This window comes from Nymphaea colorata, chromosome 8 (assembly GCF_008831285.2).
Source record: "Nymphaea colorata isolate Beijing-Zhang1983 chromosome 8, ASM883128v2, whole genome shotgun sequence".
Lineage (NCBI taxonomy): Eukaryota > Viridiplantae > Streptophyta > Magnoliopsida > Nymphaeales > Nymphaeaceae > Nymphaea > Nymphaea colorata.
This window is the reverse complement of record NC_045145.1, coordinates 19,178,733-19,250,821: the sequence shown is the minus strand read 5'-3', so window position 1 is coordinate 19,250,821 and position 72,089 is coordinate 19,178,733. Positions and strand designations below refer to the sequence as shown.

At 37.0% G+C, this 72,089-nt stretch overlaps 3 protein-coding genes and 1 long non-coding RNA gene across 4 annotated transcripts; all 4 read left to right on the top strand.

Moving 5' to 3' along the window:
• Window positions 1–28,358: 28,358 nt before the first annotated feature.
• LOC126410322 (uncharacterized) lies at window positions 28,359–29,738 on the top strand. Its single transcript, XR_007574125.1, has 2 exons — window positions 28,359–29,491; window positions 29,595–29,738. It is a non-coding gene; the product is annotated as an uncharacterized LOC126410322 (long non-coding RNA).
• Window positions 29,739–33,863: 4,125 nt separating this feature from the next.
• Window positions 33,864–36,598, top strand: LOC116258367 (uncharacterized protein At1g66480-like). Its single transcript, XM_031635493.2, has 2 exons — window positions 33,864–34,583; window positions 36,271–36,598. Exons 1-2 carry the CDS (start codon window positions 33,963–33,965, stop codon window positions 36,310–36,312), a joined length of 663 nt encoding a protein of 220 aa, XP_031491353.1. The 5' UTR covers window positions 33,864–33,962; the 3' UTR covers window positions 36,313–36,598.
• Window positions 36,599–49,643: 13,045 nt separating this feature from the next.
• LOC116259584 (protein trichome birefringence-like 4) lies at window positions 49,644–55,916 on the top strand. Its single transcript, XM_031637439.2, has 5 exons — window positions 49,644–50,422; window positions 52,721–52,898; window positions 53,006–53,199; window positions 55,132–55,290; window positions 55,421–55,916. Exons 1-5 carry the CDS (start codon window positions 49,644–49,646, stop codon window positions 55,746–55,748), a joined length of 1,638 nt encoding a protein of 545 aa, XP_031493299.1. The 3' UTR covers window positions 55,749–55,916.
• A 12,464-nt stretch (window positions 55,917–68,380) lies between these two features.
• LOC116258438 (protein trichome birefringence-like 1) lies at window positions 68,381–71,846 on the top strand. The gene is made up of 5 exons (XM_031635601.2): window positions 68,381–69,810; window positions 70,144–70,336; window positions 70,465–70,658; window positions 71,025–71,183; window positions 71,290–71,846. The coding sequence occupies exons 1-5, from the start codon at window positions 68,453–68,455 to the stop codon at window positions 71,651–71,653; spliced, it is 2,268 nt and encodes a 755-aa protein (XP_031491461.1). The 5' UTR covers window positions 68,381–68,452; the 3' UTR covers window positions 71,654–71,846.
• Window positions 71,847–72,089: the final 243 nt, after the last annotated feature.

Sequence of the window (72,089 nt, the reverse complement as noted above, 5' to 3'; positions counted from 1 at the left end):
GTGATCCCTTTACTAACATATTCATTTTTTTTTAGAATTAGTAATTGACCGACTTCTTTCAATGAATTTTGCAATAAATCATGTTTTCGATAAGAGGGAGAAACATATCAAAATTTATCACCATTATGTCCACGAGAAACTTCAAACCAATCAGACAGAGACTGCATTTGCTAAAAACAAGACATTGACTAAAGTTTTATGAGGTCAAAATTAATTTTTCTTTGATTAATAAAAGATATCTATGATTGGGACTACAAAGAAATACCATCAGGTAAACAATGGTTGGTGTAGATAAAATTATGGCCCGTGAAGTGGATGCCTGAAAAATCTCAAATGCTACATTGACTCAAGTAAGTAACAACAAAAAATGAGGCCCACCATCGTTGGAAATAAAGTAGTACCACCATGTATTGGCTTCGTGATGACGAATAAGTGATCCCTTTGCTGACATATTTATTTTTTTATTATCGGTCATTGCCCAACTTCTTTGAATGCTTTAACAATAAATCTTTTTTTCTATGAGAGAATGACACGTATCAAGAAGATAGATCACTATTAATGCCAAGAGAAACTTCAAACCAATGAGATAGATACCTCTTTTGCAAAAAAAAAAAAAAAAAACATTGACTAAAAGCTTATGAAGGAAGAAATTAGTAAACATCAGTTGCATGTATAGTTGTGATGACATCTGCTCCCCACTTGATGGTGAGCGTCAAAAGATACAGATCATTTGATGGTTGATGACACATCCTTATCATTTTTTGTACGGCAGTGAAAACATAATAGTGACTTCATGTAACTAATATAATAAATTTTTTTAGCCAGTAATTGCCCAACTACTTGCAATGAATTTTACAATAAATCTTTTTTTCTATGAGATTGCAAAACATATCAAGATTGATCACCATCATGTACATGAGAAACTTCAAACCAATGAGACAAAGACTACATTTGCCAAAACCAAAACATTGACTACACAGATAAAAATTAGTAAACATCTATTGCATTGTGTTGTTATTATGACATCTCCACCCAACTTGATGGTGATTGTTGAAAGATGCAACTCCTTTGATGGTTGATGAAATCTCTCATCCTTATCTTTTAGGGTTCATGGATGTGGTTTTAAATATTGTATAAAATTATGTAATACTCTTTCTTCAATAGAATGTTTTTCTTATTCATCGTGTTGATCCCAGTGCTTTAGTTTTTTTTTCTTCTTTTTTGGTTATCCCGTAAGAGACCCTTGAGGGTGACCCTTAATCATAGAAGTCATCAAAGTCATTGAATGAACCAATTTAAGGGTTTTTAGCATTGTAGTGGGTAATGTATGTTAACATTATGCAGAACGACATAAGGTTGACTTAATTGGTTTCATGTGTTCATGTGTGGCTTGAAACTTTACTAGCTTGGAGTTCGTTCATTGTCAGAGCAAATTGAGCTTGAAAGATGTGATGATGTTCCTTGTTGTATACCAAAGATTCTTGCTCTTTCTACAAATTGGATCTTGGGTAAATCCTCAAAGGGCACTTATGGTTATGTTGTCAAGTTTGTGATGTCTATATGTCACTTTTTGTGATAAGATGAAGTTCATGAACTTTTAATTTGTATTTCATTGACAGAACAGGTTTCGGGTTAAGACTACAAAGAAATACCATCAAGTAAAAAATGGTTGGTGTAATTGAAATTAAGGACCACGAAAAATCTTGAATGGTACACTGACTCTATTCTCATGCAACAACCATTTACTTTTATTCTAGGGGAAAAGCAGTAATTGGTATGGCCCACCATAAGTTCAAGTATGTTATAACTAGATTTTCTTTTTTGCAAGGTAAGTCAATATTAGAATTTCTTCTAGACATGCCTCATTATGCATATAGTTTTCTAGCCAACATTCAAAGAATTTGATGGCCTATAATTTTTTATAGTTTTCAAATTTTTACCTATGATATTCTTTTGTAATTTTTTTAATTAAGTCCACAATTTATGTGGTAAACTAATGAATGTCTGAAGTGATGGGCACTTCTATTACCCACAAGAAGAAAGCACTTCATCTTATAGGTAATACAGCACAAATGTAATGTATTAGTGATACACTAACGTTGAAAGAGATTGTTGCTTAAGTAAAACCTTTATCAGGAATACCATAGCTTGTTTTGAAAAAATTAAGGGAAGGCTAAGCCTGAATATTAAAAAATAATTTGGTTTTTAAGCTTCACCTTCACCATCTATATATGTCATTGATCAAATGGTGCATGTAAACCTTAATCTAAACATCGTTGGCTATAATTTCCTGTGTAATCAAGTTTGAAATTGTGCAGCTAGTTAATTTGCTAGTGCTTATATGATGCAAGTGGGAATTGCAAGCTTTTGGATTTTTTATCTTTCCAATTTCAGCTTAAGAATTTTTTTTTATATTTTTGTTAAATCTTATTATTGGTGCTTGTTTCTCAGAGTTGGACAAAGTTCATAAAATTAAAATTCTTTTGCATTCTCATTCCTAACAGGTCTACTGTGTGAAATTAGAAGTTCGTGTCTCTGGATTTAGGGGAACTTTTGAGTTCCACGGAAAAAGCTATTCCATCTCTGTGAATTGCTTTTAAAACTGCGCTATTTTGTTATGCTTGGACATCATTTGACCAACTAAATTCTCTATTTCCACAATCTGTCTAGAGAGCATTTCTATACCATAATGTGGGCTTTCTAAAACTTTCATTGATTTGTGAGTTTTCTTTATTTTTTTGGTAAATTACAGTATATTTATTATTTTCATCTCCAAATTCTTGTTCCGATTTAAGTTTATTGACTTATTTTTTCTTGTTTTCGGTACTTATTTTTAGGGTCTTCCAGGATTCATAAGTGCATTGAGGATATAAATTACAAAACTTGCAGGAGTTCTCGAGCAATTAGGGCAGATTTTTTTGCAGATTCAATTATCATCTGTGTGACTTTGCGTAATAACTTTTGTTTGAGTAATAAAGATAATATTTTACCCAGTTTGAATGTAGATGCCAGTTAGCCAAAAATGTCATTCCCTGTGCAGTCATCCCAGAACAACTATCATGGGGATTGAAAATTTTGATCGCTTGGTGATTTCAGCTTGTATTCCATTACAACATCTTTGAAAATTACTTCACCAAAAACTCTCATGAACTTGATCATCAAAAGTACCATTAAGTTAACAATGAGTTCTTTTAAGTACAATACACTGCCCAAACAATTGGTCCTCTTTGTATATATGGATGCGGGAAAGCATTATAAACATCCAGTTGCTTAAGTGACCAGTGTATTCTAAGATGAATGGGAAGCACTCATCTAATCGTGGCTGGCTTAACTACTAAACTGAAAGTTTTAAAAAAATGAATTCCTTATTGTTGCTTAAAACATTGATAAACTAGGTGAGCAATGTCATATCCTTTGAGTGAGCCATCAACTGGTCGCTTGTGTTTTGTACGCTCATCACAACCATCGGTGATGCTATAACAAATATTATCACTGGAGACTTGGCATTAGACACGATGCATATGGCTGCACTAAAGACAACAGGTTAATTGAACTATTAGGGCCATGAGAAGTAGCATTATTGAAGACTTCATGTTGGCAGAACCATTGGTGAGATTATGAGAAACAACGTCATAGATGAGAATACTGGGTCAAACCATCAGTGATGCCAACATCACTAAAGACCATATACTACTTAACGATGCTACTACCAAATCGTGTCCTTGTAGCCAATAAAACAGGATGAACCTTCAGCGATGGTACATAAAATAGTTACTACAGACATATGCTAGTTGAATTATCAACTGCAGGCAAAAGAGAAATTGTGAAACGAAAGACTACATTTTGGCTGAACCATCCATGGAAAAGCTATTCCATATCTATGACTTGCTTTTAAAAATGTGCTATTTTGTTAGGCTTGGACATCATTTGACCATCTAAATTCTCTATTTCCAAAATCTCTCTAGAGAGCATTTCTATACCGTAATTGGGAATTTTTAAAACTTTCATTGATTGGTGAGTTTTCTGTATTTTTTTTCTCAATTACAGTATATTTATTGTTTTCATCTCCAAATTCTTGTTCCGATTTAAGTTTATTGACTTATTTTTTCTTGTTTTTGGTACTTTTTTTTAGGGTCTTCCAGGATTCATAAGTACATTGGATATAAATTACAGATCTTGCAGGAGTTCTCGAGCAATTAGGGCAGCTTTATTTTGCAGATTCAATTATCATCTATGTGACTTTGTGTAATAGCTTTTGTTTGAGTAATGAAGATATTTTACCCAGTTTGAATGTAGATGCCAGTTAGCTAAGATGTCATTCTATGTGCTGTCATCCCAGCACAACTATCACGGGGATTGAAAATTTTGATTGCTCGGTGATTTCGGCTTTACAGCATTTTTGAAAATTACTTCACCAAAAACTCTCATGAACTTGATCATCGAAAGTACAAGTAAGTTAAGGATTGGTTCTTTTAAGTACAATACACTGCCCAAACAATTGGGTTTTCCTTGTGTATATGCATATGGGAAAGCATTATGAACATCAAGTGGCTTAAGTGACCAGTGTGTTCTAAGATGAATGGGAAGTACTCATCTAATCGTGGCCGGCTTAACTACTAAACTGAAAGTTAAAAATAAATCAATTCCTTATTGTTGGATAAAACATTGAGTAACTAGGCGAGCAATGTCATATCCTTTGAGTGAGACATCAACTGGTCACTTGTGTTTCGTACCCTCATCACTACCATCGGTGATGATATAACAAATACTATCATAGCAGGCTTGGCATTAGACGTGATGCATATGGCTGCACTAAAGACAACAGGTTGATTGAACTATTAGAGCTATGAGAAGTAGCATTATTGAAGACTTCATGTTGGCAGAACCATTGGTGAGATTATGAGAAACAATGTCATAGATGAGAATACTGGGTCAAACCATCAGTGATGCCAACATCACTAAAGACCATATACTACTTAACGATGCTACTACCAAATAGTGTCCTTGTAGCCAATAGAACAGGATGAACCTCCAACGATGGTACCTAAAATAGGTACTGCAGACCATATGCTATTTGAATTATCAAACGCTGGCAAAAGAGAAATTGTGAAACGAAAGACTACATTTTGGCTGAACCATCCTTGATGTTATGGGAAACAATATTGCTGCTTAGGATGCATAGTGACATTAAAAATAACACTTTGGTTGAACCACTGGTGATGCCATGGGAGAAAGTGCCTAAAGACTGCAAGCTGGCTGAACTGTGGCTAAGTGAAAAAGCAGCACGAGAGACCATTCTGGTGGTTGGGGTAGAATTCATTTTAAACTATTGAATTTTGTGGCATGAAAAAAAAAGTTTCCACAGCCCCAAAACATAGTCATCGCTCTTGCACCCAAAAAATAAAACTGTTGTCCTATCTCTCTTTCTCTCTGTCCGTCTCTTTTTCGCCCTCCCTCTCTCTGGCATAGACCATAGAGGGGTTAGGCCCAGTTCTGTCTGCAGTCATTGCTTGCTATGGTGGTTACTGGTTTGTGCATCCACTCTTATGGTTAGTGCTCTGTTCTACTATCCTCCCATAACCTTCCTTTGTTTTTTCACATCTACGGTTGGCAGCATCAACGTACGAGCTTGCCCATTAATGCTCTTGTCAATTGCTACACAATATTATTACCTTGTTTGTTGCTTCATAGCGCAACAATACCTGAATACCTGTTTGTGAAGTTTAGAAAATTGCATGTAATGGCATTGGATGTCCCTTTCCATTACATGCTTTTGTTTTGATTTTTTCCGTCATCATTTTGGAGTAACAAGGTTTTCAACTTTTGCATCTTTGAAGAATTTCTTTGTGCAGTATGTGTAGTTTCTCCAAATTTGTCATGTAGACGTTTCTTGTCAGATACCCCAAATGCATGACAAAGCATTCAAGTAGGAATCGGATCTTATTCAAGGATGATTTGCTAGAAATCTCATGGGGAACAAACAATGAAGCATACCTTATCACCGTCCGCTATCGATTTGTGATTTTTTGAAGATAGATCTTTTGAAAGCTGGACCTAATTTTAGACGCTTTGGTTGGGTTGATTATTTGGATGTCTATGGCATTTCCAACTTTTGTATATATATTCCTTGAAGTTCTTAGTTAGGAGTTTCTATTGTCTCTAGTTTACCTGCCACGAGTACTGCCTGATGTTAATAAATATACTATTGTTGGTCCCAATAAATGTTTGGTTTTATTATGTCCACAACCATCATTTAAAGGGATAAAAAGATTAAGAATCATATTTGGACAGGTTTTATGGGTACCATGACTTTGTTGGTCGACATAATGCCCTGCCGATATTTGCAGCATTGCAAGACCAATCAGAATTTTGGATGTGCTGAAACCTATATACGTGATACAGAAGGAAAAAATTCATTTAAATAAATTTGTAGAAATTGATTGCTAAATGGATTTCATTCCAAAAAGAAACAAAATTTGAATAATAGAAAGGTAAGTTTAGTTTGCTTATTTTTTAGATTTGCGTTCAGATGAAAAGTTACATATCATTTTCTTTATTTGCTTATTTCTTATTCAATCCCCTTGAAGACAATGCAACAAGATCCAGCTGCATACAAGGCATGAGACTAGTTGCTAGAATAGGTAAAATGTTCTTTGCGTATAGATTTTGTTCTAGTCTGCCCAATCCAACCATATCGATGAGCAATAAGTGTACAAAATTCAAACAAACATGCATGTGTTTGGAAGACAAATTCTATTGAAATTTTCTTGGGCTCATTTTTTTATGAGATAGAAAATGGTTTTTCTTGCCATGTTTCCTTTCTTAACTGCAAGGCCCATTCAGGTGCTGCACACTAGATAAGGCAATTGAATCTGTCCCATTTTCATATCCTTATTCACTGATCATCTCCATTATTTGATTTTAGCTGGAGTTAATTAGACTAGTAAAGGTAACTGGTTAGATTCAGTTGTTTTGCTCACTAGGTATTGTCTCATGCTTGATTTTTAATCAACTTCAATGTGTTTGTACCTAGAGTTTATTATTGGTTTCACTATAATAAGCTTGATAAAAGAATAGACTTTGTTAGTTACTATTATTTTTAACCTTTTGAGGATTAACAGGGCTTCCTGACCTTCAATGAGAAAATATGGAGCCACATTTTTTGAAAATGTGTACTTAAACTAGTGCTAAAAATGGAGCGAACATATGAGAAGATGAAATAACGTTTTTCTTTTGAGAAAATCTTATAACTAATTGTAGTTATTTGTTTAATTGATGATGTAAATCTTGTTTTCTCTCTCTCTCTCTCCCTCTCTCTCTCCCTCTCTACATACACACATATAAGAAAAATCAGGACAGAAAGAGGACAACCAACAGCACTATTAGTAGGAATTTGCAAGGGGTATTGCGTTTGAGAATGTCATTAAACATTCCCAACACCCTTGAAGGTTGATAGTCACAGAGAAATGGAATGCCAATACCCGAAGCCATCATCAGTTCCCATAAACTTGTAGTTTGTTGATAGCCAATCATTTTACGATGCAATGCTTACAACACCACTTTAGAGCACATTCCAACTGAACCTTTAGTGACACTATTCCAGAGTCTAATTTAAGAAAAATGGCTGGTTGAATTGTATGTGCCAGAAAAGATGACATATTAGTTGAACCATCAACGATAGGCTAATGAGAAGTTAAAAAACTAAAGCCCATAAGTTGGCTAAACGATCTTTGATGTTTGAGAACAAATATTGGCACTTAAGGCCACATGCTGACTGAACCATATTGACACAACAGGAAATAGAAGCACTGAAAACCAAATTTACGTACAACACTTAGTGACACTATGAGAAAACATGTCAATGAAAACTGCATTATGGTTGAACAAGGGCACTAGTGGAATTAAAGCAAACAGCATCGGGGCAGACCAGATGCTGGCAAAACCATTATCATGCCATGGGCGATAACATCATAGAAGATCATACAAGGTCTGCACCATCAATGACGATATGGAAAACGATGTCATTGAAGAACAATAACAAGTGGCAATCTATTTACAGCATCACTGAAAACAAAATAGCTATGATGCTTTGCCTGAAAGCAACATCACTGGACACCACATGCTGGTTGAACCATCGATGACAATATAGGTAATTCAAAGATTGTGTCTCTTTGATTTGCAACGGTGCAAATCTAATACTACTACCATTTGGGATGCTTTGTGAAAGAACGCCAGTGGAGGCTGAACACTATTGACACTTTATCTATGTTGTAGATATAAATAAAATTTGCAGTAAATTTATAACTGTTAGACAATATATGATGCTACATGAAAAGGTCAAAGCAAAAATGACCCCTAAGCAGAACAAATTCCTTTTTACAGCACTAGTGATAGCCCAATTTCTTGTAGTGATATTGCATAAAAGCTTATATTCCATGAGAAAATGGAAGATGACAAGATTCATTGCCACATGATCACGACAAAGTTCAAAACAAGGAGATAGAGACCCCATTTGATAAAAACAAAATTGATCTTTCAAATGCATTGATTGAAAGCTTCCCAACAGAAAAATCAATAAATATCAATTTCATGTACAGTTGTGATGACATCTACAACTCCCTTGATGGTCGATGTTGATAGATACAATACCTTTGAAGGAAACTGAAATTTCTCATGCTTATCTTTTAGGACTCGTGGTTGTGGTTTTTGATATCAGTTAAATTTATGAAATGTTCTTTCTATAATAGAATTTCTTTCTTGCCCATGCACCATGCGTGTTTCCACATATCTTATCTTCCTCTCTTGTTGCAATCTAAAAGGGCTAGACATTTACCATATGAAAAACCATCTCGTCATAGACCATCACTGTCATTGAATAGACCAGCATGAGGATACACACTTCTATTTTGCACAACCACCATGGCTCAATTTTCTGGAGAACCTAAAATATCAATTCAAAGAAATGTCATCTAGGAATCTTGTGTGGCTGCAATGATTCAGCAATTATTGCAACACCTAGTCATATGTACTGCGAAGTAAAAGTCCCAACAAATGTTGTCTACACGAAGTGCATCTCTATGATAACGTTTTTTTTTTTCTTTACAAAGGAAAGCACTTTATAATAGGCTCTAAATATACTTAACAATGTGTGCTCCTTTCAAGGACAAAATTTAAGAGTAGAAGTAGAATTTTTGCATCTATAAATGAAAATTTTCAAGTTTTCAATCCTTAACCATCTGCACTTCCAGTAACCAGTACAAGTTTTCGTACTGAGAGATTAATATTGTTGAAAAAGATTGTAAGTAAAGCTTCTTGTTTCTCAAGTTAACTAAATTTTGTACAGGCCTCAAAGGTATTAATTATTTGTTGTCTCGTGAATAGTAAAAAGAAAATGAGAAGAAGTAGTCTTCTTTTGCCAGAGGCTAAGACCAAACATTAAAAAATATTTGTAGTATTTAGTTGGGTTTTAACAATATGCCTGCACATGCAATTAATTAAATGAATGATGGATATATAGCATCACCTTATCCACAGATTGAAGACGACTTCAAGGGTCGAAAACCATAGGCTAGCCACCAGCTTATTGACCTTAACTCCATTATAAGTAGGCTAGCCAAGGTAGCAGTACTCATCGAACTGAGTGAGAGTTATCTTAATCTTAAGCTCCAGCTACGGAAAGTGAGAGGGGACATACAAAGATGGAAGGAAGGATGGGAAGAAGGTCTGGTGCGGTGGTGCCGCTTATGGTCATGGTATTACTTGTGGTGTTTGTAGGGGCAATTGTTTTGCCTGTTGCAGTGGCTCAATGTCAGAATGGGCCATGCTGCGGTCCACAAGGTGGCTATGCCGTGGACTGCTCGTCAATAAATCCCAATTTTTGCTGCAGCCAATATGGCTACTGTGGCAGTGGCCCTGCATATTGCGGCTGAGCTTTTTAGCTCCAATATTGTGCCTTTATCGTGCTTAGACAGTCTTGTGGCTATGAATAAAGCAGCTTCCCTAGCTGGTGGTTCAGTCCGGTCATGTCCGGTACTCATTAAATAAAGCCGTGTACGCATCGAATGTTTGGTCATTGGTGATGTAATATCTTTATGTGAAAGCTCATAATGGGTTATTATATATGTTTGTTGTGATGACATTGTGTCCTACAATTGGCTTTATGGAAAATTTAAAGCGAAATATATGTCACCTTCTACGATAGCATGCAATTGATCATCGATTCATTTATTTCTTATTAATTTTGTAAGGGTATATTAAATAAAAATAAGATAAGGCTGTATTGGGATCTGCAGAAGAGTTAACTATATCAGCAGAGCTTGTACTTGTCAAAATTAATACGTGATCCATATAAATATTTCTTGATCTTCGCATTGACACCAGGATTTGTGCAACGTATATAAAAAGAGACAAAGTGTTTCATTAATTTACAGCTTATCTATTGAGTCGTGGTACATACAAAAGTAGCAATATTGACCATCAATATCTTGTTCTCTCAATGTGAGACCACAGCCTTATTGCCAAGGTTGGGTCTCCATTTAATCTGGAGTTCCATGTTCTGACATCGGCACATCTAATATCTTACAGGAAGGCCAAGACATAATCGTATACAAACATATGTACCATTTGGAAAGAGCGCAGCTGGTGGCCAAGATGGCATAAATTAGAAGATAGGAGTTAGCTATTAATTCTTCGCTAACAAAGCTAAAGTCAAGTACTTAGATTAGGAAGAGTTAATCTTTTTTTTACGTTACTATATTTTTCTTGAGTAGACCCAAGATATGTAGAGATAAATCGACCCTTGACTGTTATGTCCCACTTAGAACTTAATTATTCAGTTGGCTTAATTTGTATTAATTCAGGTAATCTAATTAAACTTCATCAGCTTGGACCTGTAATGGGGTTCTTCTAGGTTTGGCCTTTGGATTATGTTGTTCTCCAAAATTCTCTATTTTTCAAAAGCTATCCCCAGAGAATATTAATATATGTCATAGTAGGCGCATTTTAAAAATTTCATCAGTTGTCTTATTTTCTTTAATATTTTTTGGTCAATTTGAACTGGTTTATTGTTTTCAACTCCAAATTAGCTTTTCTTTTAGTTTAATGACTTAAATTTTCTTGCATACAATCCATTGTGGAACCATAATAAATGGACACTCATTATATATGTATATATATATAAATAAATAAATAAATAAATAAATAAATATATATATATCGTACATTATGATGTTGGAGGAGTAGACCTGAGATCTTTGATAGATTTTGAATCGTTCACAGTTGTCCTCATCAGACGATCAAGAATATTTTTTTGTTGGTAAGGTCCGACCATATATTTTCCTAATAGGGGAACTTCAAAACCAGGAAAATAGTGAAAATATATGAGATTTTTGAGAACAGTCTCCCAGACAAGGTCTTTAACAGGGCTACTTACATGATCATCTACATGAAGCAGGACATAAATAATGATTTTCTAGTTTCAAATAATAAAAAAGATTTGTCTGAAAGAGCTTTAGAAAAGCTACTTGCCTCCAGGAAATTGCTCAACCCAGAACACATACGATTCTTTGAGTGCTTTCTTCATTCCATATAGAGGTTTTCGAAGTTTGCAAACATGATTTCTGAGGATGGGATTTCTCAAAATCACGTGGTAGTTTCGAACAGGTATCTTCAATTTGTATATATGCTTGTGGAAAAGCATTATGAACAATAAGTTGCATGGTTGACTAAGGGTTGTCATAGAGGAATGGAAATAAGTAAATCGATCTTAGCTGGTTTAACAATTCGACTTAAAGTTTCAAAATAATAAGATCTTTTTGATGGATTACCACCTTGATCACTAGGCGTGCAATGTCTACCGTTCCAGTGAGCCATCAACTTGCCACTTGATTTTGTCTGCCCATTACAACCACCGGCAATTATATGACAAATAGCACTACTGAATACATGACAATAGTAACACAAATGGAAGTTGCATCAATGAAGACCACATGTTCATTGTACTATCAGTGAGCTATGAGAAACATTGCCATGTATTTTGCTTGTTGTATAAACCTCTAGTTATCTGAAAGAAAGAGCATCATGGGAGACCACACACTAGCTGAACGATTAGGGTGATGTGGGATGTAGCATCATAGATGACCTTGGGTGGGCTGCATGATATATGATATGAGAAACAATGCCATGATTGACTAGTCACACTCTACTTTTTATTCCAATGAATACCAACTGTTTGTGGCACTCTACTTATAGCATCACTGAAGAGCACATGTATGTCGAACCATGAATAACATTATTCCAGACACATTTAAGGAGTAGGCACGTTGAACAATATGTGATACGACTCTGAATGGCATCAGTGCAAAATAATACCACAAACATTTGTGGCACTTCGTAGACAGTGGAGCCAAAATACAATCAACACCATATACGATTCTCATACAAATAACATCAGTTGAGATAAAATAGTGACACCATGTACACAGCTTTATGTGGATGGGTAAGTGTTCCCTTTACTAACAAATTCTTTTTTTTTTTAGCATATGTAATTGCCTAATTTCTTGCACTGATTTTACAATAAATATTGTTTTCGATGAGAGCAAAGAATATCAAGATTGATCGCCATTATGTCCATGAAAAAGTTCAAACCTGTGGGATAAAGACAGTATTTGCTGAAAGAACAGCATTGACTAAAAGTCCAAGGTGGTAGAAATTAGTAAACATCATTTGCATGTATAATTGTGATGACATCTCCTCCCCACATGGTGGTGAGTGTTGAAAGATATGGATCATTTGATGGTTGATGGAAGGTCTCGTACGTAACTTTTAGTGTATGCCTGTTAAAATGTAGTGGTGACTTCATGTTGTGAAGATGCATAAGTGATCCCTCGACTAACATATTCATTTTTTTTAGAATTTGTAATCGCCCAACTACTTTCAATGAATTTTACAATAAATCATGTTTTCCATAAGAGGGAGAAACTTATCAAAATTTGTCACGATTATGTCCATGAGAAACTTCAAACCAATTAGACGGAGACTGCATTTGCTAAAAGCAAGACATTGACTAAAAGCATTCCAAGGTCAAAATAAGTAAACATCTATTGCATGTACGTTTTGATTACATCTCCACCGGCCACTTGATAGTGAGTGTTGAAATATACATCTTCTTTCAAGATTGATGAAAAACTCTCATCCCTTATCTTTTAGGATTAGTGGATCTGGTTTTAAATATTGCACAAAATTATGTAACATTCTTTCTTCAATAATTTTTTTTTATTCATTGCGTTTATTCCATTGCTTTAATTTTTTTCCTTCGTTTTTTATTATCCCATAAAAGGCACTCGACAATGATGCTTAATTGTTGATCTCATCAAAGTCATTTAGAGAACCTGTTTAAGGCCTTTTAGCATTGGAGTGGGTAATGTAGGTGTACATTAAACAGAACCATGTAAATTTGAGTTAATTGGTTTTGTGTGTTCATGTGTGTTTTGAAACTTTACTAGCTTGGAGTTCGTTCATTGCAAGAACCAATTGAGCTCGAAAGAACTGACGTCGTTCCTTATTCCCTACCGGCCATGCTTGCTCAATCAATAAATTTGGTCTTGGGTAAATCCTCGAAGGGACACTTGGCTTCGTGTTGTCAAGTTTGTGCTATCTATATGTTTTTTTTTTGTGATCAGATGAAGATAATGATCTTTTAATTTTTGTTTGATTAAGATATTTATGGTTGGGACTACAAAGAAATACCATCAAGAAAATAATCGTCGGTGTAGATGAAATTATGGCCCATGAAAAGGATGCCTGAAAAATCTCAAATGCTACATTGACTCAATTATCATTGCAGCCACCATTTACATATATTCAAGTGGAAAAGCAACAAAAAATGTGGCCCACCATATGTTCAAGTAAGTTATAATAAGATTTTCCTTTTACAAGGTAAATCAGTTTTGGAATTTTTTCTAGACAAGCTTCATTACACATGCAGGTTTCAAGCAACAAACAAGTGTTGAATTACAATTTCATAGCCTGTAAATTTTTTATAGTTTTCATTTCTTGAGCTATGATATTCTTTTGTAACTTTTTTTTCTAATAAGGCCCAAACTATTTGATAATCTATCTAATAAATGTCCGAAGTGATATGCACTTTTATTCACCAAAACAAGTAAAGGCTTTAGCTTACATATCATACGACCATAATGTGATTTACTAGTGATAGTTGCACTCTATTTGCTTACTGGTTGCACACTTTTTTTTTTGTGCCACTGAATGCCAACTATCTGTGGCACTCTACTTATAGCATCACTGACGACTACAAGTCTGTTGAACCATCAATAACATTATTCCAGAGTGCAACTAAGGGAATAGACACGTTGAACCATATGTGACACTTTGTGAACAGTGGATCCAAAATATGGTTAACAATATCTATGATTCAAATACAAATAACATCATTGGAAATGAAGTAGTAACACCATGTGTCGGCTCCGTGATGACAAATAAGTGATCCCTTTACTAACATATTATTTTTTTAGCAACAGTGATTGCACAACTTCTTTCAATGCTTTTACAATGAATCTTGTTTTCAATGGGAGAACGACACGTATCAAGAACATCAGTTGCATGTATGGTTGTGATGAAATCTCCTCCCCACTTGATGGTGAGCATTGAAAGATACAGAACGTTTGATGGTTGAAGAAAGCTCCCATCCTTATCTTTTTGTGTACGTCAGTGAATATATAATAGTGACATCTCCTAAATAATATAATAAATTTTTTATCATCAGTAATTGCCCAACTACTTGCAAAGAATTTTACAGTAAATCTTATTTTTTATGTGATTGCAAAACATATCAAGATTGATCACCATCTTGTACATGAGAAACTTGAAACCAATGAGACAAAGTCTACATTTGCTAAAACCAAAACATTGACTCCCAAGGTAAAAACTTGTAAACATCTATTGCATTGTACTCTTGTGATGACATCTCCACCCCACTTGATGGTGATTGTTGAAAGATGCAACTCCATTGAAGGTTGATGAAATCTCTTGTCCTTATATTTTAGGCTTCAAGGATGAGGTTTTAAGTATCATATAAAATTATGTAATACTTTTTCTTCAATAGAATTTTTTTTGTATTCGTCGTGTTTATCCTAGTGCTTTAATTTTTTTTCTTGAGGCCACAATTTATTTGTGACCTATGATATTCTTTTGTAATTTTTTTTATTATGGCCACAATTTATTTGACAAACTATTGAATGTCTAAAGTGATGTGCACTTCTATTACCCACAACAAGAACACAGTTCAGCTTATATATAACGCAGTGGGAATGTAATCTACTGGTGATAGACTAATGTTGAAAGAGATTGTTACTAAAGTAAAACCATTATTAGGAATACAGTAGCTTGTATTGAAACAATTAGGGGAAGGCTAGGCCGAAATATTAAAAAATAATTATGGTATTTAAGCTTCACTTTATCCATCTATATATGTCATTGATCAGATGGGGCATGAGAACTTAATCTTATGTACCAAAGAATTTTTCAGCGGTTAAATCCACAAGCTAAACATTATTGGCTATAATTTCCTATGTAATCAAGTTTTAAATTGTGTAGCTAGTTAATTTGCTAGTGCTTATATGATGGAAGCTGGAATTGCAAGCTTTTGGTCTTTTTATCTTTCCAGTTTCAGCTTAAGAAATTTATTTTTATGTTTTTGTGTAATGTTATTAGTGGTGCTTCTTGTTTCACAGAGTTAGACAAAGTTCATAAAATTGAAATTCTCCTGCATTCTCCTTCCTACCAGGTCTACTGTGTGGGGGCCAACTTTCATTATTTTTAGACTTGTTTTCATTACTTTTCAAAACTTTTTGAAGTACTTATTATTATGCTCTCTATTTAAAGTCGGTATGGGGAATGTTCTTTACAAAACTTCAAAAGTTCATGTCTTTGGATTTAGGGGAACTTTTGAGTTCCACGGAAAAGCTATTCCTTCTGTAAGACTTCATACATTAAATAGAACCATGTAAAGTTGAGTTCATTGGTTTCGTGTGTTCATGGGCATGAAACTTTACTGGCTTGGAGTTCGTTCATTGCTAGAACCAATTGAGTTCTAAAGAACTGATGTCGTTCCTCATTCTTTAACAGCCATTCTTGCTCGCTCAACAAATTGGGTCTTGGGTAAATCCTCAAAGGGACACTTCACTTCATGATTTCAAGTTTGTGATATCGATATGTTCTTTTTTGCGATCAGGTGAAGATAATGAACTTTTAATTTTTTTTTATTAAGAAAAGATATTTATGGTTGGGACTACAAAGAAATACCATCAACTAAATAATGGTTGGCGTAGATGAAATTATGGCCCATGAAATGGATGCCTGAAAAATCTCAAATGCTACATTGACTCAATTATCATTGCAGTCACCATTTACATATATTCAAGTTGAAAAGCAACAAAAAATGTGGCCCACCATATGTTCAAGTAAGTTATGACAAGATTTTCCTTTTACAAGGTAAATCAGTTTTGGAATTTCTTATGGACAAGGTTCATTACACATGCAGGTTTCAAAACAACAAACAAGTGTTGAATTAGAATTTCATGGCCTACAAATTTTTTATAGTTTTCAAATCTTGACCTATGATATTCTTTTGTAACTTTTTTTCTAATTAAGGCCCAAATTATTTGATAATCTATCTAATAAATGTCTGAAGTGATGTGCACATCTATTCTCCAAAACATGAAAAGATTTTAGCTTACATATCATACAACCATAATGTAATTTACTAGTGATAGTTGCACTCTATTTGTTTACTAGTTGCACTCTTTTTTTCTGTGCCATTGAATACCAACTGTTTGTGGCACTCTACATATAGCATCACTGACGACTACATGTCTGTCGAACAATCAATAACAGTATTACAGAGTGCAACTAAGGGAATAGGCACGTTTAACCATATGTGAGACTTTGTGATTTGTGGAGCCAAAATATGGTTAACTCAATCTATGATTCAAATACAAATAACATCACTGGAGATAATGTAGTAACACCATGTATAGGCTTTGTGATAACGAATAAGTGATCCCTTTACTAACATATTTATTTATTTTTATCATCAGTGATTGCCCAACTTCTTTCAATGCTTTTATCTTGTTTTCAAAGGGAGAACGACACGTATCAAGATAGATCATCATTAATGCCATGAGGAACTTCAAACCATTGAGCTAGATGGCTCTTTTGCAGAAAAAAAAATTTGACTAGAAGCTTGTGAAGGTAGAAATTAGTAAACATCATTTGCATGTATGGTTGTCATGACATCTCCTCCCCGCTTGATGGTGAGAATTGAAAGATACAGATCATTTGATGGTTGATGAAAGCTCACATCCATATCATTTTGTGTACATCAGTGAAAATATATTAGTGTCTTCATTAACTAATATAACAAATTTTTTTAGCATTAGTAATTGCCCAACTACCTGCAATGAATTTTTCAATAAATCTTATTTTCTATGAGATTGCAAAACATAACAAGATTGATCACCATCATACACCTGAGAAACTTCAAACCAATGAGACAGACTACATTTGCTAAGACCAAAACATTGACTACAAAGGTAAAAATTAGTAAACATCTATTGCATTGTGTTGTTGTTATGACATCTCCACCCCACTTGATGGTGATTGTTGAAAGATGCAACTCCTTTGATGGTTGATGAAATCTCTCATCCTTATCTTTATTGTATAAAATTATATAATACTCTTTCTTCAAGAGAATTTTTTTCTTATTCATCATGTTTATCCCAGTGCTTTAGTTTTTTTCCTTGTTATCCCGTAAAAGACCCTTGATGGTGACCCTTAATCATAGAAGTCATCAAAGTCATTGAATGAGCCAATTTAAGAGTTTTAGTTTTGTAGGGGGTAATGTAGGTTAACATTATACAGAACGACATAAAGGTGACTTAATTGGTTTCATGTGTTCATGTGTGGCTTGAAACTTTACTAGCTTGGAGTTTGTTCATTGCCAGAGCAAATTGGGCTTCAAAAACGTGATGATGTTCTTTCTTCTATGACAAACATTCTTGCCCTTTCTACAAATTGGGTCTTGGGTAAATCCTCAAAGGGATACTTATATTTATGTTGTCAAGTTTGTGATGTCTATATGTCATTTTTTTGTGATAAGATGAAGTTCATTAGCTTTTAGTTTGTATTTCATTGACAAAATAGATTTAGGGTTAAGGCTACAAAGAAATACCATCGAGTAAATAATGGTTGGCATAATTGAAATTAAGACCCATGAAAAATCTTGAATGGTACACTCACTCTATTCTCATTGCAACTGCCATTTACTTTTATTCTAGTGGAAAAAGCTGCAATTGATATGGCCCACCATAAATTCAAGTATGTTATAACAAGATTTTCTTTTTTGCAAGGTAAATCAGTATTAGAATTTCTTCAAGACATGCTTCATTAAGCATACAGTTTTCTAGCCAACATTCAAATGTTGAATAAGAATTTGATGGCCTATAATTTTTTGATAGTTTTCAAATTTTAGCTTATGATATTCTTTTGTAATTTCTTTTATTAAGGCCAAAATTTATTTGATAAACGAATGAATGTCTGAAGTGTTGTGCACTTCTATTACCCACAAGAAGAAAACACTTCAGCTTATATATAATACAGCAGGAATGTAATGTACTAGTGATAGACTAATGTTGAAAGAGATTGTTACTAAATTAAAACCTTCATCAGGAATACAATAGCTTGTTTTGAAATAATTAAGGGAAGGCTAAGCCTGAATATTAAAAAATAATTCTGGTATTTAAGCTTCACCTTCTCCATCTATATATGTCATTGAACAAATGGTGCATGTGAAACTTAATCTTATCTACCAAAGATTTGTTGAGGGGTTAAATCCACAAGCTAAACATCATTGGCTATAATTTACTGTGTAATCAAGTTTAAAATTGTGTAGGCAGTTAATTTGCTAGTGCTTATATGATGCAAGCTGGAATTGCAAGCTTTTGGTTTTTTTATCTTTCCAATTTCAGCTTAAGAAATTTATTTTTATCTTTTTGTTAAGTCCTACTATTCATGCTTGTTGTCTCTCAGTGTTGGACAAAGTTCATAAAATCAAAATTCTTCTGCGTTCTCCTTCCTAACAGGTCTACTATGTGGGGGTCAACTTTCAGTATTTTTGGACTTGTTTTCATTACTTTTCAAAAATTTTTGAAGTACTTGTTATTATGCTCTCAATTTCAAGTCGGTATGGGGAAAGGTCTTTACAAAACTTTAGAAGGTAGTGTCTCTAGATTTAGGGAAACTTTTGAGTTCCATGGAAAAGCTATTCCATCTCTATGACTTGCTTTTAAAAATGCGCTATTTCGTTAGGCTTGGACATCATTTTACCATCTAAATTCTGTATTTCTAAAATCTCTCTAGAGAGCATTTCTATACCGTAATTGGGAATTTTTAAAACTTTCATTGATTTGTTAGTTTTCTTTATTTTTTTTGTCAATTACAGTATATTTATGGTTCTCATCTCCTAATTTTTTGTCAATTACAGTATATTTTTAGGGTCTTCCAGGATTCATAAGTAAATTGAAGATATAGATTACAGATCTTGCAAGAGTTCTCGAGCAATTAGGGCAGATTTGTTTTGCAGATTCAATTATCATCTATGTGACTTTGTGTAATATCTTTTGTTTGTGTAATATCACGGGGATTGAAAATTTTGATTGCTGGGTGATTTCGGCTTGTATTCCTTTACATCATCTTTGAAAATTACTTCACCGAAAACTCTCATGAACTTGATCATCGAAAGTATAAGTAAGTTAAGGATCGGTTCTTTTAAGTACAATACACAGCCAAAACAATTGGGTCCTCTTTGTGTATACGCGTACGGGAAAGCATTATGAACATCAAGTGGCTTAAGTGACCAGTGTATTCTAAGGTGAATGGGAAGTACTCATCTAATTGTGGCTGGCTTAACTACTAAACTGAAAGTTTAAAAAAAATCAATTCCCTATTGTTGGATAAAACATTGAGTTACTAGGTGAGCAATGTCATATCCTTTGAGTGAGCCATCAACTGGTCACTTGTGCTTTGGACCCTCATCACAACCATCGGTGATGCTATAACAATATTATCTCTGCAGAGTTGGCATTAGACGTGATGCATATGGCTGCACTAAAGACAACAGGTTGATTGAACTGTTACAGCTATGAGAAGTAGCATTATGGAAGATTTCATGTTGGCAGAACCATTGGTGACATTATGAGAAACAATGTCATAGATGAGAATACTGGTTCAAACCTTCAGTGACACCGACGTCACCAAAGACCATATAGTACTTAATGATGCTACTACCAAATAGTGTCATTGTAGCCAATAGAACAGGATGAACCTCCAGCGATGGTACCTAAAATAGGTACTACGGACCATATGCTAGTTGAATTATCAATGGTAGGCAAAAGAGAAATTGTGAAATGAAAGACTACATTTTGGCTGAACCGTCCTTGATGTTATGGGAAACAATATTGCTGCTTAGGATGCACAGTGACTAAACCATAGTGATACAATAATAAATAGTAACATTAAAAATAAGACTTTGGTTGAACCACTGCTGATGCCATGGGAGAAAGTGCCTAAAGACTGCCAGCTAGCTGAACTGTGGCTAAGTGAAAAAGCAACATGAGAGACCATTCTGGTGGTTGGGGTAGAATTCATTTTTAACTGCTGAATTTTGTGGCATGAAAAAAAAGTTTCCACAGCCCCAAAACACAACCATCACTCTTGCACTCAAAAAATAAAACTGTTGTCCTTTCTCTCTCTCTTTCTGTCCGTCTCCTTTCCACACTCCCTCTCTTTGGCACAGACCATAGAGGGGTTATGCCCAGTTCCATCTGCAGCCATTGCTTGCTATGATGGTTACTGATTTGTGCATCCACTCTTATGGTTAGTGCTCTATCCTACTATCCTCCCATAACCTTCCTTTGTTTTTCCACATCCACAGTAGGCAGCGTACCAGCTTCACCATTAATGGTCTTGTCAATTGCTACATAGTATTATTATCTTATTTGTTGCTTCAAAGCACAAGAATACCTTAATACCTGTTTGTGAAGTTTAGAAAATTGCATGTAATGGAATTGGGTGTCCCTTTCCATTACATCCTTTTGTTTCGATTTTTTCCATCATCATTTTGGAGTAACAAGGTTTTCAACTTTTGCATCTTTGCGGAATTTCTTTGTGCAGTATGTGTAGTTTCTCCAAATTTGTCATGTAGAAGTTTCTTGCAGATACTCCAAATGCATAACAAAGCATTCAAGTAGGAATCAGATTTTATTCAAGGATGATTCGCTAGAAATCTCATGGGGAACAAACATTGAAGCATACCTTATCACTGTCCGCTATCGATTTGTGATTTTTTGAAGATAGATCTCTTGAAAGCTGGACCTAATTTTGGATGCTTTGGTTGGGTTGATTATTTGGATGTCCATGACATTTCCAATTTTTGTATCTATATTCCTTGAAGCTCTTAGTTAGGAGTTTCTATTGTTTCTAGTTTACCTGCCACAAGTACTGATAGATGTTAATAAATATACTATTGTTGGTCCAAATAAATGTCTTGTTTTATGTTGTCTGGAACTATCTTTTAAAGGGATAAAAAGACTTTGTTGGTCGATATAATGGTCTGCACGTATTTGCAGCATTGCAAGACCAATCATAATTTTGGATGTGCTGAAAACTATATATGTGATACAGAAGGAAAAATTTGATTTAAATAAATTTGTAGAAATTTATTACTAAATGGATTTCATTCCAAAAAGAAACAAAATTTGAACAACAGAAAGGTAAGTTTAGTTTGCTTATATTTTAGATTTGCGTTCAGATGAAAAGTTACGTATCATTTTCTTTATTTGCTTATTGCTTATTCAATCCCCTTGAAGACAATCCAACAAGATCAAGCTGCATGCAAGGCATGAAACTAGTTCCTAGGATAGGTGAAATGTTCTTTGTATATAGATTTTGTTCTAGTCTGTCCAATCCAACCATATCAATGAGCAATAAGTGTACAAAATTCAAACAAACATGCATGTGTTTGGAAGACAAATTCTATTGAAATTTTCCTGGGCTCAGTTTTTTTTTGAGTTAGAAAATGGTTTTTCTTGCCATGTTTCCTTTCTTAACTGCAAGGCCCATTCAGGTGCCTGCACGCTAGATAAGGCAATTGAATCTGTCCCATTTTCATATCCTTGTTCACTCATCATCTACATTGTTTGATTTTAGCTGGTGTGAATTAGACTAGTAAAGGTAACAGGTCAGATTCAGTTGTTTTGCTCACTAGGTGTTGTCTCATGCTTGATTTTTTAATCAACTTCAAAATGTTTGTACCTACAGTTCATTATTGGTTTCACTATAATAAGCTTGATATAAGAATAGACTTTGTTAGTAACTATTATTTTAAACGTTTTGTAGATTAACAGGGCTTCCTGACCTTCAATGAGAAAATATGGAGCCAAATTGCTGAAAATGTGTACTTAAACTAATGCTAAAAATGGACCGAGCATATCAGAAGATGGAAGAACGTTTTTCTTTTGAGAAAATCTTATAACTAGTTGTAGTTATTTGTTTAATTGATGATGTAAATTAAGAAAAAATTATCAATAATTTTTTTGCATGTTCTTGTTTGATCTCTCTCTCTCTCTCTCTCTCTCTCTCTCTCCCTGTACATACACACACATAACAAAAATCTGGACTGAAAAAGGACAACCAACTGCACTATTAGTAGAATTCCCTAACGGCCTTGATGGTTAGGAATTTGCAAGGGGTATTGCGTTTGAGAATGTCATTAAACATTCCCAACACCCTTGAAGGTTGATAGTCATGGAGAAATGGAATTGCAACAGCACATGGGGCCCTACGCCAATACCCGAAGCCATCATCAGTTCCCATAAACTTGTAGTTTGTTGATAGCCAATCATTTTATGATGCAATGCCTACAACACCACTTTCAAGAACATGCCAACTGAACCTTTAGTGACACTATTCCCGAGTCTAATTTAAGAGCAATGGTTGGTTGAATTGTATGTGATGCGGCTCTTAATAACATCGGTGCAAATCTAATATTATGACCCTTTCGGTTGCTTTGTAAAAGAACATCAGCGGACCACAGAAATGTGAGTTCTTATCTTTGTGTGTCCATGTAGGATAAACCATACGCGATGCTGCATAAAATGGTGCCAGAACATACTAATTGAACCATCAATGATAGGCAAATGAGAAGTTACAAAACTAATGCCCATATGTTGTCAAAACGATCTGTGATGTTTGAGAACAGATGTTGCCACTTAAGGCCACATGCTGACTGAACCATATTGACACAACAGGAAATAGAAGCACTGAAAACCAAATTTACGTACAACACTTAGTGACACTATGAGAACACATGTCAATGAAGACTGCATGATGGTTGAACAGGGGCACTAGTGGAATTAAAGCAAACAGCATCGGGAAAGACCACATGCTGGCAAAACCATTATGATGCCATGGGCGGTAACATCATAGAAGATCATACAAGGGCTGCACCATCAATGACGATACGGCAAACGACGTCATTGAAGAACAATAACAAGTGGCAGTCTATTTACAGCATCACTGAAAACAAAATAGCTATGATGCTTTACCTACAAGCAACATCACTGGACACCACATGCTGGTTGAACCATCAATGACAATATAGGAAATTCAAAGATTGTGTCTCTTTGATTTGCAACGGTGCAAATCTTATACTACTACCATTTGGCATGCTTTGTGAAAGAACGCCAGTGGAGGGTGAACACTATTGACACTTTATCAACGTTGTAGATATAAAATTTGCAATAAATGTATAATAGTTAGACAATATATGATGCAACATGAAAAGGTCAAAGCAGAAATGACCCCTAAGCCAAAAGAAATCCATTTTACAGCACTAGTGATTGCCCAATTTCTTGTAGTGATATTGCATAAAATCTTATATTCCATGAGAAAATGGAAGATGACAAGATTCATTTCCATATGATCACGGGAAAGTTCAAAACAAGGAGATAGAGACCCCATTTGATAAAAACAAAATCGTTCTTTCAAATGCATTGATTGAAAGCTTCCCAACAGAAAAATCAATAAATATCAATTTCATGTACTGTTGTGATGACATCTACACCCCACTTGATGGTCAATGTTGATAGATACAATACCTTTGAAGGAAACTGAAATTTCTCATGCCTATTTCTTAGGACTCGTGGTTGTGGTTTTAGATATCAGTTAAATTTATGAAATGTTCTTCCTATAATAGAATTTCTTTCTTGCCCATGCATCATGCATGTCTCCACATATTATATTCTCCTCTCTTGTTGCAATCTAAATGGTCTAGACATTTACCATATGAAATACCATCTCGTCATAGACCATCACTGTCATTGAATAGACCAGCATGAGGATACACACTTCTATTTTGCACAATAACCCAAAAGGTACCACAGAGCAATAACGCATAACATTACGTTTTTCCTTCGAAATTACAAACAAATATAAGAAAACCCCCTTTTTGACAATTTAAGAAACTGAGAGGGTACCAAAACGTGATGTGTTTTGCTTTATGGCATTACTACTCGACTTTGCTTCGTTGTCATTAAATTGAATTAGAAATGTCTTATGTTCTGGTCATAACTCAATATTGCTTCCGCTATTATAGAAATGAAAGAAAATTTTTGGTGTCAAAAATTGAGTCGTGACAACCATGGCTCAATATTATCGAGAACCTAAAATATCAATGCAAAGAAATATCATCCAGTAAATAACGGTTGGTCAAAAGAAATTATAGTGCATGAAGAGGATGCCTAGAAATCTTGTCTGGCAGCAATGATTCGGCTATTATTGCAACACCTACTCATTTGTACTGCGAAGTAAAAGTCCCAACAAATGATGTCTACAGGAAGTGCATGTCTATGATAAGGTTTTTTTTTTTCTTTACAAAGGAAAGCACTTTATAATAGACTCTAAATATACTTAACAATGTGTGCTCCTTTCAAGGACAAAATTTAAGAGTAGAAGTGGAATTTTTTCATCTGTAAATGAAAATTTTCAAGTTTTCAAACCTTAAACATCTGCACTTCCAGTAACCATGGAAAGAAAAGTGGCATGCTGATATAAGACAACAAGAATATAGTATCGTACTGAGAGATTAATATTGTTGAAAAAGATTATAAGTAAAGCTTCGTGTTTCTCAAGTTAACTATTTTTTTTGCACAGGCCTCAAAGGTATTAATTATTTGTTGTCTCGTGAATAGTAAAAAGAAAATGAGAAGAAGTAGTCTTCTTTTGCCAGAGGCTAAGACCAAATATAAAAATATATTTGTAGTATTTAGTTGGGTTTTAACAATATGCCTAAACATGCAATTAACTAAATGCATGATGCATATATAGCATCACCTTATCCACAGATTGAAGACAACTTCAAGGGTCAAAAAACATAGGCTAGCCACCAGCACGTTGTCCTTAACTCCATTATAAGTAGGCGAGCCAAGGTAGCAGTACTCATTGAACTGAGTGAGAGTTATCTTAATCTTAAGCTCTAGCTACGAAAAGTGACAGGGGACATACAAAGATGGAAGGAAGGAAGGGAAGAAGCTCTGGTGCGGTGGTGCTGCTTATGGTCATGGTATTACTTGTGGTGTTTGTAGGGGCAGTTGTTTTGCTATTGCAGTGGCAGGTACTTGTCAAAATTAATAAGTGATCCATATAAATATTTCTTGATCTTCGCATTGACACCAGGATTTCTGCAACATATATAAAAGAGAAAGTGTTTCATTAATTTACAGCTTATTTATTGAGTCGTGGTTCCTATAAAAGCAGCAATATTGACCGCCAATATTTTGCTCTCTCAATGTGAAACCACAGCCATATTGCCAAGGCATGGGTCTCTGTTTAATATGGAGGCCCGTGATCTGACATCGGCGTATCTAATATCTTCCACTAACAGGAAGGCCAAGACATAATCGTATACAAACATATGAATCATTAGGAAAAAACGCGGCTGGTGGCCAACATGGCATAAATTAGAAGGTAGGAGTTAGCCATTAATTCTTAGCTATCAAAGCTAAAGTCAAGTACTTAGATTAGGAAGAGAAACCTTTTTTTACGCTACCATATTTTTCTTGAGTAGAACCAAGATATATAGAGATAAGTAAACCCCTGACTGTTATGTCCCTCTTAGAACTTAATTAATTATTCAGTTGGCTTGATTTATATTAATTCAGGTAATCTAATTAAACTTCAACAGCGTGGACCTGTAATGGCGTTCTTCTAAGTTTGGCCTTTGGTTTATGTTGTTCTCCAAAATTCTCTATTTTTAAAAACCTATCCCCAGAGAATCTCAATATATGTCGTAGTAGGCGTATTTTCAAAATTTCATCAGTTGGCTTATTTTCTTTAATATTTTTTGTCAATTTGAACTGGTTTGTTGTTTTCATCTCCAAATTAGCTTTTCTTTTAGCTTAATGACTTAATTTTTCTTGCATACAATCCATTGTCGAACCATAATAAATGGACACTCATTATATATATATATATATATATATATATATTGAACATTATAAGGCTGGACAAGTAGCCCCGAGATCTTTGATAGATTTTGAATCATTCACAGTTGTCCTCATCAGACGATCAAGAACATATTTTTTGTTGGTAAGATCCGACCATATATTTTCCTAATAGGGAAACTTCAAAACCAGCAAAATAGTGAAAATATATGAGATCTTTGAGAACAATCTCCCAGACAAGGTCTTTAACAGGGCTACTTACATGATCATCTACATGAAGCAGGACATAAATAATGATTTTCTATATTCAAATAACAAAAAAATTGTCTGAAAGAGCTTTAGAAAAGCTACTTGCCTCCAGGAAATTGCTGATTCTTTGAGTGCTTTCTTCATTCCATATAGAGGTTTTCGAAATTTGAAAACATGATTTCTAAGAATGGGAATTTTCAAAATCACGGTGTAGTTTCTAAGAAATATCTTGAATTTTTATATATGCTTGTGGAAAAGCATTATGAATAATAAGTTGTGTGGTTGACTAATGGGAAATAAATAAATCGATCTTAGCTGGTTTAACAATTCGACTTAAAGTTTCAAAATAATAAGATCTTTTTGATGGATGACCACCTTGATCACTAGGCAGGCAATGTCATACCTTTCCAGTGAGCCATCAACTTGCCACTTGATTTTCTATGCCCATTACAACCACTGACAATTACATGAGAAAGAGCAGTAGTAAATACATGGCAATAGTAACACAATGCAAATTGTGTCAATGAAGAGCACATGTTCATTGTACTATTAGTGAGCTATGGGAAACATTGCCATCTATTTTGCTTGTTGTCTAAACCTCTAGTTATCTGAGAGAAATGGCATCATGGGAGACCACACACTAGTTGAATGATTAGGGCGATGTGGGATATAGCATCATAGATGACCTTAGGTGGATTGCATGACGGATGATATGAGAAACAATGCCATGATTGATTAGTCGCACTCTATTTTTTATGCTAATGAATGCCAACTGTTTGTGGCACTCTACTTATAGCATCACTGAAGAGCACATGTATGTCGAACCATGAATAACATTATTCTAGATGGATTTAAGGAATAGGCACATTGAACAATATGTGACACAACTGTGAATAGCATCAGTGCAAAATAATACCACAACCATTTGTGACACTAGTTGACAATTGAGCCAAAATACGATCAACTCCATATACGATTCTAATACAAATAACATCAGTGGAAATAAAATAGTGACACCATGTACACAGCTTTATGTGGATGGGTGAGTGTTCCCTTTACTGATAAATTCTTTTTTTCTTAGCATATGTATTTGCCCAACTTCTTGCACTGTTTTTACAATAAATCTTGTTTTTGGTGAGAGAGCAAAGAATATCAAGATTGATCGCCATTATATCCATGAGAAAGTTCAAACCTGTGGGATAAAGACTGAATTTGCTGAAAGAACAGCATTGACCAAAAGTCGAATGTGGTAGAAATTAGTAAAAATCTTTTGCATGTATAGTTGTGATGACATCTCCTCCCCACATGGTGGTGAGTGTTGAAAGATATGGATCATTTGATGGTTGATGGTTGATGGAAGCTCTCGTACTTAACTTTTAGTGTTCGTCTGTGTTCTACGGAACAGAATAATCAAGTTAATGTTCATCAGTTGTTCCATGTGGTCAAGTGATAAATCCAGTGTCATGGATATGCTAAATGTGACCATAAGAAGCATGCACAGCAATATGACTTGGTTCGTGATGATATTAAACTTGAGGGAATTGTTGAGAAATGGTGAAATACAGGTCATGAACCAGGATAAGCATCAACAGACATTAGAAGAATCCCTTGCTTGTTTATAGGAACGACGAGGAAAGTTTCTGCAATTGAGAAGTTTGATAACTCAAGAAAGGCCTCCAAGTTTTAGAGTGCCGAAGAAGACCAACAGCTCAGAAAGAATATTCTACGAGAGCTAAAGCTGGAAGATTTGATTATGGGGCTATCCTGTCTCAGGTAATTGATCGCATTCTCAACTTGCAATGTTTCTGAATATCCTATTTTGAATGTCAGATATACATGGTTAATTTCCAACCTTGTAACGGGTTTGGCAAGATTCCTATGCGTAGGCTCTTGATGCACACTGAGAAAATGGATCTGCCTGAGGCAAGAGTACTCCGACTAAATGTAGCATCTTTTCCAGTTAAATAATGAGTTACCAATTTGCTTATTCATAACTTCCTCAATGATGAGTTTTTTTGTCTCTTTGGGTGAAATTGTCTTATGATGGTGTTAAAGTGTGTTAATGCTTTTGCATGGGACGGTAGCATCTGTAATCCACCTCCTATGCAATTTTTTAAAGCGAAGAAAAATCCTTCGCGTTATGGAGGCAATTCAAGGTTTGAGTTCCAAACATTTCATACCTGCACTTTGACTCTAACAAACTTCTGCTGCAAGTGAATCCCCCAGCTGGTCGATGATTGGTAATTTTAACTTCATTTATATCAGCAACAGAAGCTGGTGTTTCATCTTTTCTGGATCCTATTTCCTGACTTGCGGTGGAGAATTTGTTCAGCAGGTTGGATGAATTTCGTGATCAACAATTCAGTTCATTGATCTAATAAAAGCCTTTGCAGTGTCAATATGAAAGACAGACTGTTTTGGTGCTTCATGAATGAGCAGCAGTTGCAGGTCATATTTAGGAGTAGCCTTAATTCTACCTGAAATCCTTGCGAGTTTAGACCATTGTATGCTCATTATTGAGGGGTCCAGCTCTCAGGCTTCCTGCACAAAATCTTGTTTAGCTCTTGAAAATCTCAGGCAGGCCCTTGGGGATGCTGAAGGCTGCGAGATCCTTTATCAGTTTCCACTTCAACATTATAATGGAAAGATTCTCTTGAAAGAAATGGCGGGTGAGGTATCTGTTCTTGATATTCCAAATTGGCCTGTAAGGTTTTCAATTTTATGCTCTGTTGATGAACTTTTCTGCAATGTTGACGGATCCTGTATTCACAGGACTTGAGGACGAGTTATCACAAATCTTAGCCGAGTGCTTGCATGAAGGTTAACAGGAACAAGTATATTACATTTCATCCAAGAACACCTTTGTGCTTCACAATTTGGGTTGAACTATAAAATGTTTCACTCTAACCTCTTTCAGGTTCCCCTCTGTTCGCTGGAAGGTAACCTAGCGCTTGTTCATCTGCGTTTCTTGCGCAGATCTTTTCAGATTTACAAGTACGCCACGTTATTATTTCGCTAGGAGAACATTTTTATTAGAAAAGTATCTTCCGATTATGGATTGAACTGGCCCTTCAATACCAGAGCGAAACACCATCACCCTTGTTCCCCTGTTCCTCTTTCTCCTGTACAAGACCACCACCACTTTCTTCAGCATTATCATAACCACCTGCAGCGCCACCGCCACTACAGTGTGGCGGGTCGCCGCCACTCCACTGTCTTATTCAGCACCCTGCCATGACCATCACCGCCAACACATTCCCTGCCTCTTTACTACTAAACACGCTTCCATTATACACATTCGGAAGTCCTGTTGTGTTCTTTAACACAATCACCCACTACCACCATCAATACCATGACTACCATTAGGACCTCCGTTTCTGTTACTACTACTGCAACTGCTTAATCCTTTTGTCAACATCTGTGTAATCATGATTCATGGACATCCATCACGATTAACACCATCGTTTTCCTTAATATCAAGAACTAAAAAGGAAAATCACAGCACGAGCATCTCCTACAATCACATAATTGTTTGAATTTCCCAGGAGTAAGAACAAGGGCGGAAAATAGAGAAGGTACAGGTTACAAACTGAATGTGCTCAGATTTGTCATCAAGCCAGAAAACAACAAATGACTCCGGTTTTGTCAAGGTATGAATGTTCAAGGAAACTATCGATCTGGTGTAATTCGCCTAAGGCGACTAATCACAGAAATCCGAAGAAGGAAAAAACAACAGGTGTAAATTGGCGACCATGACTAGAAATTAAATCCGCTACGTGCCCTCTACAAGACTGTAATTCTGAATCTTCACAAAGGAGAGCGATGAAAGGACAGGTGTATAATGCACACCTAATACCTACTACCTCGACGAAGGACCAAGTGCAATATAATAGCTTAGTTCACGCTGTTCAGATAATTTACTTCTTTCTGCAAATTGGTCCTTCTACCATGTATTAGGTAATTGAATTCTGTATAAACTTAAAAGATCATAATTAGACACCAATCAATAAGCTAGTTTGAGAACCCAATCTGAAGATTTCAACCAAATGATTCACATGCACATGATAAAAGAATTTGTTATTTCCAAAGCATCACGCGCAGAATCCGATCCCATCTGCTCGCCACCTTGGAGTCACCCACGTGAACGTTTGTCAAGCAGCAAACAAAGTCATCATGTTCACTAAAAACCTCAACATAGAAAGTGTTTATGAACTCTACGCACCGCAAGATTTAAGTATTTATGAACTCTACGGACCGCAAGATTCCTTCAACAACTCTCCCTCTCTCTCTTGCAGGGGTTGTTGGCCGTAATAGTCTGCGTTGATGGTCTTCCCACCATTAATCACTTTGAAAATTTTCAACAAGTTTGAATATCGTCGCATAAAGCAACGGCCCCTCACGTCTCTCTAGGACGAGTGTCAAAGCGCGGGGCTTTGACCCAGACCGGACCAACCCGACGGAATGAACAGTTTCGATGAATAAAAAAACAAAGAGGGTGGGCCTGATCGGGTGGAAAATATGTTTTACGAAATTTTACCACATGAAAAACCCAGCATGCAGGTTCTGACCAAGTTCTCAAACTTTTTTTTTTAATGAGAAAATCATAAAAGATGCCGAGTTACTGAAATATTGTTTTTTATATGGTAAATCCGATGAGAATTGAACCCAGACCTTGATCTGGTGCTATTAATTTTAGATGAGCAAAAGGGTTATCCCACTGTTCAAACGAGAGCAGAAGCTTTCTTTCCTTCTGCTTTAACGTATTAGAACTGCATCAATACCAAATGGTAGTCACGTGCTTCAACTTGCATATAGGAATATACTCATCCAAAATCAATATACACACTACATAGTGCGCCCTAACCTACCCATTTGAGCTATGGTGAATCCTGATATTTGAAAGTCTATTTTGTTGTCTACTAGGGCTAGAGTGAGATCAAGTTCGTCCGCTACGTCGGGTTAAAGATCTAAGAAATCATGTCTGCATGTAACAACCCGAACCACTTCCAACTTATGACACACGGATCTTGGTTGGAGTAAGAGTAGGAAGAACAACACAAAAGGCATACGTCAGATTTCATTTGGGTATAGTTTAGCTGATCTCATTCATCGTTAAGATTTAGTGGAGGGTGGGTCAGAACTCAAGGGAACCGAGGAGAAAGTCCGAATCAAGGGTTTATTATTAAATAACAATTTGGGTAGATTCGGATCGAGTAGATTTCACACCCAAAAGTCTCAGGGTCAAAAAGAGGCCATTATCAAATAATAATTGTCCCTTGGGAACTCAATCTTCCACGCGTTCCTCCTCCCTTTTGCTTTCCGAGAAACTGCTTTCTGATGCGCCATTTCTCTACCCTGCTTAGGTGGAAGCAGCTGCATTTTCCGGCGGATTTGTCAATATTCCGGTAAACTTGATTACAGATTCAGATCCAAAACCCATCTAACCCGGCTCTTAAAGATTAAACCCGGACTTGATTATTGATTAGATTCAGATTATATATGTAGTTTGACAAGTGAATCTAAGTCGAGGTCCAAGATGAGACTTGATGAAGATCCAACTGCATAACATATTGGAAAGCCCGAGCACGAACCCGAGCTCAAACACATGGGGATCTGATGAGGTTGGGTTTGACATATCCGGTTCAGATAGATCTGGTATCGGATGATTGATCCAATAAACTGGATCCATTTTATTGGCATATCCGATCCAGCTAGGTAAAAAGGAAGAAGAAGAGTCTATAATTATGAACCGATATCATCCGTCTCCTCTAGATCCAGATTTAGATACAACGCCTCGAATTTGGATCGGATTCCTCCAGATACACAACGTGGCTGTAAAGTGTTAACACGGGCCAGACTTCTGCAAATGTATCTGAACTTTTTCATTTTTTAATATTTCTTTACTGCGATCGAATAGTGTAAAGAGTGACAGTTGGAGGTTTTAGATCAAGTTTCAGGGTCCTGTCATTTTGTTGTTTGTCCTTCTTTTAAAGCTTGGTGGTTGAGTCCTACCTTCAATTTAAAAAAGTTAATAAAAAACAAAAATCTAAAAAGTGAAATAACCATAAATTACACTTTCGGTGAAACAGGCACCATGATGCGAGCAACCATTAACAAATAAGAATGATAATCAGAAAAGTGCAGTATAAAGGATTTAATTCCTTTAAAATATTATCATAGCTATCCGAATCAGCTAAGCGCCAAGAGAAAAAAAAGTATAATTTTTTTTGAAGAAAACGGTAACAGAGCGGCAAGGACCTCCAACGGTTTGGTTGTTTGTGTAAGTGTATAACGAAAGATGCTTAACTTTGAATTCTTCTTTCATTTATATGTACTCCCATGTTTAGATGCAACGCGTTCAAACCTAAGCACGTTTTTCTTTGGTTATTGTTTGAAAATTAGAACATAAAATTCAAATGAAGATGCTCTGTCAAATAAAGTTGCCCAAGTTGATGTTCTTAGCCATTTTGAATTGTAAAAGCATATGGCGTTAAGCATCTACTCGCTTAATTGGTCGTCTATTAATCTTCTTCCGAGTTGTCTACTTCTTCCATGGTACTGTCCTTGCACAAGTCCTCAACATTCCCCTGATGGAATTCAGATTATTATCTTACATGACTAATTCAAATGTATACGCTATGTTGGGAATGTGTCAATTCCACTTATCCAGACCAAATAAACCGATAAACTTGAACGGTATTGCGTGCAAGATGCAAAATTTGGATTTGGATTAAGAGTCAGAAGCGGAGCTTCTCCAGGATACGTTGTCTCTTTCCCTCTGAATCTCGTGCTGCGCTGCCGATGCTTACGTGATGGAATTGAGTTGAGCAGCTTGGACATCGATTCATACTCTCAAGTTCTAAATTTTTTCCGGTTAGCTTTTGAACCAACCCGGCTCGCAGCAACCGAGCTCTCTTTCTCTCGCCGCGGAAAGTAAAAGGGAAGTGGAAGATGAGTAGCGACAAGGTGGAGAATTCAATTCTCAAACCTGCCTTCCTTTTTTGACTCTGTCCCTATCTTCTCCCCTGCTCCTTGTCCACGTCCTTATCTCCCGCCGAGACCCTCGCCCTTTCCCAACTCCCTTCATCTTATATCAACCACCAATACCACCCATAGAATCCAGAGCCACCAGAGAGAGAGATGGGGAACGCCATTATGTTGGGAGGGAAGAGGCGGGTGCGGTTGATGAAGATCGACGGGGAGACGCTGAAGCTGAAGGCGCCGGTGTTAGTGCGGGACGTCGTGCAGCAGCACCCCAACCACGTGGTGATGGACTCGGAGTCGGTGAGGAAACTCGGGCCGCAGGCGAAGCCGCTGGACGACGACCACGAGCTCAAGGGCGGGAAGAAGCTTTACTTCCTGGTGGAGCTGCCCAAGCTGCCGGAGGAGAGGGTGCCCCGGCGGGTCAGGTCCGGCATCCAGATGGGCGCCAAGGAGCGCCTCGAGAGCCTCATGCTTGCTAAGCGTTCCGTGTCCGACCTCACCTTCGTGAAGGGCGGCGCTGGCGGCGAGGGCGAGGGAGCTGGCGTCATGAGGGTCAAGATGAGGCTGCCCAAGTCCCAGGTGGCCAGTCTCGTCGGCACCGGGGCCGACGGCGCGGAGGTGGCGGAGAAGATCATCGACATGTGCCTCAAGAAGGAGGAGAATCCCCTGACCGCCTCTGCCGGAGCGGCGGTGGCGGAAGGCAACAAAAGCGGGAACCTCTGCACCTCTGGGCCCGGTGGCATCCAGGAGGGTGGCTGCGCCAAGAACGTCCGTCCGGTTCGAATCTTCTCCCTTCTTCTTCGTCCATCCCACGCCCATTTCTCCCTTATTCAAATGAAGATTTCGCGTTTTCTCATTTTATTGTCCATATAATTATCTCGCCATTGAAGTTCCCTGAGATCTTCAACCTTTGGTCTTCCTATGATTAACTAAAAGGAACTCCGTTTTTTCCTTTAATATAGAAATTATTCGATTGCTTTTCAAAGAAATTTATTTTATCCCAACGAATGAACAATCATGTGCCAAGAACTTCTAGTCCTTTCTTGGCTCATTTTACAGGTTTTGGTTAATGATTTTTTTCTTTTTCAGTTTACGCTGGTTTAGGTGGTGTAACCTTCCATTTTCTCTTTCTCCTTTCCCGTTAAAAAGTGTTGGACTTGAAGCCTTCACATGCTTTCCGTCGCTCGCTTTTTGGGGTCATTTTCACCTCTTTCCTTTTTATTCATCATGAGATTGATCTCTTCCTTTCCCAGTCGTTAATTTGACATCAAAGAAATTTTCAGTCTTTAGAACTCAACCATTATTGCGAGATCATGATGTTGGACCACGTTGAAGACTTTGAAGATAAACACGTCTCTTAGCTCATCTTAACGTCCAACTTCCCCTTTTCTGCTTGCTTTCAGTTCTCGATAAATAGTAAAACTGCTCTATTCTTTTTTTACTAGAGAAAGAAGCCTTAACGAACGAGTTCTGTTCGCAACTAATAAATAAATGGCTCCATTGAACTATTTATCTTCAGTAACCCTTTAAAAAAAATATATTATACAAAGGAAGGTGAAGGAAAAATAGATCCACTTTAAGTTCTCTTGTTGGATTAATAAAAGAAGTTAGTTGTTCTTTTCAATGACCGGAAGTGCAAGAGTTCAAATTCCAACTTTCAACTGTTCCTCCTTTGTCATTTATCTCCTGCTTTTCAACTGCTCTCTCTTCAAGCGCGGCTGTCACCCCCGTATTTGCCGCCACTTCTTTGTTTTTATTTTTTTTGACTCTTTGAATCAGATTCAAACTCCATGAACCCGTTGGTCAAAGCATGGTTTCTCATGAATTCCTAGTTCATCTTTGCATGCAGCAATGGCACATCCAACCTTTCATCTAAAGATCGGAGGCCAACAGGAGGTTCGTTTTTCTAAAATTCTTTTGGGTCAAGTCCACAACCACACCATAAAAAAACTGAGATGAAGAAGCCACTGGTCATGAAAAAAAGTCAAAAAGGAAAAGAGAAAAGCAGCCCGCCGCCAGCCACTCATCTTGAGATTGACTGCTCATGTTTTTCAACAGTGGTCTTCTAGCTTGGCTTGGCCTTCATGGATCCATCAATTATTGATGGAGACACTGTCTTAGGCACGCACCTTTCTTCACGGTCTACGGATATGTATTAAATAATCGCTTGGAAAACAGGCGGTTGTATCCTCGCATGCTATATAGGCAACCAACCTTCCCCTTCTTTATATGTTAAACTCTTGTTTAAAGTAGTTGGTCGAAGTTAGATGGATGCCACGGAAATTACGTTCTGCACTGCGTCACTTCTCATGCATCTTCAACGAAACAAAGCAAATTCATCTGATCACATACTTTTTGGTCTTATACTAGAGTAGCGCCATTGTTAATTAATATTTGAAACTTGGTGTTGTTTTCTTATCTGATCTTAACACTTACAGAGCGCTCCCTTTGTGTCTGTGTGCAGAAGAGGGCCGTGCGTTTCCACCCAATGCAAGAAGTGATGTAGAAGACGCTAGCGGGAGTTGGTGGAGACAGAAGTTTGGCAAGCCGAAGTGCAGCTCGGCTCGAGCTTTGTATAGAATCCGGAGAGGAACCCAAAGACAGTATAGTTACATAGTATGTGCATGTTTAATATCTAGGTTGGTTAGAGGGAATGCCTAGTCGGTAGGCATATACAGTAGCAAAATGTAATCGACTGTGCAGATATGATATGTTTAGATCGTGAACTACACGAGCTCATATGTAGAGCTCGATTCCATTTTGCTTTAATATGAATTAATTTGCCTCATTAATCTTGATGCACCTATGTGGCTCTTTGTTCTTGCATGTGCTGTGCTGACCCCCAATGGGACAAATAATTGAGCTATACGGAGTACTGAAAAGAAAATGAAAGTTAGGAGTCCTTTGAAAGATCTACTTCCTTATGAAGCCATTATGTTCGTAACTTGTGCTGTATTTCGTCACCAAACCTGGAAGAGTGTTATTTGATTAATAGGCATGTTACCTAGAAGAGAACAGGATCATTTGGAGTGACTGAGACATCCATGCGCGGGATTTTCTAGAATTGATGTCTTATTTACTAAAATTTTTGTAAATTGAAAAATCGTATATTTTACGCCTTGGGGGAACATATAACCCAGTGGGTCATTATTCTTGTTAAATAAGTTTTGCCCACGGAATACATGCTACGGCACCATTATATCATTGTCTATGAGAGAGAGAGAGAGAGAGCTAATTTTCAAACAAGAACATTGACTGTAAAAGATGTGAGGCCAACTTCCATCGTCCAAGTCATTTTGATATGCTAACATATAAATTGAATAAGACCAATGGTTGACGAACCACATGATCTTTTTGTAACATCTTGTAGTAAACAATTCTTTGGATTTTGAAACTGTCTTGGAAGCACATCGACTCTGGCTTTTAATCTTAATATTATACAATGGTGGATGTGTGTCTCGTCCAGTCACTGCTGGTGTGAGTTCTGACCAAATCGAAAGAGAAAGATCAAGGTTAATCTGATCAGCTTTGACTCGGGTGGAGGTCAGAGTTCGGTGATGCACTTTTTACAAAGATTTTGTGTGTTTGTATACATGAGAAAATCAATTCCCTTCAGGTCTCTCTCTCTTTCTCATTCAAATTATTCTCGGGATTTAGTGTAACTAGTCGAGCTAGGGGCACATTAAGCACTGCAAAATCAGTTTTATTCCCATGAGCACTAGCCAAACCTTGTGCCAACGACGATGTGAGCCCTGAAACATCAGTTCCATTCCTCAGAGATCTTTTCAAGCCACTAGGTTGATGGCCTCTCCCTAACCCAAAAATATTTTATTAGGGGGCCTTTGATGGCCTTGAATTTTGATTTTAGAATTAAAATTCTAGAAACAAAATTCCACCTCAAATTGAAATTAAAATGAAAATTTCAGTTCTAGTTTCTCTTTGTGTTTGATAGCCTGTAATTTTGATTCTAGAATTGAAAATGAAGTGTCTAATAAAACATGAATTAAAATGCTATATTGATTAATTAAAACCTTTCATGATATTTGCCCTATAAAGGGATGAAAAAATTCTAAGAAATTTTGATTGACGAATGAGCATATAATTCTGAAATCAAAATTGTTTATTTGATAATATATTTCCCATTTCCTCAAAAATAAAATTTTTAATTCTAGAATTCCACAACTCCGGCTTCATCAAACACCCTCATATTATTTCTCTTTTTGTTCACGATTCAAATCATTGTCTTGCAATTTGGTGAAAACTGTTAAACATTTTAATTGGCACTAAATCTACATGATATATTGCATAATCTCACTTCACATGCCAGCTGCATTTGGTTGTAGTGAACTTGGTGTTTTGGGGCCTACTTTTTCGACATCATTTTCTGAACAGGCTTTCCATGAGTTCTTATTTTCTTGATGTAATCTTCATTTTGCTGAGACCTGTCACACAATATCATAAATTTTACCGTTGCTCTGATCTCCAACTAAATTGTTCAAATTGAAGGAAATTGCCAATAAGGATGTGGACGGGCCTGCATGCATGCTAAAAAGTAGTTGATAATTAGTAATACTTTTGCTATATACAGTGCTCTGTCTGCTTTTCAAACCCAGGTTGACAATCCAATATAAAAGCCCATGCATTATTTGCAAGCGAACCTACCCATTAACGACCCCAATGACCAATTAATGATGGTTTTTCTATTTGTGCGAAAGTGAAAGGCAATACTTTTCGGCTTGAAAAAGATAAAGGTTGAAAAACATAAATGTTTGCATGGGACATAATTTAAGTACATGAAATTATTTTTGACACATCTTGTTATGAATTTCATATACAATAATAGAAAAGTGGTAATATTAGGATTACGGTAAAAAAGTTGACCCGTGAAACAAAATATTTTGCTTTCTCATCGTCTCATGAATTTCATATACAATAATAGAAAAGTGGTAATATTAGGATTACGGTAAAAAAGTTGACCCGTGAAACAAAATATTTTGCTTTTTCATCGTCTCACATATGCGCGGTAGATGAAGTGGGCAAATCAAATGTGTCTCAACAATTTTTTAAAATTTGTCTTAAATGCAAAATATATAAACTTAATATATAGACCTGAGCATAGGGCCGATCGGGCCCAATAAGTGTCAGGCTTAGATCTGCCCAATGATCGAAACCCGAGCACATGCTTAGCCCGATTATATTAAAAAATATTTTTTAACATAAAATAAAATTTTTTAAAAAATAAAATTTTTTAAATATGAAATATATTTTTAATAATAAAATATTATTATTAAATTAAAATAATAAAAAAAATAAAAAATAATCGAACTGAACCCGCTCCACCCGCTCGGCCTGGTACTCCAGTCACGTATCCGGGCCTGGTACCCAAGCTTAATAATAGACTTTAAATGATGATGTGACTGCTGTTTCTCCTTTTCATCTTTCTTATCTTGTGGAGATTATTTTAATATTGGCTCTGGCTATAGTATTTCTCTCAAGATTAATGACACTGTTTTGACAAATGTTTTCCAACATGGCCTGTAAATTGTATGATCACTATAAACAGAAATAGGTTATGGCGGAGTACGTTGTCCAAACCAGCCCTCAAATTTTACTTTATTTTCATACGGAAACTTCATTGATTTTCAGTTTCTACGTACGAGTGTCTCTTCGAATTTGAAATTAAAACTTAGAATGGTTCTTTGACAGAATTTTTTGGCTCCCCCGCTGAAAATATGTAATTGTTTCACAATTTTGATCATGCCATTTGTATAATATTAGTGCATGTTGGTTCTTTGTTAGAATATTAATTCATTGAATTAATTAATCCTGTGGCTACAATAGTACCCAATTAAGGTTCTATAGCTTCAAAAAACGTTGTTTGTGATTTGCAAACCACCTTTAGCTATAATTCCTCAACTTTCCCTAAAACATTGATAAGGTGAAGGACTGAAGGTCCCCTAGCTTCTTTCAGAAGGAGGAGTTTTGTGCACGGTGCACAGCTTTTAAGGCATGATAATTGTACCTTTGAACAACTTTTACGAGTAAGTTCATGCACAAGAACTTGTGCACAATGTAAATGTACACAGGCTTGTGCATATAACCAGGTTTGTGTGAAGAGATGGTCCGTCCTCTCTAGCCAATCTGGTCATCTGGTCAACCAAATGAAAGAGTTTCATATTCAAACCAATTGCATGTACTTTAGGACAAAATTCGATATCTTGTCCATATTTTCATTTTGCTAATCTTAGCCACACTTAACAAAGGACAATCTAAACAGTAGCAGAGCTTCATGTTGTGTTGAAGCATAAAGATCACATTTGCATAGTTATAACTCGAAATGCTAATTATGTTGGCAAATCCCAACACCAAATTACATATGGTTTCACGCCGAGTAGCCATCGCATCTTCTAAAAAAGAGTGCTTCTTAGACATGCATGAGATTATGTCACCATGGCATCAGCAACAGCCAAAATAGTCATTTTAAAGTGGGAACGCTGGATCGAAGAAGTCCTCACGATCGCAATTGAGGCTAAGCTGTAGACATTTCAAGTTAAGTAAATTCACTTTTTTGGGATTCTCCCAATAATTGTCCACCAACTCTTTTCAGTTTCCACGGTATTGATCTCCCACTAATAAACGCCAGATACAACAAACAATTCGAAAATAATATAATATATATATATATATATATGTATGTATACTTGATGGACCTTCGCTGTGAGGCCACATGCCACCGTGATCGGACTTGAGTTGGTCACAGTACAGAATCTTACCATCCATCATGAATTCAAACGAGTCCCATTTGGTGAGCAGCAAAACTTTCAAAGCTTATAGGAGACAAAATTCAAGGCAATATGAACCCAAGAGATTTTGTTTTTCATCCCTTTGGAGCCTTTTGGGCAGACATTTTCAGGTCTGATAGAAGACAAAGATCGGTTGGGACTAGTGACAATGAAGGCACAGCTGCAGCAAGGCACGCATCCACCTGTCGTCTTTGGACTTTCAAAACGTTGAAGTGATGAAGTTCAGCACAGCCACATGCTCCTGCCACCTGCTACCAGAATCTGTCGGCTTTCACCCGGATAATTTCCTTCATTGTTTATTCCAGCACATGGACGTGAATCAAAGTCATGTTTAATGGAGTTGATTCAGGAGGAAAATTAGTGGCCGCTTTTACTTTTTCATCCTGAGCCGTGCCGACTGTGAGGCTACAGTCGCTTCTGATTTTCTTCTCTTTTCCTTTTCCTGTTGACAGGAAGAGAGCACGCCACATTGAAACAATCCGGTAGCCTTTTCCTTGTAGGCGAATCTGAGATTTTCTGTTCATCAATATTCTACATTTCACAAAGGACTCGAAGAATTTAGCTATGCCAACGACCAGTAAGATCCAATCAGGAGCTATATATGTGGTGCATGCATCTAACACTAATGAACTGCTTGTGCTTAATTTTCCTTCTGCTTTTCTTCTTTTTCAAATGATGCTAAGAAGTTTGCTAGTTCGGGACAGATTGACGGAGCCATGATCGGAAAAGCGATGTTTTATGAGATTTGAATCTCGTGCCATGGATACACAGTTTTGACGGAGCAAAGAAATCAGATGCATCTTTTCCGATTAGATCTAGAAGGTCAAAAGCAGGCTTTTTAAAATAGAAACAGTGGAACCTTAGTTATGTTTCCAAACCTGAGGTCCTGTGAAGTTAGAATGGTGATTACAGCTTTGAGCACAATGCTTCGTTGTTGATCATGTCTAATGCTGAACCTAACCATTAGAACCAAAAACAGATGATGCGTGGAGATACCCCGAAAAAACCAATGGTCATTCTCCTTTCCTCCCTTCTCGCAGGTTCACGATTGCTTGAGTATCTGGGCAGGAAGTGGAACCCATGTCAACTAAAAGGTTACTTGCCCACCATTTGCAATTCAAAAAAATAGTGACCATATGAATAAAGTTCAACCAGGTACACTATGCTTCTTGGGGCAATAAAGTGGAACACATGTCAACTAAGTTTGCAGTCCAAAGAAATGGTGGCCACGTGAATAAAACTTATAACCAAACTTTTACTCTCCAACACTCCGACCAGGTATGCTATGCCTCTAGGGGGGCAACAACTAAAAGCACATAGGAAAAGACACATTGCCAAGACTGTGCATCTTCTTTCTGCTTTTTGTTAAATGTCAATACCACATTATCTACTACTTGAGATACATGAGAATAGTCGGTTTGCATGGAGTGTAATTTGAACCTACATGTTTTAATTCTCTCAAATCTAGTCATTTTGATTGATTGGTTAAAAGTTGATATTGAAATCGCCTTTTTATTATCATAAACTCTACATTGGAATAAAACCCAAATGTGGGCAATTTCATTATTACAGTTTTTGGGAAGTCATAATTTCCAGCAAAAAATGTTCACATACTAGGAAGATTAATTCTTATCAATTGAAACGTATATATCACATTTACATGGTCAGATTGAATGGAACAATTGCAATCTTTTCCCATCTAAAGAACTTAGCATGTCGATTATCTTCAGAAAAGTTGAGTGGCAAAAAATCCTAGGTGCTCTACCTCTGATTGTTTCTGTTTATAGCACTTGATGTCATCAACCAAAGTTGGCTAGAGGTCAGGGAAAGAGGTAGAATTTTTTTTTTTCCATGGGACATTACATATATAGTTAACAAATTTTCTCTTGCCTATCAGCAGTTACCCATGTCTAGTTAGTGACCCAGGTCTCGTGAGGCTGTTCTATATAACTTGACCCAAGTTCAACCCTACCTATCTCCGGCCCGGCTAGAGGTTGAGATGGGATCTACCAATCCATTAGCCCGAGTCTGTCTTAGGTTAATTCGCTTATTACAAAAGAGGATTAAATTGTTTTAGCAAATATTGCAATTATATTAGGGTAGTGAGTGGGTGGGAGGATTTCCGTATGTTTCGCCAATCAAAATGAATAGAACGGGACAAAGGAATCGATTTAGAATTAGAAAGTTGATAGCAAAGGGATGTGCACCTTGTCCTTACCTTCGTCAGACTATATATATTAAACTTAAGAATTTGTGTTGCTTGAGTCGCAATGGTGAAGCCGGAAAGTTTAGGTCGAGAGGAAATAATTGGAGAAAATTTGGATGGAGGCGAGGCACATTAATGCATGGGACACTGCGTTCTATGGAATATATATAGCATTCGGGTACCGAACGCCCTCTTGGAAGTATTAGTATATATAAAAAAAATGATAAATAATTGTCATGAACATGACTCAACTTTGGTGTTAGTGCCAATCTGTATGCCACCTCTCCAAATGAATCTCAGGCTCAACTTTCCCTTAATACCGAATCGAAAAACGTTTTTGGTAGGACATGAAACGATGCAATGCACACAAAACCTTTGGAAATAAGGTTACCTCATTCAATGGATTTAAGCCAATTACATTGTGGCTAAATCAATTAATCCAACATCTAAAGTCTTAAAACCCATCGACATAATTGTTCTAATCCAATAGACATAGGTTTTCAAATTCAATCAATCTCTTTTTCAAGTCACATTAATCTAATTTCCAAATTCATTTAACTCAGTTGTTCAAGTCCAATCACTTCAAATCCTCTCAATGCAGTTTTACAAATCTATAATGCTAAAATGGGGCCTATATTCATGGTCTTAAAATGCCATCAAGTTTACCTCAAATATCCCATCTTATTTTATCAAATTCTTTTGTCATTATTTATCATTTTTTTTTTCTCAATTCAGGAATTCAACATAATATGCAATCAAATAAACATTTACTTCTTGCTTAGATTAGGATGCATATAGCATATAGGTCATTTTCTAGGGCAAATTACATGTTATCTCAATTGTTTTATGAAGACCTGCACTATTGAGCAACACAAATGGCACTAATCACCTATGTCGGTCCAATTACATTTTTTACCATAGACTAGATTGAGGGGTGGTCCAAACATTCCTTAATCTTTATGGGTGAGAGCACAAATATGTAAATAAATGAATTTTGATGGATTGTCTGGGCAACTCCATGCACAAAAGCTCTGCTGCCATTATTGCCGGAAGTCTTCAGGCCTGAAAACACATTGTAAATCACTGGGGCGGAGACCAGCCAGAAAAATTTTGGCTAAATATAAATTTTTAAGAGGCACCAGTATGTAAATTAGAAAAATTATTCAAAAAATATCAATATCAAAATATTAAGTTTTTAGGGTCAATGTAATTAATTGCCTACATGCAACCCGTTGGTTGGTGAAACCGACTTGGACTCAATTCGAACCCGTGACGAGGCAAAAAATAAAAATAAAAAAGTTCTACTTTATCAAACACAAATTCGATTGTTTTGAATGTATACTTTCAGTGTTTTCAAAATTTCATGTGGGCTCTCTTCCTACTCGTCATCACCGTAAAGCAAACGGAAGAAAGCCCTGATACATCTTTTCATGGGCTGCAAAGTGACGGCTACAACATGGGGTCTGATTATCAAACAATTTGGGAGAAAGAGGATCCCATGGCAATCAGTGCAGACTGAGTTCAAGAGTTGGAAATCCACCAGACTCGAGCAGAAGTGGCTTCGCAGATGCTCGCTGATTTGCTTGGACGTGGTTATTTGGAAATTATGGTGGTGCAGAAACAAAATCACTCACGATGAAAGGGAGGGACTAAGTGCTAGCAGTATACGTAGCCTAATTAGGGCTTGGTGTCGGCAGTCTATAAGTGGAATCAAATGGAAAAAGGAGGAGTGGAGGACGGTAAAGATCTGGCTGAAGCTTGGCCTCAGATGCGCGAGATATGTTTCAAGTATGTAGCGAACACGGATGTTCATCTTTTTATGCACCTCAAATGAGATTCTTGTGAACTTTCTTTGGCTTCCAATGACCGTCTCAAATGCTAATCTATAAATTCTGAGATCTGCAGCCGTCTACAATCAAGCAAGGACAGCTTATGACCAGTCTGAACTTCCACTTTTCATCTCTCTCAATCTCTACACAAGAGTGCTGCTTTCATGTAATCTGATTGTTGATCAGGTGTATTAAATTTTTAAAATGACACGATGTATTGAGAGGAATGTTAAGCTGTTATTGTAACTTTGGTAATTTGGTTTCATATTAGGATTGATAGACTTGGTTGCAGACTTGCAGTCCATTGCTGCGACAAATTACAAATGGCTGCATGTCATGGATGTAATGTAACCTCACAAATGTAGCTAATATTCCTGCTAAAATTGGAACCATAACTTCCACTTAGCTAGCATACAGATTACTTAATTGTTGTGAATATTCTATGCTCTTAGGGTCAGACATTGTTCTATCCCTTACAGATGATGATACGTCCTATTTGCACTGCACTCAACCTGATCCTGTAACAACAATATTAGGCATGTTCAGCAACATGTATAACTCACTCCCCATGAACCTTATCATAGTGAGCGCCGGTTCAAAGCCAACTGCTATTCAAGAAGTAGATAAGGTTAACTATTGGAAGATGTTGAATTCAGAATTAGTAGCACACAAGTAAAGAATTCGAGTAATATGGACTCTTCCAAAAGGTTGAATTGCTTACTTTTTCCTTGAAAAGTCTTATCTTGTTATTCGTAACTGCAAGTTTCATTGCTTGTGAATAGTTATTATACATATTGGCATTTAATGCGAGCTCCTTCATTCCTATCCTTTAGTTTCCTGTCAACAATTTTCATTGTACTTGCTATTGTATTCTTTTACTCGATGAAGGAAACTGCACCTTCACTAAGGGGTGTTTCATTAATCTGATGGGGGCTATTATGAGTTTACTGCCTTTAATCCGCTTGATGTGGAGACTGTTCATTCTATATGAACAGATATATGTTCTTCTTGATTGATGGTTTTAGAAGAGATGATCGGTGGAAGTTGCTGTTTCTGATATGATATCCTTGAGTATTTTAATGCGCTTTCGATGCTATTATCTCTTGATCGGGCTGCCTTTTGTTTCATGTATTTCTCTTGTTGCAAAAGCTGCGTGAGATGGAGCCAATTGAAAATGATCAGTAGCCACAGAAAACGTCTTTCCACCTTTTCTTACATTCTGAAGCTTGTGAAGTCTTTACGTTTGTTGTTTCCTGCTGCTGCCGGTTGCAATTTTTATTGATTTTGCATTGGCGGCTTGTGAGAAATGGAATTATTATTTCACAGCAAGGCTACTGCTTAGAAGACTAGCCATTAATATTCTGATAATGTGATACTAACATTTTGAATGTGATTGTATATGGTGTGGAGAAGCACTCTCTTCCAAAATACGATCTGGGTATGCAGAAAAGCCCTTTCTCAGTAGCTGAGTACTACAATTTCTAGCTGACTCCTCCTTGTTTTCCCCTTTTGAATAAATATGCATGTGAATTTACAGCTTTTTCTTGTATTATTTCATTCCTATAGCGTTTGATTCTTTCAATATAACAGCCACACCCAGCGTGCATGTTATTCAACCAAGCACTGAAGGATACCTTACTAAATGCAGCATGCAACAATTACCGCAGGTGCTTTTGTCAATGGCACCGCTTGAATGGACAAGCATATACATACGAATGAGGAACCTTGTTTTATGTGAACAAGGAACTTCGTTCTAGATGTTTATGTATCTAACCACACATAGATATCCAATTGGAATGATGTTCATAATCAGCATAGATTCAAAGAAGAAAGCTCAGCTGTTAAAGATGGATTCGAAATTTTCAAAAGGTCTCAAACATCAACATCGGATGGATATGCAATATATCTTGTGAAAATGTTTCACAATTGAGAGTCTTGGCCTTGTTATGTGATGAGATCTGATCTAGCAACAACAAAAAGCCAATATCGTTTTGTTTTTACATCTGTGGACATTTTAAATTTATGTGTGGTGATCAAATTTTCTACCCAAATAAACCTAGTCTTTCAAATCATTCTAGCACAGGTACCTAATGTTCAAACTATATCAAATTTATAGGTGTAATTTAAACTAGACAGAAAAGTATGAAAAAAGGATATCAAACTACTGGAACTTTCCTCTGACGTGACGTGCGCAAATCCAAAATCATACGTGCACATGTGAGATGTTCGAGCGCCAAGAATTACTGTCGTGTGGGGCTGCGGGCCGAATTAAAAAAAAATCAGAAAAAGTAAATGAAAGAATTTTAAAAAGGAAGACATGAAAATGGACGATAATATGACTGGAAAATAAAAAAATCTTAAAATATTAATAACATTGAGAAATCAAACATGTGGCCTTATGTTTACTTAGGGAAACCATCTTACCCCTAATCATGCCTTTATGCCTCCAAAATTTTGTTTTGTTTCGGGGTCTTTTATCACTTAACTTGGGTATTATGGTTGACACTATTTATAATACAGATTAATAGCATACTAAAGTATAACAGCGGTCATGAGATTTAAACCTTGAACCTCTTGAGCGTGAACTGCCTTGCTAATATATATAATGTTTTCTGACAATAACGCCTAAAACTAACGCCAAATTTGCAGAATGGGTGTTGCGCTTGTTACAATTTATATTAACAACAACGACAATGTTAAGTAACCATTTATCATTGAAATTTAAAAAATTAGATGTAAATATCCACCCACAATATCTTATACTGTTCAACACTATGCTAATTAAGTTAGATACTACAAGCTCTACCTTCACTTTTGCTGATTTTCCGGCAGCAAATTCCAAAGTTTTTCATGCACGGTTACCCGGATTATGCTCCTCGTCAAATGGCGCTGCCAATGGGGCATATATATATATATACACCAAACAAATTTCCTTTCTCACATTGTAAGTATGGAACTCCACCTTCATAAACACACCAGCAAGTGGGGACAAACAAATTTCCTTTTTCACATTGTAAGCATGGAACTCCACCTTCATAAACACACCAGTAAGTGGGGAGAGAGAGAAAGACTACGTTTCCAACGAAGGCCCACAGGATCCTGGGGTGGCAAATTCATGAGGGACAACCTCCGTCCTATTCGTTGTTTCTATCTCCCAGGGGCTGCGTAAGAAATCGTTCTTGAATCTTTCACCGTCAACGTCTATTTCGTATACAATCTCGAATGGCCCGAATAGGAAAAAATAAAACGTCGCGATCCAACGTATGAGAAGGGTTCAGTTTTACTGCTCTTCATTTTCTAATCAGACTACTGACTCTAAACCTTGCTCAGATCGAATTAGCTTCGTCCCTAATTTTTTGTTATTCTTTTGAAGTTTAGCTATTCAAGCTCATATGTGATGTGAAATTCGAACAAGTTAGCTATAATCTGGGTGAATTGATTAAAAATTAGCCACATTTAGATGACCGAATCCACAATCTTATATATGAGAACCAATTACGAGTCATGTAATTACCTTGATAATTACACATGCGAAGTTACATTATAAAGATAAACTAAGTAGAAGTTGTCACATGTCTCTTTGGCTAAATTGAATGAATTACAATCGGGTCATATAATCATCACATTTACTATAATATATGTCTACATATATGTTATCATCGTTGCGGTAAAGTTTAATTTAACTGGTGCTTTTGTAGTTCAACAATATGTTCTTTTCCAGATGGGACTCTTCCCGGCTCTTCCCTTGTTCTTTAGTAATCACTGGTATACTGTCGGGATTCTGCCTCCCCCTGCTTGCGATACTCACAGAATGATCGAGGAGGGAAATGAAGATTCGAAGCCAAGCGCCGATCCACATGGACGAAAGAAGGTAGAGACTTGAGGGCGAACTTTTGTCCTTTCCCAACAATTCTTCCGCACTGCCGTATCGATATCTGCATCAGCTTTCTGAGTGGTCTCATGTTGTCGAGCTAAAAGTAGTTGGCTTTTGGTGGTTTTTACATTTTATGGCGTATATGGATGGATGCCTTGTAATCTGCTTTCCTTCAATAAAATTCAGTTAATTTCCCTATTCATTTCGCTTTCCCCAAAGCTCATCATCTGAGTTAACGTATTGTTTTTCCTATTATTGCTGGCTTCTCGTACAATACGATACATGCACTGTATCATATGATACATTACAATACAGTTATGATATGTTATGTACTTATAGTTATATTCATTGTTGTGCTTTGTAGATTGATATTGACATGTTGTTATGAATTTTAATGTTCATGAATAATGAAGTAATGATACATAACTTTATATCAATAATAAGTTTATGATTCTGTAAAACATGTTTTTTTTGAAGAACATATTATTGTTCACTTTTTACTGATTTTTTATGATTTTTTTAGATTTTTAATTATTTTTTTAAAATACGATATAGTTACAATACGTTACGATATTTTACGATACAATATATTTTAAAGTCAAACCGATATGACTTATGATATGCTTTTTACAACATTGGCTTTGATTATAATGAAGTGCTAGAAGAAAAAGAAGATTATCAAATATCTGTGTATTAAATTGGTAATTAAGCAAGTATCTGTGTATTAAATTGGTAATTAAGCAAGCTAGGTCATTTTCCTTTTCAGCGATACTCGCTTTCAATTGAATAGTTGGATTTGAAAAACAATGAGCAAGATAGTACATGCTTAAGAATTCCTATTTTCACTTGGATTTTGGAATTAACCTTAAGAACAAATGAAGCATGTCTTAATATTCCCCTATTCATCATGCGAGGAAAATTTTACTTTTTTTTTTTCAAATAGTTAGTTTACAGCAAAGAAATATAAATTTCAGTAGCCTTTTTAAATGTTTTTGGGTCGTCTGTGGCAAGGAGGAAACAGTTCTATCGCCGCATAACATTTTTTCTTTTACGTCGAAGAAAAAAACAAAACGATTCTATGTATATAAGTAATGTGCTTCTTTCTTTCTCCTGGGGCTGCGAGCGATGGATGGAGGAAAGAAGGCTCCCTCCGCCGTGCTCATCATGCAGCAATCCAAGGGCGTTCCTTCCATCACCGGAAAGGGAGTCGCAACTTCTTACGCCTTCATGATTGGTTTCATACTCTTCACCGTCTTCCATGTCCTCACCACTCCGATGAACACTCCCGCTTGGTTCTCTCACGTTCTCAGCTCCTCCAGCACGATCTTGCCTGTCCCTTCCTCTTCCTCTTCTTCTTCTTTGTTGCCCTTCTCATCCTACATACTTCTCAAAGCCAACCCTTTCGTCTCTACCGCCACCGTGGGTCCAACAGAAGCAAGTGTAGTTTCTGCCGAGTACACGACAACCCAAACGAGCGAAACAAGCTCCGCTTCTAAAACCGAAGTTGAGCTACCAAACATTGTAGTTGCACCTCGCCGTAGATACAGCAGTCAGGCCACCCAACGGCAAGAGAGTGCGATGGAATCTGCCGTCGGTAGCTTTAGGTCCATCAATGCCAGTAGCAAGGGCGATGCTGGCACTAGTTCCCCTAGAAATCCCGAGGGAATTCAAAACAAGCCTTGGGAGACGACCAACTCCGGCAAGATGGCAACTGGTGTAGGTGAGAGAAGAAAGGAAAAATGTGACATATTTGATGGGAGGTGGGTGAGGGATGACTCCTTCCCTCTCTACCCGGCGGCGACTTGCCCATTCGTAGACCAGTCCATCAGCTGTGTCATGAATGGCCGGCCTGAGCGGCTGTATGAGAAATGGAGATGGCAACCACATGGTTGCAGAATTCCAAGGTAAAGCGGGAGATGGCGTCGGTTGGCTTTTGTTGAAGGCTTTCCTTTTTAGGGCGGATGATTCATGACTAATATATATATATATATATATATATATATATTAAGCTCACATGGATAAGAAAGATCGTCATAGATGACATGTCATAGGAAGAACATTATATTAATGGAACGCAAGTTTCTAATACTATGCTTCGGTTATAGGAAAGATGGTGTGATTTGGTCTAACATTATACTTGTTTTTTCACGTTTTTTCATATTTTTTATTATTTTTTATAATTTTCATGTTTTATTAAATGTTTTAAATTTTTAAAAAATTTACCTAGATTTTCTTGAGATGTATAACTTTGTCACCTGATAAAATTTTCACCATATAATACTCGTATAAAATATATATGACAATAAACAAAACATAGTTAAACTGTGGATCGATGTAGCATGTTGCATATGGCTCTCACATGAGTAGATCGCTTTCTATATTAGACAATTTTTGAAGTGTTATTGGGAAATTCGGTGACATGGTGTCATCATGCAGTTAACTATAATACAAAGGCAATACAATATATAGGTATATCATGCTTTATATATATATATATATATATATGTTAGTATACTGTTGGGAGGTGATTTAATTAACCATACTCACATGGATAAGAAAGATCGTCATAAAATGACATGTCATAGGAAGAACATTATATTAAGGGAACGCAAGTTTCTAAATGACAAACTTGAAGATTACTATGCTTTGGTTATGGGAAAAATGGTGTGATTTGGTCCAACATTAGATTTTTAGAACTAGGAAAAAAAGTCATAATCAACCATGCATGTTCTATAAAATAAGAAAGAATAATAGTGTTTTTAGAACATATGTTTTTTTTTAGTACGTGTTTTAAACCTTACAATTACCATTATTTGGGAGGGAATAGTAAGCAGACTAAACCAACGTGGTTAGGTTTCTCAGTTCAAGAGTAGTTTCTTTTGTTTCCCTATTTCTTTTATCCTTTAGAAACGGTGGGAAGGCGGTGGCACGATCGACTAGGTAATATGCTAACCCCATTTCTCGCCTAATTATTTATTGTTGTGTTTTCATTGCTACATATTACATTTAGATTAATCAACATAATCATCTGCTGAAATCCATTAGTTAAGGTGATTAATGCTAAATTTACTTGAAATCATCCTGTTGTACGTATAATCAAATGCTACCTTTCTCTTTTCATGCATAGATGGTTGAAGCTGCTTAATATTTTTTTAATTCATGCACACCTACGTGGAATCACTGCATGTATACTTGCAATATGTGATTGTCTTCTAGAATTTGATAAATCCACAGGTTTGAGTGACTGATTTGGTGCATTTGAAGCGCCAGACCATATATAAGGAAATTGGTAGAAACTAGACCGGTCATAAACAAAAACCACACGGTTTGACGATGATGTTCAAGGTGGTTTTTTTTGGCAATCTAACATACAGATATTGTTTTAAGAATAGGTTAATACAAAACATAAAATAAGTTGATCACTTTTTGGACTTTAACAGTGCTTTTATAATAACCAAAAATGAATAGCACTCATAACATCAACATTTTGGTAATAGAACATTCCAAATTTTTCATAAAACCAACTTAAATCAAAGCATGTTTATGTCAAACTAGTTTTTATAAATATATTAAGATGTTTATATTTTATTAAAAATATTTTTTTAACAAAAAATTAAAGGGTCAAGCTTATGACCTTGACCTTACGGTTTGGTTTTTACATCAACTCATTCTTAAGATCTTATCAATAAGGTTATATTGCCAAAAAAGAAAAGAAAAGAAAAAGACACTTTAAAAGTCACAATCAAAGAGTTTAGTTTTTATCCCTGACCTAAGCCTCTTGTTTTTTATCCTGACCTATGGGTCTTGTTTTTGTCAACTTCTCAGTCTATCTGCTTCTGTCTTTCTCTCTCTCTCCCTATATATATATATATATATATATATATATATATATATATATATATATATATATAAAATATATATGTGTGTGTGTGTGTGTAAGCCTATTTGAGTATAACAGCTTATGCGTGATTGAATTAGCATGCTTTGAATGGCAAACCATCACGTTCTTAGGCTTTGTCATGCCAAGGGAAATTAACCACGGGTGGCAGGGATTAAACCCGGCACCTACCGGAATTCAAACAAAAACTGGTGAACGATGATCGGCACTGATTGTCATATTGCAAGAAGAAAGTTACTACCTGATGGGAATGGGAAGGCATTTGACTCTTTCCTTCTGCAATGTTGTCGGCGTTGTTTATCAGATTAGACGGGAAGGACATGCTGGAGAGGCTTAGGGGGAAGCACGTGGTGTTCGTCGGTGACTCCCTGGGCCGGAACATGTGGAAGTCTCTCCTGTGTGTCCTGTGGCAAGCCGTGCAGGGCAAGAAGAAGATAGTCGGAGTGCGTCGCCCGCCTGGATCGACTGCTTACGGCCTTTTGGTTGGTTCAGAGAACCCCGACGAAAGACAAAACTTCCCGTTTTTCTCTTCCCCATACTGAACTTTATTGATTTCCCATTTTCTTTTCCACCATGGTGGTCGGTACAGGACTACAATTGCACCATCGAGTTCTTTTGGTCTCCCTTTCTGGTCGAGGAACTGAAGACTCCTTTGCCCAACGGGAGTATCAAGGCAACGGTGAGGCTCGACACCATCGCAGCGGTCGCCCCCCGTTACCAGCACGCTGATATATTGATCTTCAACTCCGGTCACTGGTTCACTCCCTCCAAGACGAATGACGGGTAATTATCCTTTCACCCGCGCTATATATGATATCTCTAACGCTCTTAATTTTAATGTAAAGTACATGTCTAATTTAATTCTATAACGATGGCAAAGAGCAATGTATATGAATCAGTTTTAAGAAGGTTGGTTATATATATATTAGCACCTAACCATCTAATCATGTGTGATTGATGGTTAAAGAAAAGTGATAGGCATTTTTGTCAGTTTACACCTTTTTAGTTTTGTTTTTCTCTCAGTCATCAATATTTTTCAAGTTGACAGCTTTGATTGAATTGTTAGATGAAAAAATACATATAATAAACATGTGACTTGAATAAGAAAAAAGAGTTTTGTATTTTTATCACTTAAGAGAAACACTTCACCTACATACCCACGAGTCGTTTTAACACTTTACCTCTATACTAAATCTCCATTATTGGTTTTAGCATTGTTTGACCCGTAAGCCAATAAATAAAATATAGCACCAACTAATTTTTTTGTAGTTGATATAACCTCAAAAAAAGGGAAGTTTCTTTCTAATGGGATTACTTTTATCGCCTTTAAAAATTAATACTTTCACTTAGCCTTTCGGAAAATCTCCTTTATGGATGACCTGAAGAATGTAAGTTTTCTACATCGTATCAAAGAAAAACTAATAAATGCATCTTCAATATGATGTGAGAGATCTGTGGTTGATATGACCTCAATAAAGAAAATTGAAATCTTCCACTTTCAGAGTAATTTAATTGTGCCACTTTCGAGAATACTTCATGCCGAATTTAAGCACATGTGTTCTATAGAAGAGCTGAGTTAGTTGAGTATAATCTTCATTTCTCTTAGTTCAATTCCTTATTAATCTCTCTAAACTTTTCTATTGGTACTTTAAAATAAGATTAAAGATTAACGAATTAATCAGCTTGGCTTGAAAGCAGGATTCGCTCATCAACCTTCCACAGGTTTAATTTGAGTACTCGATCTAGCATTTAATGCTACCCAATAATGTCCTTATGTCTCAATAAAAAAGTTTTTAGATAGCAATGTGTAGATGAGTTTTATAGTAGAAAAAAAATACAAGAAACTTACATGGTCAAACATGAACTTCATAAAATCACATTAATTTATACGTTCAAATAATTAATTATATGCTTTAAAATGGAAAATTTTCAATATTCTCCACCTAGCCAGCTATTTTCGTAATTTGCCCTTCTATTTTCGAGTCTTCCAAATCTATCCTTCACTTTTCCTAAATCCAATAAATCTCTCGATGACATTAAAGGCCATTAATTGAACACTTGAAACCATTTGATTTCGTTAAAAGGCTTGCAATACGATCCATGAATGGAGAAAAATTTTGAATGTTAAAAAAGGTATGGGGATAACCTATGTATGAGTAATTTTTCATAAAACTAACTTGAGGAATGTGATCTCTATGTTGGAAAACCAAAGAATCAATAGAAAAAATATTATTTTCAGTGCACATATTCTAAAAATCTTAAGATCGATGGTTGAACTTTCTGGGCTCTTCAAATTCAATTGCACATCAAAAAGAACACACACAATTTACTAGGCTTTTGGACTCGAAAATCACAGCTCTATGGTTAATTATAACAAAATATAAAGAACTGACCGCCTTAATTTTACTAATATGATGCTGCATTAAATGAAAGTGTCTCTGAAACCAAGATTCGGCTCTTGACTTGCATTATCATGGAACGATTTGGATAAAATGGGAAGGATGGAGTAACGAAGGGAGTAATATATGAAAGTTGCTTTTAAACTATATAAACCATATAGGCCTAGGATGTTGGAAGAATAAAATGAAAATTTAAATGTTAAAAGTATTTGTGTAGCTGCATACCTTCTTTTTCAGTGACAGACTGATGTGAAGGTCGTTCTGCTTATTCATTATGTGGAAGAAAAGAGCATTTTTACATGTCAAACTCCTGCAGGAAGAATTACTATCGAGTAGGAGAACACGTTTACGAGATGATGGAGCATGTTGGCGCTTACAGAATTGCACTTAACACTTGGGCCAAATGGGTTGACGCGAACGTGAATCCAAAGAAGACCAAGGTTTTCTTTAGAGGATATTCCAGTAAACATTACAGGTAAATTGCTATTAATTTGTTTCTTTTTAAATCTTCCAAATCATTTGCAGATGTTGCTCAGTGTTAATTCTGTCAACAAAATTCCAGTAGAATTTACAGTCCTCTTCTTTTTCATCTTTGGAATACGAAGGGCAGGGCAATGGAATACCGGTGGGCGCTGTCACAATGAAGTAGAACCCATAACGAATGATACTCATCTCGAGCCGTACCCAGAGAAAATGAGGGTGGTGGACTCTCTGCTGGGCGAAATGAGGACACCAATCTCGTGTGTGAACGTAACAAAGATGACGGCTTATAGAAAGGATGGCCATCCTTCCGTCTACAGGAAGCAGAAGCACAAGATGAGTGAGGAAGAGACGAGAAAGCCTGAGAAGTTTGAGGATTGCATCCACTGGTGTCTGCCCGGAATTCCTGATGCATGGAACGAGCTCCTATACGCAAAGCTAGTAATGATATAGCCGCAAGGCCAAGCATTTGGGAGAAAGGATCGACAATCGACGGTAGTCAACAAGGGAAGTGAAGTCTTGGATTGTTTAGTTACCATCGGTTTCATTGTCCAAATATCTCCTTGGTAGTTGAGACTGGTGTTGTTTTTAATTTTTCTCTTGTTTCCTCCCGTCTTCCTCTTCGAAAGTTGATGTATGTGAGCTACATTTCCTGTTTATAAAGAAAATCTCTGAAAAAAAAAAAAGAAAGGCCGTTGTCTTCTGTTACTGGATTTTTCTTCTCTTTGTTTGGACTGGATTTTTCTTCTCTTACGCATATAACCGCTTCATGTGGACAAGTATCAAAGCAAATTATTAGCAAAAGGAATGACCTGTCTGCACTTCCTCTTCTTATGCTTCTGTGAATGACACAACACAAGAAACCAACACACTAATCGAGCACTTGTTTCTACAAGTGATCACAAAGGCATGACATGTGATAAGAGCACACAACACTAAAAGTTTGGAGCACACTTGAAATGATTTTTCTCACACATTTAGCCAACCCAAAGGGCCATATATATATACATGTAAGAAAAAACTGAAAAATAAATGACATTGACTCTTGGTAACTCCACTATGGTCATTATGGACATATTAAAAACAGAAAACTGAAAATATAATGACCATATTAAAAACAAAAAACTGAAATTTAAAATAGGGCACATGTCTTGGAACGATGGAACTTTTGAAAAACCCAAAAGTTAAACCGTTCACCTTCTTCATAAAGGCAGCTGCATTAATTTTGCATTAACTTTCATCACTCCCCCTTAATGCAAAGTCTGAAACACCAAGGTGAGACCGAAACTTCATAAATTTTGGGTATGAAAGTGCCTTTGTAAATCCATCTGCAACTTGCTCATTGGTTGAGCAATACTTCAACACAATTTGACATTTACCAACAATCTCACGAATAAAATGATGACGAAGTTCAATATGTTTTGTCCGTCCGTGGTAAATCGGATTTCTTGTCATTGCTATAGTTGCCTTGTTGTCACAATGAATTGGTGTCCCTTCAGTTTGACTTTGACCAAGATCTTCCAAAACTCGACGCATCCAAATTGCCTGACAAGTAGCTGCAGATGCAGCAATATACTCCGCTTCTGAAGATGATAATGCTGTCGTACTTTGCTTCTTTGAACACCATGATATATCACCTGATCCAAGTGTAAAGACATAACCGCTTGTGCTCCTTCGATCATCTACAGCTCCTGCCCAATCACTATCAGTGTAACCAAGTAAATTAAAACAAACATTTGATTTATACCAAATTCCATATTTAGTAGTTTCACGGATGTAACGCAAAACACGTTTTGCTGCCCCCAAATGGTGTAATGATGGATTGTGCATGAATCTGGATACCAAGCTGACAGCAAATAAAATATCTGGTCGTGTATGAGTCAAATATAACAAGCCACCAACTAGACCTCTAAACAATGTTTCATTGGCTTTAGCAGTCCCATCAGACAAAGTCAACTTTTCACCTGCATTCATAGGAGTAGAGCACGACTTGCAATCTAACATTTTATACTTCTTAAGTAGGCTTAATGCATATTTTTCTTGAGAGATAAAAATACCATTATTTGTTTGGACAACTTGAAGACCAAAAAAGAAATGCAATAAACCCAAATCTGTCATTTCAAACTCACTTATCATACTGTCCTTGAATTTTTGAATGAGCACATCACTTGATCCCATGTAGATAATGTCATCTACATAAACACATACCACAAGCATATCAATGCCTTCATTTTTTAAGTATAATGTGGGTTCACTCTCACAACGTCGAAACCCATTTTTGTGAAGATATGTGTCAAGTCTCCCATACCATGCTCTTGGTGCTTGCTTGAGGCCATAAAGGGCCTTCTTCAACTTATACACTTTCTTCTCATGTCCACTTATGACAAAGCCCTGTGGTTGATGTACATACACATCTTCTTCTAAAGCACCATTCAAAAAAGCAGATTTGACATCAAATTGAAATACCTTCCATTTTAAGTGAGCTGCAAGTGCCAATACTAGCCTAATAGTCTCAAAACGAGCAACAGGAGAAAAAGTTTCAAAATAATCAATGCCATATTTTTGTACATACCCTCTAACGACTAGTCTGGCCTTGTATTTTTGCACATCTCCATCAACATTATATTTCAATTTGTAAACCCATTTCACACTTATAGGTTCCTTTCTTTGTGGTAAATCTACTAGCTGCCATGTATCATTTCTCTTAATTGTATCGATCTCTTCTTGCATTGCTTTTTTCCATTCTTCTTTACCACATGCTTCCTCATAACATGATGGTTCAATTACCATAAAAGCAAATGAACAAGAATCATATATATCATCTAGAGATCGTACCTTTCTTGGTGGAGAAGACTCATCTGTAATTATTTCGACATCTTCTTCATGATCTGAATTGGTCTCTTTTGAATGAGTAGCACTTGACGTTGATGCATTTGAGTGAGAAGTTGAATCAACAAATGGAATATGTTGATCTTCTATTGTTGTCCACTCTCATGATCCATTCTCATCAAAAATGATATCACGCCGAATAATTAAAGACTTTGTTACTGGATTGTATAGTCTATAACCTTTTGAGTTATTACTATAACCCACAAAAATACATTTCTCACTCTTTTTATCCATTTTGTCTCGACTACTAGAATCAAGCAGAGAGTAGGCAATGCATCTAAAAACTTTCAAATTACTTACATCAGGTTTTTTATTCCACCATGCTTCATATGGAGTCATATTGCAGACTGCTTTGGTTGGTGATATGTTGAGAAGATACACAGCTGTAGCTACTGCTTCAGCCCAAAACTCATTTGGAAGATGCTTCTAATTCAACATGCTACGAGCCATCTCTACCACTATACGGTTTTTTCTTTCAGCTACTCCATTTTGTTGAGGAGTTTTTCTTACAGTCAACTGTCTATGTATGCCATGTAATTTGCAAAAATTGTCAAAATCATTTGACAAAAATTCTCCCCCTCTATCAGTACGAAATTTTTTTATAGGTCGCCCACATTCTTTTTCTGCAAACACTTTAAATTCCTTGAATTTTTCAAAGGCTTCAGATTTTTCAACAAGAAAAAACACCCAACTCATGCGAGAAAAATCGTCAGTGAATAGTAAAAAATATCTACTATTATTCAGAGATGGAGTTCTTGTTGGTCCACAAATGTCAGCATGCACTAATTCTAAAGGAGTTTTTGCTCTCCATGCTTTCCCAACTGGAAATGAAAGACGATGTTGTTTTCCATACACACATGCTTCACAAATATCTTCATTATTGGTAAGATGAGGTAAACCAACAACTAATTTTTTCTGCTCCAATAACTTCAGTCCATTGTAGTGCAAGTGTCCATATCTTAAGTGCCATAACTTAGACACTTTATTCATGTCTGCTACTAAGGCATATGCATCAAAGTGTGAAAGCTCGATTGGAAACATTTTGTTCTTTGTCATGTGCACTATTATAGGTGGCATGGTAGAACATTTCTTTTTGATTTCACATACATCATCATGAAATGAAATTAAATATCCTTTTTGTGCTAACTGTCCAACGCTTAGTAAGTTATATGCTAATCCAGGTATATAATAAACATCATGTACCAACCTTTTAGTACCACCGTTAATTGATATCTCAATTGTGCCTTTACCATCAATTTGCACCTTTTTGTTGTCTCCAAGTCGAACTTGTTGCTTCACCGATTCATCAATGTCACAAAACAAGCCTCTCTTTCCTGTCATATGATTACTGCATCCACTATCTAAAAACCATATATGATCAATATTTTCATTTGACTCTGTATGAGTAAAAAATAAGTTACCATCTTCTGCTTTCTCTTCCACTACATTAGCTTGTTGTTTTGCTTTATCCCAACAATACGCTTCAGTATGACCATTTCTTTTGCAAAAAACACAATACCTGTTTTGTGGGCATGTTTTTGATTGTTAGTATCACCTCCTTCTGACTTATTTCGAACTGCCTCAAATCTTCCTCGTCCACGTCCACGATAGTTACCTCTACCTCGCCCGCGATATGCATTCTTTCGTACAGTTGCTCCCTTTCTCTCTTTGCTAAAGTCATCCAACTTGACTTGAGCTTGGAATGCTTGTTCAACACTTTTCTCAGTTGACCTGTTCATTCTTTGTTCATGGGCTAAAAGAGAACCCAATAATTCATTAGCAGAGTATGCAGTCAAATCCTTAGACTCTTCTATAGCCGTAACCACATGATCAAATTTAGGCGGTAAGTTCCTCAATATTTTTTCTACAATTTTCTGGTTGCTAACAACCTCTCCAAAGGTTTTCATCTCATTTATAATTATGAAAGCTCTTGAAAAAAAATCTTGGACTGATTCATTGTTTTTCATAAACAATGTCTCAAACTCTTTACGGAGGATTTGGAGTTTCACTGTCATTACCTTCTTATCACCATGATATTCTTGCTTGAGAATAGTCCAAGCTTCATTTGAACTAGTAGCACCAGCAATTCGAGGAAAGATAGTCTCACTTACAGCTTGTTGAAGAACAAGCAAGGCTTTTGAATCCTTCTTTCGTTGCTCTCTTGATTCAACTGTCTTTTCTCCTTGTTTTGAGCTCTCTGCACTTTCTATATAATCATTTTCAACTAAATCCCAAAGATCTTGTGACAAAAAGAAGGTCTTCATTTTTATGCTCCAAAAACTATAATTATCACCACTAAATACCGGTATGAGCGATTGAAAAACATTTGAAGTGGACATGCCATTAGCCATAATGAACAAAAATTTCTCACAGAAATTTTGTCGAACAAGTTATGTGCAGACTTTACCTTGCAGGCCTCTCTTTTGCACTTTTACCAACAATCACGACAACACAATCGACCTATCTCTGATACCACTATTAGCAAAAGGAATGACCTGTCTACACTTCCTCTTCTTATGCTCCTGTGAATGACACAACACAAGAAACCAACACACTAATCGAGCACTTGTTTCTACAAGTGATCACAAAGGCATGACATGTGATAAGAGCACACAACACTAAAAGTTTGGAGCACACTTGAAATGCTTTTTCTCACACATTTAGCCAACCCAAAGGGCCATATATATACATGTAAGAAAAAACTGAAAAATAAATGACATTGACTCTTGGTAACTCCACTATGGTCATTATGGACATATTAAAAACAGAAAACTGAAAATATAATGACCATATTAAAAACAAAAAACTGAAATTTAAAATAGGGCACATGTCTTGGAACGATAGAACTTTTGGAGAACCCAAAAGTTAAACCGTTCACCTTCTTCATAAAGGCAGCTGCATTAATTTTGCATTAACTTTCATCACAAATCTCATCTAAAAGGCGCAATACAATATTGAAGGCGTTTTGGGTCTGTAAAAATTAAATATAAAAGCCCTCCTGCTCAAGAATAAAACATACTCAAACAATATATGAAGAAAAAGAACTACTACATGCATGATAGGAAGCTTTGAAGATATTTCCTTCCAATACGTATAGATTGCTGAGAGCATCAAATTACGCCTTCTCCAAACAGGGGAAGACCAGCATAAATCAGCCCCCGAGTCCGACCTGGATCTGATTTACTCTCTTAAGTGCTTTCAATTAAACTTGACAAGCCCTATCCAGATAGATCAAACATGCCCTTTCAATGATTCGACTATCTTTCTGATACTGAGAAAGGTATATTCATCATACAAGGCATAAAAAATGTGAGTAGTTCTCCGCAACTTCAGTTTAATCTAGAACTGCAAAGTTTTAAACCCCAAAAGTACAGATATTCTCCGACGTAAAATGATTCACTGCCAAACACGTACCTGTCATTCGTCGTCGCTCATCCATATGCGGACATCAATTTCATAAAACTAAGGGAAATATCAAACAGAGTTATTCAATAATTTCCCCATGATATAGGCTGCTTTACTTCAATCCCATGAGCTCAAGCCACGCTGCAATTTAATCGAGTATAAAAGATTTCAATAATAATTGTGCTTTGTGTAGCCGCCACCGTTCCTTGTATAGAGTCGTAAATAGTTGGGATTCGGAAGATTCAAATAGATTAAATAGTTTTTGCTGTTTTTTCTACACGCTAAAGCTAAAACGTCAGCCGGCCAAATTTATGTGGTTATGTTGGCAGGGTTATATAAGGTGGGGCCTAAAGGTGCATTGTCATTACAATCAGAGTCACATATAATCTTAGATCTTAGGTACATGGGGAATTTCGGCTACTCGTGCAATCATAAAACAATATCTTTGCAAAATAATATTCACTTCCAAGTCCGATATTACTACTCATGAAGAATTGGTGTGCTGTCAATTTGGGAATAGATAATATCACCACCCTTCTGAACTTTTCATTAATGTATATCTAGTAAATTATTTCTTCCATTGTGTTCAACAGTAAACGGCAATCACAAGAGGCAAAATCTTGTGCCACTAAGAATGTAGCGTCATGTGGTCCAAAAGATATACGTCCTTATTAATGCTTGCATATGCGAACACCATCATGTGGTCAAGTTGAAAAGACAATGCTGTTGGGAAACGTAATGCGGGTCCTAAATATAACTCAGCTACAAACTCAAATTTATGCAGAGAAAATCCAACAGAGTCTCGACGTCTAAACTGATACTCAATAATAACTTGGCAAAGTATACTTGAACAAGCAAACTTATTTATTCATCAAACTGAATATTACAAAAGAGGACTTAAGAAAACTCACCTTGACTCACGCAGTGAGCTAACACACCTAACGCCCTTGCAGCGCACACTTGAAACTGCAACGCTCGAGCTCACGAAGTGAACACACGAGCTAACACTCACAAGCTCACAAATAGAGCACACCCAACTCACAATTTTTTCACATACTCTCACCATGGCCCAACGTCCCTATTTATAGGGAGAGAAAGTCGGTGGTGGATGCTTCCACCGACTTCTCATTCATTTCTTTTTCTCATTTTTATTTTATTTTATTTTTATTTCATGTCATCATTACACATGCACCGACTTAAACAATGAGGCTTGTACCGACTTAACAAAGGAAGAGGCTACAAGCCTCTTGAGTCATCTCGACTCTTCCAAGAGAGTCGGTGATGACTCTACAATCTCCCCCCATTACCGACTCTCTACTTATGACTCCTAACATTCTTCGAAACTTGGTGAACGTTTGCACTGGCAGGCCTTTGGTAAAGATGTCAGCAACTTGATCTTCTGATGCGATTGGCTGCAATTGAATTTCTCCTCTGAGTACCTTTTCTCTGATAAAATGATGTTCCACTTCTATGTGTTTTGTTCGAGAATGGAAGACAAGATTTTCTGCAAGTCTGACTGCACTTTGATTATCGCAGTAGAGTCTCAGTGCATAATCCACGTCTTGTTTAATGTCTTTCAGCAGTCGCATCAACCACACACATTCTTGTGCTGCTTGAGATGCTGCTCTATATTCAGCTTCTGTTGTAGACAGTGAAACTGTCGGCTGTCTCTTGCTGCACCATGAAATTACACCACTTCCAAGAATGAATGTATATCCAGTGGTCGATCTTCGAGTTGATAAGTCTCCAGCATAATCCGCATGACAATGACCAACAACTTGACAAGTTGTCCCTCTTTCATAAAGTATACCAAAGTCAAGAGTTCCTTTGATATACCTTAATATTCTTTTTACTGCTTCTAAATGTGTCTTTCTTGGAGTTTGCATAAACCTGCTCACGACACCAACTGCATAGGCAATGTCTGGTCTTGTCAATGTTAAGTAGATTAGGCTTCCAACCAGTTGCCGATACATAGTAACGTCTTCTAGCTTGTCTCCTTCGTCAGTTCTAAGCTTTGCATTTATCTCAATTGGTGTTGAGATAGGTTTGCATCCGAACATACCATACTTACGTAGTAAGTCATGAGCATACTTCTTTTGACTTAAAAATAGTCCTCTAGATTCATAATCAATTTCCAATCCAAGGAAGTGTCGCAACTCCCCCAGCTCTTTCATTTCAAATCTCACCGTGAGATGTTCACGAATGAGATTAATTTCTTCATTGTCATCTCCAGTGATAATTAAATCATCAACATAAATTAACAAGATAGTAAGTTTCGTACCTCTTGCCTTGACGAAGAGACTTGAATCTGCTGAAGAGACTTGAAATCCACTAAACACCAAAAACTCAGCTATTTTTCCATACCATGCTCTGGGTGCTTGCTTCAGTCCATAGAGTGCTTTTCTTAGCTTGCAGACGTAGTTTGACTCGTTTGAATATTTGAATCCTTCAAGCTGCTCCATATAGATTTCATGATCGAGATCTCCATATAAGAAAGCATTTTTCACATCCATTTGCCATAGCTTCCAGGATTTGCTTGCAGCAATGGCTATCAGAATACATACGGATGTGATCTTCGCAACAGGACTAAAAGTTTCTTCAAAATCAATATTATACTGCTGAGAAAATCCTCTCGCGAATAGTCGAACCTTATATCTATCAACTGAGCCATCTGTCTTTCTTTTTATTTTGTAAACCCATTTACAAGTAATGGGCTTTACTCCTGCAGGCTTTGGAACGAGCTCCCAGGTTTCGTTATGTTCTAGTGACTTCATTTCATCTTTCATTGCTGATTGCCACTTTTCAACATCTTTTGCTTCTTCAAAGGAAGCTGGCTCGATCTCCTCCATAATGGCACAATCTGCATCTACATACTTGGGATTTGGTTTTCGTATTCTCGTTGATCTTCTTAGTGCTATTGGAGCTCCTTCTGGCTCTTCGAATTGTGATGGTCTTTCTTCTTCTGCAGTTCTTTGTTGGATTGGACTGACTCCTATTCTCCATGGATCTGTACGTTCTTCTTGTCTTGGGCAATGAACTTCTTTATCTGGCTGTCTTGCTTCTGTGTCTTCAAGCTCAGGCTCTCCTTCATTCATCTCAAATTGTATTTTGTTTTGAACATCTCTCTCAAGAACTGGAGAGTCTGGAAGCGTCTTCTTCTCTTCTGACCACCACGATGATGCTTCATCGAAGATGACGTCGCGAGAAACATAAACTTGTCCAGTGCTATGATTAGCACATCTCCATCCTTTCCGATATGGGTCATATCCGACAAAGACACACCTCTGTGCCTTTTTGTCGAACTTAGTCCTGTGCTGCTCAGATATAAAAACATAACAAACATAACCAAATACTCTAAAATAACTCACAGATGGCTTCTTTTTATGGAGCATTTCATATGGAGACTTAAAATTCAATCTCGTCATTGGTAGTCGATTAATTACGTGTACAGCGGTGCTGACACACTCGGCCCAAAATCTTGGTGGCATGTTCTTTGCATGCATCATGCTTCGGCACGTTTCTGCTATGTGACGATTTTTTCTTTCTGCCACTCTATTTTGTTGTGGCGTATAGGCACATGTGAATTGTCTTTGAATACCATGTTGTCTCGTGTATGCCATAAACATATTGGATGTATATTCACCACCATTATCGGTTCGTAGACACCGAATTCTATGCCTAAGTTCATTTTTCACCATTTGGTGAAACTCCTTAAAATTTTCAAGTGCTTCAGACTTTTCTTTCATAAAATAAACCCAAGTATATCTCGAAAAATCATCAATAAAAGTGATAAAATACCACTTACCTCCAACTGATGGGTCTGGTACTTTGCCGAATACGTCTGAATGCACAAGCTCGAATGGCGCTTTAGCTTTATATTTTGATTCTTTGTATGGCCTCATGTGCGCCTTTCCATATTGACATCCTGGGCATACTTTATCTGTTCGTACCTCAAGCTTGGGCAGGCCAATCAACTGCCCCTTGTTAGACATCTCCCGAAGTTTGTTGTATCCAACATGAGCGAGTCTCTCATGCCAGATATCTGCAGTGTCATGCTTCTTTGCTTTGTCAATATATGTTGTTTCTGCGGACAAGACATATATTGACTCAACTTTCCTTCCTTCAAACATGGGAGTTCTTTGAACATCTGCATCCTTATAAACCTTCACATCATTTGGGCCGAACACGACATAGTGACCTAACGCTGTAAGTTGTGGCACAGATAACAAGTTCTTAGTCATTCCTGAAACATGATAAACGTTCCGTAAAATCCGGTCTTTGCCAAAGTTGGCTACAACCTTTGCTTCTCCAATATGTGCCACTGGAAGCTTTGTGTTGTTAGCAGTAACAACAACTCGATTTCCATCATATTCTTTCAGACTTACGAACTTGCTCTCATCACCGGTCATATGATTTGAGCATCCAGAATCAATTATCCAATCAGTTTGATAATTGATCTTCTCTTCTTTTTCTTTTGGAGGTTTTATATAGGCGGAATTGCATCCTTCTTGCGTAATATTTTCTTTTACCTCCATTGAGTACAGAAACGAACTTTTCTGTACGGTCTCATTAGCTCCTCCATGTTGCTTACTTGTCATGATTGCATTTCCTTCATTTATTCTGACTTTGCAGTCACGAGCGATATGACCCAATTTTCCACATCTAAAACATTTTACCTTTGGTCTCCACTGCTGTGTAGTTTCTCTTGTTTTCTTTTGTACATTTTTCTCTTTCTTGTTATCAATGTTCCTACTTGGAAACCTAATGACTGGCTTAGCTGGCCATCGTGATCTCTGACCCTTACTAAACAAAGCTTCCTCATTATTTCCCTTGAGAGAAAGCCCAGCCATTTGCTTCGCTAATGTTTCTTGATTGATCAAGAGATTCTCTAACTCAAACAAAGTTGGTTGAACTGGCCAGCTTTGAACACCAATTATGAAACTGCCAAATTCTGGACGAAGTCCGCGAATAAGTATTCTCCGTATACGGGCCTCACTGATCTTTGACTCAGGATCAATTTGAGATATCTCTCTATAGATATTTTTAACCTTCATAAAATATTCTGCTATCAACATGCTTCCCTCAGTTAATGTAGCTAGATCATTTTCTAACAATTGCAGGCGGGCATCATTAGCTCGAGAAAATAGGGTTGCAAAAGCATCCCATGCTTCTTTAGGAGTCGTAGCTTCTCGTATATGCTCTAATAAATCTTTCTCGATTGATACCATAATTGCAAATAAAGTTTTTCCTGCTTTAATCATCCATTTCTTCTTCGCTTCCTCGTCGACAGGAATATTACTGTCTGATCTCAATACTATCTCCCATAATTCTTGTCCTAGAAAATACGACTCCATACAGGATTTCCAGTAGCTATAATTACTGTTGTTAAGTTTCTCAATATTGTTTAATGCAACCGCTAATGCCGCCATAATTTCAGGATATAACTATTCCAATAAATCGGCCCTCAGACAGAACCTCGCTCTGATACCACTTGTTCGGAAACGTAATGCAGGCCTTAAATATAACTCAGCTACAAACTCAAATTTATGCGGAAAAAATCCAACAGAGTCTCGACGTCCAAACTGATACTCAATAATAACTTGGCAAAGTATACTTGAACAAGCAAACTTATTTATTCATCAATCTGGATATTACAAAAGAGGACTTAAGAAAACTCACCTCGACTCACGCAGTGAGCTAACACACCTAACGCCCTTGCAGCGCACACTTGAAACTGCAACGCTCAAGCTCACGAAGTGAACACACGAGCTAACACTCACAAGCTCACAAATAGAGCACACCCAACTCACAATTTTTTCACACACTCTCACCATGGCCCAACGTCCCTATTTATAGGGAGAGAAAGTCGGTGGTGGATGCTTCCACCGACTTCTCATTCATTTCTTTTTCTCATTTTTTTATTTTTATTTGTATTTCATGTCATCATTACACATGCACCGACTTAAACAATGAGGCTTGTACCGACTTAACAAAGGAAGAGGCTACAAGCCTCTTGAGTCATCTCGACTCTTTCAAGAGAGTTGGTGATGACTCTACAAATGCTTGGTCAGCTAATGTACAAGCTATATTTTTGGGGTTTCATGACATGCACCCCTTCTCCGCCATTGAATTATTGTGCCTTGTCAAAATCGATAACTGAGATGTAAAAAAATCAAACCAGGAAATATATCGACTGCATGTGGATGAGAATTTTTTTTACTGTATTTGGCAGATGGGTGTGTGACCGATACAGTTCATATGCTCGGAAACATTTTGACCTCTGATATTATTCTATGAGAAAGAGAACCAACTTACTTTTTATTTTAAGTATGTAGCGAAATTCTCAAGTGTTGATTTTTCTACAGTTAAATGGAACCGTCATCTTCTCAAAATTACACATTTTGCTCAAGGGTAGGTAACTGTCATCTTCTCATAATTATGCGTGATTCCATGTAACTCAAGACTACTAGTTCCTGCCAAGAAGGTATACGAGAACTGAAACAGTGGAATTTTCAGTTTCAATCTTAACTTTTCTGCCTTTAACTTCGTGCAATAAGGACCACAATTTGCATGAAATCTGTCTGGAGTGAAATGCGGGTTACTTGGGAAACAAAAAAATGTTAGAGAAAGTTTTTTGTAAAATGTGTTCTTTGTTGATCAGTTTTAGAAATAAGAGACAAAGGTAGGGCCTATGAAAGGAAAACCCGAATGAAAAAAACTCAAGGAAACGATGAAAAATAGGCAGTTGGCGTATGTACAACCGCTATTAAATCACTTAACCCCAACTTCACTCCACACACTTATTCATGTCGTAGCTTCTCCTCTCATCCCTTCTCGTTTCATTTTCTAGCCTTTTGCTTCCCATGGACGGAGCGAAGAAGGACCTGCCGGCCGTCCTCACCCTCCGGCTCAAGCGCCTTCTTAGTCTGCGCGCGTCGGGGAATGCCCTTTCCTTTGCTTATGGTTTCTTGACGGCTTTTATGTTCTTCACACTCCTCCTAGCAATGTGCAGTCCTGCGAAGGCTCCTTTTTCGTTCTCTTTCTCCTTCTCCAGAACGACCGCCCCTCTCTCTTCTACTTCTTCTTCGGTGTTGGCCGCCTCCTCTTACGCACTCCCTGATCCCAACGTCTGTGCTTCTGAAAAACTTAATGACGGCCATCGCAGCGGAATGTCCAAGGAAAAAGAACTAAATTTTGACGAGGTGGAGATGAGGCAGGTGGACCCGCCTCTCTCGCTCAAGGTCCACGATGATGGGAATGATTCCATTCCCTCCGGCAGCTACCAGCGAGAACCAAATAGCGCTTTTCCAATTGCTTCCCCGTCGTCCACTGGGAATCCGACTCAAACTGTTAATGGAGTTTCCGGCGACGACGCAGGCTCAACTGGCGACAGCCGCCTCCAGTCTCTGGATGTCGAAGACGAGCTTGAAAAGCTGCTTGTTGCGGCTAATGAAAGGTACAATATCTCGGCGCGAGAACGAGAGATTTTGCGGCAATATCGATACGGTGGCAACGCGTTCGTGGTCGGTGATTTGGAGGTGGAGAGAAGTCCAGATAGCGAGGACAATATGACCAGCACCCCCACGGTGACTCTCACCGGGGAAAACGTGGTGACGGAGAGAACTCCAGACAGCGTTACCAATATGACTAGCACTCTCATAGTGACTTTCCCCGAAGAAAACAGCACGTTCACCGGGAACGCCACCAATTTCGTGAAGCGTGACTTGGAGGTGGAGATAAGTCCAGACAGCGTTAGCAATATGACTAGCAGTCCAACAGTGACTCTCCCCGGAGAAAACGGCACGTTCACCGGCAACGCCACCAATGTCGTGAAGGAGAACGATGGTGATGTCCCTGTAAAGATTCAGCAAGTTCAACGCAAGCGCAGAGAAGGGAGAAGAGAAGGAAGGAGAGAGGGTAGGAGATCAGGGTGGCGGATTAAGACGGGTGTGAGTAGCGAAGGTTGGCGGATGAAGACTGGTGTGAGGAGTGAAGGCACCGAAAGAGAGAGGCCGTTGATCACCAAAACGGTCGGCCCAGACAAGTCGAAGATGGAATGCGACATATTTGATGGGAGGTGGGTGTGGGATGAGTCTTATCCTCACTACCCTGCAGGGTCTTGCCCATACGTAGAAACCTCCACCAATTGCTATCAAAATGGGCGGCCAGATAGAAATTACGAGAAATGGAGATGGCAGCCGAATGGCTGCAATATCCCAAGGTAAAACAATAAATAATATCATTCACTTTCTTTTTTTTCTTATTTTCTTGAAAATGAGTCACGTTTTTCAGTGTCACATTTTAAAAGAATAAAGGTTGTTTTTGCAAAAATAAAAAGTGAATATAGGAGAAAAATGTTTAATTGTAGAGCAATTGTAAAAGAAGTCATACAGCGAAAAAAAAAAAAAAAAGGCGGTGCACATCAACAAATTCAAATTTTTATTATATTTGTGATCGGAAGTGAGTCTTGAACATTTGACAAAAGAGAGCTCCTCCTGTTCTTTGTTTGCCAAAAGCTTATTTATATGACTGTTGTGGCTTCGAATTATTCAAGGTTGGATCCAAAGGATATGTTGGAGAGGCTAAGAGGGAAGCGTCTTGCGTTCGTAGGTGATTCCCTCAACCGGAACATGTGGAGGTCTCTTATTTGTCTTCTTTGGAGCTCTCTTGAAGACAAGACAAGGATGGTTGGAGTGTCCGGCCTTCATGAACTTGGAACATCCAAAGCAACTCTATTCAGATTTTTGGTTAGTTTTGAAACCTACCTTTCTAGATTTCTTCAACTTTTTGTCCGTAAATATAAATACTTTTGTTCTCCTTTTGAATGAATCATTGAGATGTTTGTATTCTCTGTTTCTTGATCCTGGTGGTATAGGATTACCAGTGCACCTTGGAGTTCTTTTGGTCGGCATTTTTAGTCGACGAACAGGAGATTTCTCACCCCAATGGCACTATCAGAAAAAAGCTCAGGCTCGACAACATCGCGACTTTTGCGCCAAGCTACAAGAATGCTGATATTTTGATCTTCAACTCTGGCCATTGGTGGGTTCCTGCCAAGACCAATAACGGGTAAAATTTTACCCCTCTAGATACCACATATTAAAATATGCCAAAAAAAAATTCTTTTCTGCTGGTGTCGAATGATAAACAAGCAAATTTCATCCATAATTTTATGAAAACATTAGTGGGTTAGACTATTTTTCTTGGCTTCAATTTAATAGTGCTAAATATTTTCAGTTACCTTTAACGTGACATATAAATTGGCAAATTCAGAAGTCGCCAAAAATTGAGCTTAAAGAGCCTGATGAATATAAACTGTTCCAACCAAAAGAGAAAGAAACAAAAGAAAGTACAATGCAGTTTCCTCAAAGGCGCTCCGGATGCTGCTTTTTTCCTAAAGATTATTGGTGTAATTAACATGCGGAATTGTGGCAGGAAGGACTTTTTTGAACTCGGAAACAGTATGTATGGTTATCTTGAAAGTAAAAGAGCTTACTTGATGGCACTCATGACATGGGCTAAATGGATCGATGCAAATGTGAACCCCAACAAGACCAGAGTTTTTTTCAGAGCTTTTTCAAATGTACATTACAGGTAAACTGCTGCCACTTCTGTTTGGTTGGTTCAATTGATTCTCTCACACTTTGGTGCTGACTTCTACTTAATTTTTGCAATCCAATGGTTGTTTATTTTCTTGAAGAGGTAGGCAATGGAATTCTAGTGGACATTGCCAAAAAGAAGCAGAACCAATAATGAACGACACTTACCTCTCTCCACAACCACTGGAAATGAAGTTGGCGGAGAAGGTTATCCGCAAAATGAGAACTCCGGTCACGTATCTCAACATAACTAAACTGACAGACTACAGAAAAGATGCACATCCTTCCATCTACACTTCGCCCAAGATCGTCCGGAAGAAGTATCAGGACTACACTTCGCCCAAGATCGTCCGGAAGAAGTATCAGGACTGTAGTCACTGGTGTCTGCCCGGCATTCCGGACACATGGAACGAACTCCTGTACGCGATGCTAATAATGAAGACAAAGCTGGACCAAGCGGATTAGGTCCAACTGCCCACAGTTCAACTCCGTGGGACCTGCTTGACCAGAACATTACATTACACTTACTATATTGGTGGTCTAGATGTACCATTAAATTCAAATTTGATGACCCCAAGAAATGTGCATATTACAGTTCATCCCTTGAATATCCAAGGCCAGACCTCGTTTTTTTGACAAAAAATGGCTTCATAAGTTCTCTTTGGAGAATGAACTGTCATTTAAATATTCTCATTTCAAGCTTAGCGGGCACGAGACCTCGGCCATAAAGTCAGCCGGAAAAAAGACACCCCGCGAACTCTTTATCACTTTTAGCCATTAATCTTTCAAGTCTAGCTTTTTAACCAGTAATCCCCAGTTGGCGTAAAAAGGCCGTAGCAGAAGCCCCTTTTTGCTGATATAATGTGGCACCACTATTTCCGGAAACTAAACTATCTGACAA

Coding starts and splice junctions, on each gene's coding strand:
- LOC116258367 (XM_031635493.2), top strand. CDS start 33,963: ATGGGGAACGCCATTATGTTGGGAGGGAAGAGGCGGGTGCGGTTGATG. Junction 34,584..36,270: donor GCGCCAAGAACGTCCGTCCG/GTTCGAATCTTC, acceptor GTCTGTGTGCAG/AAGAGGGCCGTGCGTTTCCA.
- LOC116259584 (XM_031637439.2), top strand. CDS start 49,644: ATGGATGGAGGAAAGAAGGCTCCCTCCGCCGTGCTCATCATGCAGCAA. Junction 50,423..52,720: donor CATGGTTGCAGAATTCCAAG/GTAAAGCGGGAG, acceptor GTTGTTTATCAG/ATTAGACGGGAAGGACATGC. Junction 53,200..55,131: donor CCCTCCAAGACGAATGACGG/GTAATTATCCTT, acceptor AAACTCCTGCAG/GAAGAATTACTATCGAGTAG.
- LOC116258438 (XM_031635601.2), top strand. CDS start 68,453: ATGGACGGAGCGAAGAAGGACCTGCCGGCCGTCCTCACCCTCCGGCTC. Junction 69,811..70,143: donor AATGGCTGCAATATCCCAAG/GTAAAACAATAA, acceptor GAATTATTCAAG/GTTGGATCCAAAGGATATGT. Junction 70,659..71,024: donor CCTGCCAAGACCAATAACGG/GTAAAATTTTAC, acceptor GAATTGTGGCAG/GAAGGACTTTTTTGAACTCG.